This window comes from Chelon labrosus, assembly GCF_963514085.1.
Source record: "Chelon labrosus genome assembly, chromosome: 6".
NCBI lineage: Eukaryota > Metazoa > Chordata > Actinopteri > Mugiliformes > Mugilidae > Chelon > Chelon labrosus.
This window is the reverse complement of record NC_140342.1, coordinates 16,168,284-16,232,087: the sequence shown is the minus strand read 5'-3', so window position 1 is coordinate 16,232,087 and position 63,804 is coordinate 16,168,284. Positions and strand designations below refer to the sequence as shown.

The 63,804-nt window shown below is 41.0% G+C and overlaps 2 protein-coding genes across 9 annotated transcripts; one reads left to right on the top strand and one right to left on the bottom strand.

Moving 5' to 3' along the window:
- The first annotated feature begins 6,069 nt into the window (after positions 1-6,069).
- pcmtd1 (protein-L-isoaspartate (D-aspartate) O-methyltransferase domain containing 1) lies at positions 6,070-23,208 on the top strand. Of its 7 annotated transcripts, XM_084546813.1 has the most exons (7): positions 6,175-6,354; positions 12,507-12,628; positions 13,811-14,258; positions 14,952-15,054; positions 16,175-16,346; positions 19,623-19,746; positions 19,949-23,208. In XM_084546813.1, exons 3-7 carry the CDS (start codon positions 13,952-13,954, stop codon positions 20,320-20,322), a joined length of 1,080 nt encoding a protein of 359 aa, XP_084402939.1. In that variant the 5' UTR covers positions 6,175-6,354; positions 12,507-12,628; positions 13,811-13,951; the 3' UTR covers positions 20,323-23,208. The 7 variants fall into 7 exon arrangements, with proteins under 7 accessions (XP_084402941.1, XP_084402939.1, XP_084402937.1 ...); XM_084546815.1 differs by having other exon boundaries at positions 6,070-6,231; positions 12,507-14,258; XM_084546811.1 differs by lacking the exon at positions 12,507-12,628.
- A 2,743-nt stretch (positions 23,209-25,951) lies between these two features.
- Positions 25,952-52,187, bottom strand: sntg1 (syntrophin, gamma 1). 2 transcript variants are annotated; one of them, XM_084545881.1, is made up of 17 exons: positions 51,769-52,187; positions 48,980-49,114; positions 44,937-44,993; positions 44,693-44,750; positions 44,558-44,601; positions 44,155-44,196; positions 43,733-43,835; positions 43,094-43,176; positions 42,644-42,774; positions 41,142-41,271; positions 34,930-34,968; positions 32,709-32,825; positions 30,751-30,822; positions 30,083-30,235; positions 29,768-29,908; positions 26,651-26,761; positions 25,952-26,527 (listed from the first exon to the last, which is right to left on the bottom strand). In XM_084545881.1, exons 1-17 carry the CDS (start codon positions 51,793-51,795, stop codon positions 26,345-26,347), a joined length of 1,626 nt encoding a protein of 541 aa, XP_084402007.1. In that variant the 5' UTR covers positions 51,796-52,187; the 3' UTR covers positions 25,952-26,344. The 2 variants fall into 2 exon arrangements, with proteins under 2 accessions (XP_084402007.1, XP_084402008.1); XM_084545882.1 differs by having other exon boundaries at positions 29,816-29,908.
- Between the last annotated feature and the right edge of the window lie 11,617 nt (positions 52,188-63,804).

Genomic DNA, 63,804 nt, shown 5'->3' with positions numbered 1-63,804 from the left:
CTTTCTTTTTAATAATAAAAAAATATAGATATTAAACTGCCTTCTGTGCACACACTTTGGAGTGTGCATATAGTATGTGCCTAAATGTATATGAATCCATAAAAATATACAAGTACTATGTTTTGTGGTAGGACAGTATTACGTGGATGGTGTCTAATTTATTATACAGTACAATTATTTTCATAGGAGGAAACGTTCCTGATGACTGTTTAAATACCATTGTCTCAGTAGCTGTAATCTCAGAGTCAGGTTTTGAAATATCACGACTGAGATTGAACGTGGTGTTTATTTTATTTCTCTTTTTTTTTTGCTGGCATGGAGAGGAGACAAAGAAAATAAAAACACCTACTCCTGTTTTATCTGAAACTGCTTACAGGCCTTAACGTTTCAACCAGTCCTACAGTTTGAATATTCACATTTGAATAGTTTCAAAACCGAGCTGAATACGACTACAACTTCAGTTTCAATCGTTAAATGCAAAACAAAAAAAAAATAATAAAAACAAAAAAAAAAAAGAACTGAAAACATAGACAAATGATAGTTGTTGGCTAATCAGTTGTTTTGTTTGCATCAATTGCACTTTTTGTATTTGAATTATTTCGTGTTTTTCGTTCAGCATATTGCCCTCGAGTTCAACGGAAAAGAAGGAAGTGGGAGGCTGTAGTCGCATCCCGCTACTATACATCTGAATCTCTCAATTTTGCATGAGGTCAATCCCCAGAAGATAATGAGTCATTCATTTGAGCAATACATTTTTTCATTTCTGCAAAAAAAGAAGTCAAAGACATGTAGCTTAGGTTGTTTGAGAAAAAAAAAAAAAAGCAACAGCAATGGAGCCAAATTAGATGAAATTAAGACCCTATTTTAGCCAAATACTTTAAAATATGTTTTAAAGAATTTTAATCTTTTAGAAAAAAAGAAAAAAACCGAATCACACTCTTTACACCTAACAATCCTTTATTTATAATTTGTTATATTTAATTCCTTTCCCACACATTGTTTGCTCAGGAAGTTTTGTGAATAATATTTATTTTTTCCCTGTTAGTATTTGATGTTTTGTAATGTGAAATGCTTTTTTTGTGGAACGATATTAGTATGATATGAAATTGTACTGTATTTTTCTTTTCTTTTACATTAAAATGTAATGCTTTTTTTTCAGTTGAGGTAGTTTGTAAATTGAAACTTCCTATTACTTTTACTATTTCATAATAAACAGATATGCGCTGTGTTGTACAGTTTGTGTATGGTAGAAATAAACTTTTCAAATGGTCGTGTGGTTTCCTCTCTGTGGTTTCAGCTACTCGTGAGGCATCAGCATCACCTAGTGGTCGCTTTAACACATTACATTTAGAACAACGGGGCTCAATGGGTTCATGATAGTGACTATCAAGGAGGTCATGACCCGCAGGTTCAAGATGCTGACCAAGGTCACGAGTTCGAGACCAGCTCGGAACCTTCGCTGTGCGACATTATCAATGATATGTACTTGAAACAAATAATAATATAGTGCACATTTCTATAGCATATTCACTGGGGTGCAAATGTTTTCTTAATAAATTAAGGTAAAAAAAAAAAATGATTTACTGTCATATAGGAAGAAGAACAGCCACATCCGCACAGTTCATAATTAAGGTTGGGTCATTTTTACTTGAAAAGCCACATAAAACTTAAATTTATTAACTTTTAAGTGGTTAATTTATTAAAAGTTAGTTAAATCAATTGCACTTACTTTGCATTTTTCTACCTCAGTGGTACTCAAAGCGTTTTATAAAAATGTGCTCGCCTGAAATCAGGAGCAGTGTCAAGTTCAGCGTCTTGCCCTGGGACACTGCGCTCAGCGAACGACACACTCGGCCGTCTAAGTCACAGTCGCTAGCACCCTTCACCAGCCGTCACCGCTCACACTTGGGGCGTCTCATTCGCAGTGACAAGTTCAGAAAGATCAGAGCAGCCAGCACATAAAATATAATCTGCTACTACAATAGTAAAAGAAAATTACACTTGAACCACTCATAACAATTGATATGTCAAACAGGACATAAGTGCATCTCAAGAGGCTGCCCTTTACTAAAATAGGTTTTAACCCAAACAGCTCATAAGTAAATAAAAGGGGATCAAATTTAGATTTTCTGAACTGGACATGTAAAAAAGGGAATTAAATACAGAAACTTTTTTCAGTATTGATTCATTACTTTTTTTAAGTACTGAAAACAGCATCATGTAAGTATGTTCTGAAATCTCATCAAGCTAACTACCTCAGGTTCAAATCTGTCGGGAGTAAAACCAGTCTGATTAATCCATCAGTGCCTGAACAGAGAATGATTTGACAACAATTTCTTTTAAGTCAGTTAAGTTGTGTGTAAGATTTAAAGTAAAATGGCAAAGATTGAAGATTTCCAGCTTTCACTTTTTATTACTAACTTTTCTGACGTTTTGTGAATCAAAACTTTGAACTGAGAAAACAATTTAAGGATGTGGGATGATTATTGTACTACGATGACTGCCCTCATGTCAAGTCAGTGGTTCATGGGCAATGATTAAAATCACCTCCTGTATACATATACATAAATCACCTTTATATTCAATGGATTTATTAACTCATATCCAAATGCAGAATGAAAGGAATGAAACGTTAAACGAGGGCAGGGCGTGAGCAGAATACGGGGAGCAAGATGAAATATGATGTCAGCTGGCACTCAGTGTACTGCAAACCCATTTCCTGTCATGGCACACAAGCCTGTTTCCTGTCATGTATATGCTGTGATACTGAGAGAGAGCAGGTGGAGTGCAGATACCTAAAGTAGCTTGATGAATATGTACAATATATGTATTCCTAGAAGTCTTGGTTGCCACACGAGGCTTTCTGAGGAAATGAGACCGCTGACCTCAGTATCACTGATCTCCTGTCTGCAGCCTTGGTTTCATGTATCAGACACAAATCAGGATGCTAATAACACGCCACCCTTGGAGTGGGGGTGCTGGTCTTGTGTGATTCATCAGTCAGCCCTATTGAGTGGCGTTCCTAATGATCCTGGACGAGTAGGTATTCAATTACCACTCAAACGAGCCCAAATTAAACAGCCCGCGTCATTATGTATTTTGTGTTTGTAATAGTTTGTGGCCATGTAAGTGGAGCTTGATACCTCTGTTATGCAATTAAACCTCCGACTGTGGAAGCAAACTAATTCTTCGCCTAAGAAGAGGACGGCAGCTCGCAGCAAAATTAATTTACTGTAGCAGAAAGTGAAAACAGCAGGGGCCGTTATTACTTTTAGTATGTATCCTTACTGTGAACTAAGGAAATGGAGATATACTGTTTATAGGCAGAGAATCCATTTATCCTGTTACTACGTCTCTAAAAAAAAAAACACACAGCAAATCCACTGAAAATATAGTAAATTAGGTCTACTACGAGTCTGTCTAATCTGTAATGTTATCAAAAATGAGACTAAAACCTGAGTGCAATAGAAAACCTGCTCAGTGAAAGCTGACCAGTCCAGACCTGCATGCGTCTGCTGACCACAACCACTTCCTTATTAAACCTGATCATCTTCCACTCCCACACTTCCACAGCAGGCCACAAACCAACTGCGGGCTAAATTTAGGCCTTCCCTTAAGGGAGCTGTGTGAGGTTAAAAGGTGCACGAGGCTTTCCTGGATCTTTCCTATTTTACATTCTCTTGTTAAATTTGTGATAATGAACAGGGTTTTCGCACACAGGGACAGAACCTCTTTCTTCACACCTGAACTTCTCAGTGAAGTTGTAACAGTAGTGGTTGTATGGATTTGGATGATGTGTCAATGTAGCAGTAAAGACTGATGATAGATGGTGCATACAGTTTATTGGACAGAGGTCAAACATCCCTGAAAGCTTGATGCTTCTTCTACTACATCACACAGTTGGATTGCTAGATTAAGTTACACTGATACACAGATAGATAGATAGATAGATAGATAGATAGATAGATAGATAGATAGATAGATAGATAGATAGATAGATAGATAGATAGATAGATACAGACAGATAAATAGATACATATATATATCTATCTAGATCTATCTAGATATAGATATTTATATCTATATCTATATCTATATCTAGATAGATAGATATTTACACATAGATAAATAGATCGATAGATATAGATAGATAGATAGATAGATAGATAGATAGATAGATAGATTTTTATATATCTATATATATATAGATAGATAGATTTTTATAGATACATATCTATATCTATATAGATATATAAATAGATAGATAGATTTTTACAGATATATATATATCTATATCTAGATATATCTATCTATATCTATATCTATATCTAGATAGATAGATACATAGATATTTACACATAGATAGATAGATCAGAATCAGAATCAGAAGATAGATAGATTTTTATAGACATACAGTCATGGACGAAAGTATTGGCACCCCTGGAACTTTTCCAGAAAATGCACCATTTCTCCCAGAAAAAGTGTTGAAATTACAAATGTTTTGGTATACACGTTTATTTCCTTTAAGTGCATTGGGACAACACAAAAAAGCAGAAGAAAAAAGCCAAATTTGACATAATTTTACACAAAACTCAAAAATTGACTGGACAAAATCATTGGCACCCTATTAAAACTGTGGGTAAATAATTTCATTTCAAGCATGTGATCCTCATTTAAACTCACCTGTGGCAAGTAACAGGTGCTGGCAATATAGAAATCAAAACTGAAACCAGTTGGAATGTATAAAAGTTGACTCAACCTTTGTGTTGTTTGCCTGTGTATGCCACACCAAGCATGGAGAAGAGAAAGAAGAGCCGAGAATTGTCTGAGGACTTAAGAAGCAAAATTGTGGAAAAATATCAACAATCTCAAGGTTACAAGTCAATCTCCAGAGATCTTAAAGTTCCTTTGTCAACTGTGCGCAATATAATCAAGAAGTTTTTAACCCATGGAACTGTGGCAAATCTCCCTGGACGTGGACGAAAGAGAAAAATTGATGCAAGAATGCAACGCAGGATTGTTCGAATGGTGGATAAACAACCTCAGTCAACTTCCACACAAATTCAGGCTGTCTTGCAGACTCAGGGTGCAACGGTGTCAGCTCGAACAATACGTCGTCGTCTGAATGAGATGAAGCGCTATGGCAGGAGACCGAGGAGAACCCCACTTCTGACACAGAGGCATAAAAAAGCAAGACTGCAGTGTGCAAGAACATACCTGAGTAAGCCTCAATCCTTCTGGGACAATGTTTTGTGGACAGATGAGACTAAGGTAGAGCTTTTTAGCAAAGCACGTCATTCTACTGTTTACAGAAAACCGAATGAGGCCTACAAAGAAAAGAACACGGTACCTACAGTCAAATACGGTGGGGGTTCAAAGATGTTTTGGGGTTGTTTTGCTGCCTCTGGGACTGGGTGCATTGATTGTGTGCAAGGAATCATGAAATCTGGAGACTATCAAAACATTCTGGCCTGTAATGTAGGGCCTAGTGTCAGAAAGCTGGGTCTGCATCAGAGGCCATGGGTGTTCCAGCAGGACAATGATCCAAAACACACCTCACAAAGCACCCAGAAATGGTTGGAGACAAAGCGCTGGAGAATTCTGAAGTGGCCAGCAATGAGTCTGGATCTAAATCCCATAGAACACCTATGGAAAGATCTAAAAATTGCTGTTGCGAGAAGGCACCCTTCAAATCTGAGAGACCTGGAACAGTTTGCAAAAGAAGAGTGGTCCAAAATTCCAGTTGAGAGGTGTAAGAAACTTGTTGATGGTTATAGGAAGCGATTGGTTTCAGTTATTTTGTCCAAAGGGTGTGCAACCAAATATTAAGTTGAGGGTGCCAATGATTTTGTCCAGTCAATTTTTGAGTTTTGTGTAAAATTATGTCAAATTTGGCTTTTTTCTTCTGCTTTTTTGTGTTGTCCCAATGCACTTAAAGGAAATAAACGTGTATACCAAAACATTTGTAATTTCAACACTTTTTCTGGGAGAAATGGTGCATTTTCTGGAAAAGTTCCAGGGGTGCCAATACTTTCCTCCATGACTGTATATCTATATATATATATATATAGATAGATAGATAGATCTGAGCAGCAGACAACAGCAACAGTGCTTCCCTCTATCGGCACCCTCAGAGACCACGTGACCTGTGTTTACATCCTCCTCTCAGCTGTTCCTTTCTTCTTATTGTACTTCGACACTAACGGCTCGTCGCCGTCGCGAGTTTAGCAGGTTAGTCCCGTTAACTAGTAGCCAGCCTCTCCGTGGGGCTGTCACCGTGTAAAAGTGGCTGTCACTCTCCGCCGCCGCATTGCTCGGTGCTTCCACTTACCAGGAGTGAGTAAATGCGACATTGTGAGTATTTGTTTTTTTTGTTTTCAACGTCCCTTCTTCTGACTGCCGCGTGTCCGTGGGCTGGCCGGGTTGTCTAGTCCGCTGCCTGACTCGGTAATAATTGTGTTAGCGTTGTGTAGACAGCACACTCGGGGTGCTGTGTGTTGTGTGGGCTGCAGGGTAAAGAGGCAGCCTTACCTAACCTGCTTTGTCTCTGTTTTGATGATGGCGCACTCGGGCCCACTAAAGCTAACGCTAGCAAGCTTAACTGCAACTCACACTGCGGTGTCCGACACTTCATGACACATTAAATGCACCACTTCGACCTTAATCTCGTCATTTTCTCCTTTTAAATTCACACACTATCGCTTGGGTGCGTGCACGGCCTGCACTATTAAGACTTTTCAGCAACAAATGTGAGCTACATCAAGCGGAAGACGCTCAAAAGAAATCAGTGATGTGTTTGTGTTTGTGGTGTTTCTCTGCAGCAGTTTATGAAACGTGTAGGCCTGATGTTGCATCCCCATCTCAACAAACCGGTTTGGCTACTTTAGCTGCTAAACATTGGGGGTTAATCGCACTGCAGAGAGATGGCCAGGGACTGCGTTTGACTCGACAAGTGGGAACAAAAAGCTGCATGAATGTGCCCCAAACACACCGGGGGCTCTTGTAAGTGTGCACCAGCTGCAGTTGCTAATGCCTGACTCGTGTTTCTGACAGATGTGGACGGACAGGATTAAGAAGGAGCCATGATTAATAACGCTTGACAACATTTCATGAAAAACGCTGTTGTTGTTTTGCTCCGTCGTCACACGCAGTGCGAAGAAAGTGTCCCGGCCCCTGATTGGCTGACAGCCGGCCGTCTGTGTGGCAACTGCAGCACGTGACCAGGTGGCGCGTGGATTGGCTCCGTCAGGTGTCAGTTGTGGCAATTTAGGAACATCTGTGGAATTATGAACCTGTGACCAGTAAACAGGAACATCTGCAAGACGAGGTCCTTTTGTTTACAACTATAGTAGACATTATTTTCTGGGGGTCTCATCTTGGAAACACTACTAGAAAAAAATATAGAGGTTCACCTAAGGATTATTGTCAGTATTAGGGTGCTTTCATGCTTGTAATTTGTTCAGACATCCGGGAGTAATGTGAGACAATATCAAATCACATATTTGCCGTGTATTTATGTGCACACATGCAAGGATTTTGGGAGCACACTTGGAGCAGCTGGCAGCCATGCACGGAGCCCAGGAAGCAGTTTAGGTGCTCAAACCAGGTACCTCACAGTTCACTAGTGCACATCTATCAAACGTTATAATCTTGCATTTAAGCTTGAATCAATCTGTGTTCACAGGGCAATGTTCTCTGGACGCTAGCTCGCTTGAAAACAGTTTTGCGGTTGGTCATAACTTTGCAGTAAATTTGGATTTGAGGAAATAAACCGCAAATAAATACTGGAGCATAAGCAGCGGGTGTGGGCCCTGGCATTTATTGCTGTTCTGTGGTTCACGTACAACAGGTGAACAGCAGGTTTAATTGTACCCTCGCTTGTTTATTAGGTACAGTAGTGATAACAAATGTGATCTAGTCCTGCAGTAAACCTCAGCTTCATGACCTGTCATAATGTTCAGTTTATGTTGGAAACAATGGAAGAAAGGTGCTAATTCAACCGCGTGATCTTTTTAGAGGTAGAATAAGTAGTAGTAGTAGTTTTTCCGTTATTTAGCCCGAGGCTGCTGACTACAATGGCGTTGTCACAATAATAGAAACAAACCACAGCCTCCAAAATTAAAACACAGTGTAATCCACAGCTCTCGCAGTTATTTTAAACAAATGCTGACTGCATAACCTCGCAGCGCATTTCTTTTCACCAGTGTACCTAATGAACTTTCAAGTGAGAGCAGAAAATAATCCAAAAACTGTCCAAGAGTTAAATGAACCCTCATAGGAATGAGTTAAGAACTAGTGGTGCAGCTAAGGATAATGGACAATGTTAATTAATCCATTGCTTATTGGCCTGTTTGGCCTGAAAATTATGAAAATAAGGTTTTTCATACATTATATTAAAGGTGGAAAAGTCAACAAGTCCGAGTCAAAGTTTACAGATTTTCTGAAATATAAAAAAAGCGTAATGTTTAATCTGGAAACTGTATGAAAGCATTTTTTTTCATACATAATAGTAAAATCATTTTTAACACCTCTGTGGTAATATTGTCTGTAAAATTTAAAAGCAAAAAAAAAAATAATCCATTATACTGTAATTTTCAAAAAGCCTTCTTTTTTCCTGCCATTTGAACCCAGATAGAAAATAGATGTTCGGTTTGCTTTCTTGCAGGATCATTTAAAGGAAAATCAGCACATATTTACCACTGAGAATCCAGAACCAGCGTCTATCTGTCACTTTCCTTCAAGAAGACTAAATGATAGTGATATTGGCTACGCCGAAAGCCTTTTAATGATGCACTCTTTTTCATTACGCGTCGGTATGAGCACCAGATATACTGTAGATAAAATGTTTGCTTCTTCACAGACGCCTGCACACTGAAACGGAAGAAAGATTCGGAGGCGGTGAGAGCGCAATCCCAGTCACGGTGGCACGATGTAAACAATCGCGGGTTCATCTAGAGGCCAGAAAACTGAGGCAACGACGCGTCTGCTTGAGTTAAAAATGTTTTCATTTGACCCAGAAGTTCCCGCTATCCCAGAACTGCGTGACGCCTCGTCATGAGCACACACAGGCAGCAGGAGCGCAAATGAGAGGATTTAGAGAATAGCTGGTGAATTTTAAAAATCGCTTGTTTCGCAGACACTTGTTAACCTGGTGCATCAGACGCCTTCACCGTCACCGTAATAAGTGAAGATCGTTATCGCCTGATTGTGATGTCTCCCTCGTGTTTAATCAGTATTACACGAATATATTGGTGCATTTGTATTGATGTTATATGAGAAAAACATAATTTATCATATTGATTGTTTTGTCCTTCCTCCAAACCTTTAATTTGATAAAAATGGACAAGTCAGGGACTCTTAAGGTCATCAGGTTTGCCTTAATTGACATACTTCTTCCTGATGTGACTATAGATTTTCTGCCTTTTAGAATATGTAAAGAAATGATGCATACAATGTTTATGCGTTGAGTTTTGACCCTGAATGAGGAGTCAGTGCATCGTCAAGTTTTCAGATTTTTCTAAATATTAAAAAGCGTAAAATCAGGGATTTTGACGTAACCGTGGAGCTGCAGAAAAGCCTGAGATGGAGCACAGCGGCTGTGATTTATCTTTTGAGTGGAACGAATATCCGCAGCAGATTTAACTGAACCCGGGTGATTAGTGTTTGAGGTACCTTGTCATAAAATTATGTGCCGGACAGATGGGAAATTTGACCTGCCTGTAGCTCGGGATGATGATGATTCAGGAAATCATCAGGGCAACCAACTTCTCTCCTCCCAGAGCCATGGCACTGGTGTGGCTAAATTTAGTTTTAGTATTTATTACGGGACTGTTGAGTTATGGTACGGCGTACAGGTGTCTTCTATATTTCACAGTGCAGCTCCTTCTAGGTGCTCCACACAGAGGAATACAGCGCTGTGCATGACTTACAATAACATATAGCTTGCTCTTATGTAAAATATGCATTTGTAGAACATATTTGCACACACTCCATATTGATTACACCCTGTCAGGTCTTCTTTCTGGTAAAGTGTACTTCAGTTTTACATTTTTTGCTGCAGTAAAAATGGGACAAAACACACCTGCCTCAAGAAATGTAAGCTCGGGCAAGATGTATACACCTGTACAGTCTAGGGCAATTCAGCACAGCTGCTTTTAGCTTTAGAAAGTTAATAGTTTTTTGTTGATATTGAATATTCTGTGTTTATTACCTAAAAGTTACAACTGATGTCCATGATATCGAGAGTTGCTCTTAGTTTGTAGATAGGGGCCGGATATTAGAAACACTTACCTGCGAATGTAATAGAGTCCAATAAAAAGGCATCTTTAATTATCACCACGATTTTTAAACGTATAATTAAATGAAGCCTTCTGTGGCCGTGTCAACAAACCTGAACATTACGGGCCTCATAGACTTTACTGCAGCTTTAGTTTGCACAGGTGTATCTAATAAAGTGAGTGTACATTTCTCACAGTTGATGTAGCTTGAGAAACACAGCAGGTCTACGTTACAGACCAGCATCTGCCACATATACGCTGTGCATATGCGTCGGTACAAAACGTTTTTTTTTTATACAGCGTGGAATGCAGATGAGACGCTGGGGGTCATTTAGAAACGGTTTGTCCAGCGGAGACGCTCTGTTTGCATCAGCACAAGTAGCAGTTAGTTGCTGAAACACATTTCTGGAGAGTTAATAAACAATAACCCAATTATAATCCCCTTTTCTATAAGTCTGGAATATAACTGATATAACCTAGAGGTAACGTCCAGGGCTGCAGTTCCTCAGATGACCACTTGAGGCTGGATACAAAAGTGAGTCAATCCCATTAGACCTAACTGTTAAAATGTCCAACTTTACAGCGCAAGTAAACATGTTTATAGCCTGATACACAACACAGCTGTAGTCTCGATAGCTAACTAACTGTAGCAGTGACCTGTTTACATTGCATTAATGCTTACATATCTATATAATTAAGAAAGGTAGCCACGTTTAGTAACTGGTGGGAGCAGTCGGCAGCTGTCTGCCTCGGCCTCACACTGCCGTCCAAAGATGCTTTATTTCTTTAATCATTTTAACCGGGAGTAAAGCAGAGTCGGGCGCTGCCAAGATGGCGACGGCCGGAGCCACCGCACTGAGCTTCAGAACTCACTTTTCTGCAAGAAAAACGCTGGTATCAAGCACCTGAGATATGGATTTCTTTATTACCAGTCCTGCAAATATTCTAAGTGCTTTTCAACGTCAGGATTATCAGTTTAGCTCACACTATCTGTTCATCAGGGGTATGTACGGCTTGGTTGTTGCCCAGACGGGCGTTTGGTATCCGGTTACAGCATTGGAGCTGATCCTGTGTTGCAGGAGGATCTCTTACATGTTTCGTCATCTTGTGTGGCTCAGCAAGGTGTTGCTAAGCAGGTCACAGCGGACACTTATGAGATGACGTTGATGCACTCTCAGGCCAGTCCAGGGGTCAACCCAGGACCCTGTGTGTGTGTGTGTGTGTGCTTATCTTGAATTCTTGTTTTTCTATTTAAAACCAGCTTTACCGCAAACAACAGATGTTATTACCTTGCTGGTCTTTCTTGATTTGTCTTAAAGGGGTGGATAATGACCCCTGTTTCGAGAGTCAGGATTATCAGTGGCAAGACTGTACAGCGGTGCCCAAAAGCAATTTACTTGGATACCTCCCCTGACCCATTTTCCAGGATTTTCTTTCGGTGCCTGCAGAAGGAGAAAAAAAAATAAAAATAAAAAACAGACTGCTGTACGTCCAGTGAGCAAATCGATGATTCTTTTTGCCTGCGAGAAACGGCCAATGGAAAATTACCTTACCAGGCCTCCCACTACAAAGTCACCCCTGAATTTAATCTTTATTAGCTGAGTCAGATGTGGAGATGCTGAGGAGGCAGAGAAGGAATTCAAAACTTGTCTCCCCCGGCTGCATCTCAAGCTATAGAGGGCTGGAGACTGAAAGTGTTAGAGTTTTTTTCTCTTTATTGCTGCAGCTTTGTTCTCTGTAGAATAGTATAATATCACGTATCCAGCAGCTCATTATTTATTTCATAAGTAGCTGAGATATAGAGCATATTCTAGCTAAAACATAGAGGGGTGCTCAGCCTTTCTGACTTATGACCCAATAACATCGTTGTGTTTGTGACTGCACATCAATTTCAGTTATAAGCATTTTAATCGAAAGGGAGTTTTACTTTCTCATTTTAAAGACAGAAGCAACAAGAGCATCCAGGACTTTACAAGAAACAAAACAAGACACAGTGAGGAGTCACAAATAAAATAAAAAACGTTATGGAAGATAAATTGTTGGCGGTTTGAAGCCAGTGTCACCTCTGGCTTTGTCTGCAGACATCAATTTTGTGTTTCAATATAGTCGGTCAAGTGTCTCCGCACGCCTGAATACGGCTGCACAACTGGAACGAAAATGAAAAGAGACACCCTGCGCACTGTTTACTGTGGGTATATTTATTCATTCTCGGTGTCCCCGTTTGTTCAGACTTTGCAGGTATACCTCGGAAAAACAATGTTTTTATCAAGAGCACGGCCCCTGCGTGAAGGTTGCGTTGAGCAATAAGACGATATGCACCGAGAAGCGACGTCCATTTTCCACAGATAAGGGTTTATTTTTATATTTCTTTCTGTATTATGCAAATAGAAGGTTCACAAACAGCTGGGGCTTGTTCAGTATTGACCACAAACATCATCCCTGCCTGGTTGTTTTGCCTATTAACAGGTTTAATTGATTTTTTCCCACATCGGCATTTCAAAATGAAACTAAAGATGCTGTAACAGGGAGTTTTTGTCCGTGTCGCCCACCCCTACTGTCAGCTTCATGTTACATAACTCCACATCTTCCCTCTGGAAATAGCAGCGTCCACAGTAGTACATGACATGACACTGGGGCAAGGAGTGTCAGCTGTGGATGCCTCATAACGGGTTTTAGTTGTGACAGCATCTGAAGGTCATCTGATACTGAAAATCTTGCAGCTGACTAATGATTATATTTATTATACAGGCTTTTTTTTTATTGTACAGGCAATTGTTCCATTATGATACAAGTCTAAACTGAGTTGCTCGAAGGATTCGATCTGTGGCATTTTTCTTCTGATTGACTAATCAATTAAACTAATCTTTTCAGCTCTAAAAATTTTTTTATACACTTAATCATTCTGTGCATGCAGGACATTTGTGTGCACTAGGTAATTAACACACATTACGAAAGTGGTTCAATCTGACAGCTAGAGCTTTTTCTCGCATAGAAATGTGCTCACTTTTTTTTTTTGAGGGGAAACGCAGAGGTAACATATTACTTATAGTTTTGTTCCTGTAAGTCTATGACAGCAAAGCCGCATGTATTATACCGTAGCCCCTGAAGCTAAATTGAATGGAGGCCTCACTGCGACGACACATATCTGTTGGGAAAGGGATACAACTCAAACAATCAGTATAATGGAATCCTTTGTGTTATTGTGTTATTGGATTGTTTTCCTATGTGACAGTCTGATAGCAAGTATGCACATAAATGCTGCCAAAGTGTTTTCACTGAACCTTTTTCAAAGGCATTGAAAAGCATAAATTGTAAGGAATTCATTAAAAAAAGGTGGTCCGCTAGTAATGCACAATACTAGTATAATATAGTGTTCATTTTCTTTTTCTTATTATTTTTTCATAAGAAGACAGTCCCAGTCGTGGGTTAATAAATCTTTACTTTTATCTTAAACCTGCACTTCGCCTGTAGAAGCTCTATTCTCCAGCAGGCGTATTGCCATAACGTGTTTATATCATTTATTTTTTCATCAGGTCACTTGCTGCCCGGACATGAACGTTGTCTGAACAGCGGCAGGATCGTTCAGCCGGCCGTCCATCTCCATGCCACTCTGAGGAGGGAGCGCTCATCCTGAGTACGAGTTCGCCCCTTGTGTTTCTCTTGTCTTTTTCGCAATGGGGGGAGCTGTGAGCGCCGGGGAGGACAACGACGACCTGATTGATAATCTGAAGGAGGCCCAGTACATCCGCACGGAAAAAGTCGAACAGGCGTTTCGGGCCATAGACCGCGGGGACTACTACCTGGACGGCTATCGGGACACTGCCTACAAGGACTTGGCGTGGAAGCACGGGAACATACACCTGTCTGCGCCATGTATATACTCTGAGGTGATGGAGGCCCTCAAGCTGCAGCCGGGACTTTCTTTCCTCAATCTGGGCAGTGGAACCGGCTACCTGAGCACAATGGTCGGCCTCATCATAGGTAACCTTAATGTACTCTTGTTCTTCCTCATGTCATTGAGATTTTGAGCTCCTAATTTAGGATCAGGATGCATGTGGCTGTGAAAGGGAGGCTGTGACTTTGTGATCTTCTAGCCACAGGGATTTCACAGCAAAGTAAAGCAGCTAGTTACAGATTGGCCTGTAGCACAATCTGTACCATAATCAGTGATTATTCCTGAGGTGTGCCGAACACTGTGGAAGTAATCTGCCACAGGAGTTTGTTGCCTTTTTTTTTTGTCCCAAGCACAGGGGGAGGACAGAGAAGGTAATTTCAGAACAATTTGGGGCAATTAGTCTTGAGAAATCTAACACCATCTGTGTATCCATTTTCTCTTTTAATGATTAATTGTAAAGGGGTGGATAGCGGCAAATCCTCCTCATTGGGCCTCTCTTAAAAACGAGCATTCATTTGGTTTTACTGCTCTGCACATTTTAAAATTCACATGGAGTTTTACTTGAAGGAAAAGGAAAACTTGAATTTGCCAAATCATTTTTTCAATAATATGTCAAAAAAAGGATTAATATTACAACGTGAACGCCAACAAATACACAGCTTGCACTAAAATCAGGAAAAGAAGCATATCTTCGCATTTGAGAAAGAGCAGTGAATGTTTCAGATAAATGATTAGCCAATTTGGACACATAACGCTTAACCTGTTTTTTTACTCCCAAGGTCCATTTGGTGTGAACCACGGAGTTGAGCTCCACAAGGATGTCGTTGAATATGCCAGAGAGAAGCTGGACAGTTTCATTAAGAATAGTGACAACTTTGATAAGTGAGTACAATACTTTAAAAGCATATTTAATCTTGGGAAATGTGCAAACTGTACAGAAGACAATTGGCTGATTTGTGCCACACTATTTTTTTGGCCCTGGCCAGAAACTCTGTTGGTTCTTGCCGATAAACAGTCAAGTATACACCGATCAGCCACAACATTAAAACCACTGACAGGAGAAGTAAATAACATTGATCATCTTGTGACAATTCAATGTTCTGCTGGGAAACTTTTGGACCTGGGATTTGTGTGAATGTTACTTATACATGTAGCATCCACGTAGATCAGACCAGACACCCCCACCCCATAGTAATGACACTCCTTGATGGCAGCAGCCATCCCCAGCAGAATGCAGCCTGACATGGACACACACACAAAAATAGTTTAGGAACAACTAAAAAAACATGAAGAACAGCACAAGGTGTTGACCTGGCCTCCAAATTCACTAGATCCCAAACTGATCAATTATCTGTGGGATGATCCACAGAGGCCCCTCCTCTCAACCCATAGGACCCAAAGACCTCCACTAACAATGTTCTGTTGCCAGACACCACAGGACACCCTCAGAAGGCCCATGTCCATTCTCTGTTTTGCAGGCACTAGGGAGACCTACACAATATTAGGAAGGTGGTCATAATGTTATGCCTGATTGGTGTATAGCCGGTATGAAACGGTAAGTTTCTGTACCTATTAAGCAGAACTCCAGGTAGATTTTGTCATAGTTTGATCCATGGAAGCTGTTTCCGACTGTCTCCAGTCTAAGCTAAGCTAAATCAACATTCAGACTGATATTAGCCAATATGTCAGTATAATGTGGCATTGCATTGGTCCATCAAATACAAGTATTCTACCATTTCTGATAGATTACTGAGAAACTCTGACACTGTATTTCTGCTGAAAATTGTTGCCGGTGTTAAATCCTGTCTGCAGTAATCTGGCATCTGCCTCGAAATGACAACAGAGTAGTATACAGCCTCTTGTCAAACTCTGTGTATAGTTTGCATAATTCTATCAACGCTTACAAATGCGATGATGAGTCTGACAGAAAGAAAAACATGTTTTCCGTCGCTGTCTTTTATATTTTATTCACTGCACCCCTGATTATTTCTTCTTTCCGCAGGTTTGAGTTCTGTGAACCCGTCTTTGTGGTGGGGAATTGCCTTGAAATCTCAACAGACAGTCACCAATACGATCGCATTTATTGTGGCGCCGGAGTGCAGAAGGACCATGAAAATTACATGAAAGTACTGCTCAAAATTGGAGGCATTCTGGTGATGCCCATAGAGGATCAGGTAAGCGCTCCGAGCTTTCACACCGGTTCAGAATCGCCGCGTCGCGATCGCCGCTCAAAATGCTAACACGTGAGGCCTAAAATGAGGTAAAATAGCTTTGACCTATAAGATTTGGTTGTGCAACTTCTCCCATGCATTATTAAGCCACAACTGCCCCTGGATTTAAGCAGCCGTGTACAGAGCACACACGGTGCTGTATAAATAAATGTTTTATTTAAAATGGTGGCTGTGTGAATGTGGACAGACTGCGGGGCATGTAAGAGGGCACCGAGGAACTTTTTCCAGTGAGGAGGATAAAGACTGTGACAGGTTCATGGTCAATGCTGGCATTTAAATACATTTAATAGAAAAGAACCTGAAGTAAAGCAAAGCTTGGCTTCGATCAGATGCTGTGAACCGAAATTTGGACGTTTTACGTTGCTGTTGTCATCACATCAAGCACATATTATGCAGTGTATTTAAATAAAGCAGAAGGCATTGGTTAGAGCGAAAACAAGACCGCGCACTTAATAATCACAGGCGGAGAAAATAATAATAAAACCTAATTCTGATCAGAGGTCTTTGTGTGATCTAACGGCTTGAGAACTCTCCAACCCAAATTCCCAAATTCAGTCCTTGTCCACGCTAATACGAACCATTTTCAAAACACATCTTTTTTCTCTTTGTTGTGGCCTTTCATCAGCGCCGAGCAGACATTCTCCAGCTCCTCCAGAATATTTTAAAATCACTCCCCGCACCGGACAAACACACTGAAGTAAAGGGAAAGGGAGTGCAGAGCTGTTTGAAAGTACTGATATATTTATATATACTGCATGAGTGACAGTCTTCAAAGACTCTTCAGGTGGAAGCAACATTAAGAAACTTTCTCATCTCTGCCTCCTGCTTTCTGTGCATTTTATATGTAAGTGTGAGGGATCATATATAGGCGTGCTTCGATACACCTTCGAATACACAAAAATCTCTCCATGCACTCACTCAGGAATTACTCCTAGCCACGGTCAGCATGTAGCCTCTATGACCTTTAATCAAAATGCTGTGCTGAACAGAGAATCCCATGCTGTGGCCGCGCTGAAAGAAAAATCACATAGCACCCTTGCATTATGGCGACTGAAGCACTCATCTCTTAGAGTGTTCCACGTATTAACGGCGTGTGGAATCGCGTGGACGGCTTCCTGTGGCTTCATGGCGCCCGCTGTACCCGCTGGTATAAATGTAACGCGTGCAGCTTGAAGCTCCACTGGGAAGTTTGTTGCTGTAGCTCCGGCACGCGGCGGAATTGTCTTTAAGAAGTGTTGCGCTTCATTTCTCAGGCGCCATATCTGCCGTATGTCACACATACAAAACTTGCAGCAGCAGATGTTTAGCTGATGCGTGTGGTGGTAGTAGTAGGGAGTAGTTAGGTGATGCAATAATATACTATATGGATGTAATACAACCTGACCCTGTTGTACTACACTTAGACCACTGTTCTTTTTTCTGTATGTATATATGTACACAGCACCATCCACAACCTACTCGTACTATTATTGTCATTATATATCATTGTAATGTTACACTAATAATTAACTATAGCTTTTACATATTTATACTGTCACCTCATTCATTACTATGATCATAGTCTCTTTCATTTACCTTTTGCCTTTCCTTTCATCTTTCCTTCCTCCTTTGCATACACACACACTCATTGCCACTTCATTAGGTACACTAGTGAAACCGACTGCTTTCTAATGTAACAGTTCTGCATTAAATCTCAGCTTCATCAAGGTTATTGAGGTTTTTCTCAAATAACTGAGAGAGATGAGTTGATTCAACCGTGTTTTCATCTTTGATGCTGTGGCTTGTGTTACTGTTGACTTGTGTTGTACCGACACAACTTTCTGTTATTTTGGCAACCCCATTTTAGTCCGTGGGTTAGGCTAAATAACAGAAACACTTTAAATAAAATACAAAATTCATCCTCCAAAATGACCGTACAGTTGAATTACTGTCTTTCTCGCATTGTCTAAACGTTGTAGATTTAGTGCAGGACTGTTATATTAGAATACACTTGTTTTCACCAGCGTTCCTAATGTTTTGGCATGTGAGTGAACCTTTTCCCCTGTCGCGGATCCATTCGTTTGTTTAACTAAACGATTAATAATCACTTCATCGTTGAAGGAGATAATCTGGATCTCTTTGAGTTTGGGACTGTTGAGGATTCGGGAGATTTAGTGACGGCCATTACTCACTTTTTATTAATGGTTTGTGGAGCAAATGATTCATTCAATTAGTCGAGAATATATTTGGCAGGTTTATAGATCGTAAAAAATCGTTGTTGTTTTTTTTTTTCTGCCATCGGAAAGAGCTATTCTTTCAAAGTTTGGATTTAACTTTTAATTTTGGACCGTTTTTGAAACATTTCTGTCTCTGTGTGTTTGTGTGTAATGAGTTGTGTTTTGTCTGTTCCTCCCTCCTCCTGTTCCTCTTTCAAAAGAGATATTGATCTCTTTTTGTATTATATTAAAAAAGTTATTAATGACCATAATTTCATGTGAAGCACTCATCTCTTAGAGTGTTCCACTTACTAACGACGTGTGCAATCACATGAATGGCTTCCTGTGGCTTATTGTTTAATTTTCTTTATTAAACATTACTTTGAAACACCAGGTATCCTCATTTTCTGAACTATATAAGTTCATTTAATTCTCACTCTATTTGGGCTTGAAAGTGCCCTATGCCCTTTAAATGCCCACATCTTCACCTTTTGTTAGTGCTCAGAGTTGGCTCAGTCTGCGCTTTAATTAAATTGTGTTTGCATATAAAGTAATAGAATTAATGTTTCATGCATTTATTTGATGTAGCAGCATATATGCAAATGGAAGGAGGGCACAATTTTATCCTCCCGGGGAACGGTTTATATTCCTCTGGTTACACAGCCGCAAGAAACACCTGGATTTTGGAGTACCATCATTAGGTGTGTGAATGTTGTACAGTATTAGTACACAGATAATTGCCGCAGTGCGCTCGCTGCTGCGTGTCCAGACGCAGAAACTCATCCTCATTAGAGTCATCTTTATTCAGGCGGTAAATTCTCAAAAAGAAGGAAAAAAATAAATAAAGAGAAATGCGATAAAATATTCACACAATGATGGAAATTCACCGGGATGTGTGTGGAAATAGAGATGTAGTAGAACATATATATATTTTAGCGGTGGTTGAGGCCCTTAGCTCCCTAATGTAATGCAGGATTTCATATTTTATAAGTGTTCAGCGTTCAGGATTTGTGTCTTTATCCAGCTGACCCAGATAACCAGGACTGGCCAGTGCACATGGGACAGCAGAAACATCTTGGCCGTGTCCTTTGCCCCTTTGGTCCAGCAGAGCAGAGGTGATGGAGAGAAGCCTGACACCGTCCAGCTGCGTAAGTTAGGAAAACTCTTAATTATGCTTAACTCTTCTTGAAATGTACGACAGGCTGTATTTTGAAGCAGGGGGAAATGTGTAGCTCTCCCTTTATCCACTCGTGGAGACCTTCTTGTTTATGCTGACCCAGTTGAATGACGAGTGCAGCTGTATGGATTATTCTTATTTTTACGGATCGTGTCGTCTCTCTTTGTCCTCAGCCCCAGTGGCCGTGCGCAGCCTTCAGGACCTCTCTCGGATCTACATCCGCCGCACCCTCAGAAGCCTTTCCGGCGAGGACAGTCAGGGGAAGGGCACGGTGCAAAGAGTCCCCCAGAAGCGCAAACGCAGGCGCTGTCGGCGGCGGCGCACCAGCACTTACACTTTCGTCGGGACCCAGGTCATCCCCCAAATGGTGGAGAGCGAAGAGGAGGAGCACGCCGAGGAAGAGCACAAGGAAGTCGAGGAGGAGGAGGAAAGAGACATTGGCGACATTGAAATCCTCAAGCAAGTGAACGTGTTGAGAGACCAAATAATGGCTTTGCCGCTGCCTGAGTCACTGAAAGCATACTTGCTGTATTACAGAGAGAAATGACTGATTCACTCGATATCCATTCTTAACAGGTGCAGCACCTGCTGACATGCTTTTCTTTCACCCTTTTTTCAGTACAAATGTAGCATTATTTCCATTTAATCTTGATGGCAAAACATTAACTGAAAGAGACGTCACAGATAATATTGGATAATAATGTTATGATTGTCATGAGTGTTAGTTTTTGTTATTTCCTTTTGATTTGTATATCAAACAAAAAAAATGCATAAAAAAAAATCTGCTAAATGGACTTAGTTTCAGAAAACAGTTTTTAATTTTATCACAATGTCAGGATTTCTGCCCGAGTGTGCAGAATAAAAATTGTATAAAGAGAAAAACAAAAAAAATAATAATCAAAAAGTTCTTACTATATTTGTTAAAATATGATCATGCTGAAAATGAGACTTTTATTGCACCTTTTTTAGAAGCTTTAACTGACTATCAGTGTCTCGTGATGAAATGATGCTGAAAGGAGCAAACGGCAAACATGAGGCCACATCCTCCCACGTTGAGTTCGAGACGTTCTCGCAGAATCATGAAAGGGCCTCTTACTGCTATTTCATGTATTTTATACCTTCCTATTGTCACCGATTGGTTCATAATTTTTTCTACGGGGCACCTTTGATGTAACTTTTTATACAGGGTGCTTCTTGTTCTCTCACCATGAGTAGCTGTCATACTACTGATACTACCGACGAGGTGTTGCAGGCCCCTTTCTCACCATGAGCTTCTCCCCAAGTTTAATTAGTCATATCGGAGATTTAAAAAAAATAAATACAGAAATGGCTCTTTTTTTTATGTACAGGGAACTGGTTAAAGGGGTTAGTCAATATGAGTACATGCATGAATATATTGTATATGTCTTGGGTGTTCCTGACTTCACAGGATGCTTCACATCTTCTGATCGGTCACTGGAGGTGATGTCCCAAGTGATCAAGTTTGGAAATGTTTCTTTTTACGATACGAGGATTTAAAGATGATCAATCAGTTAGATGGCACTTGAGACAAATCTTCTGTATAGTTTTTTTTTTTTAACAAAAAAAAATCAACTGCAATGCAAAATCAGACGCCTTTTTATATCTCGGGACAACAGACGTGTCCAACGAAGCACCTTAGATCTGCAAAGTAAAAAAGAAATTGTGTTGCGGACTCAACGTAATGTAAGTACAACTTGCTCGAGGAACCTCTCCGACAGTGATGGCTTTTAAGTGCCAACGTACCCCATCACGCTAGGATGTCTGCGGGTTTCTCCGGCACAGCAAATTTACCCAAGCGATGGTATATTTCTACAGAAACATTCCTCAGTGTGGGGGGAAAAAATAAAAAAGACAACAGCACATCACTGATCCGATAGGTCACCATTCTTCTTCACCACCTCACAAAGGTCCTTCATCTTACTTTTGAATGCATCATTTCCAAAAGCTGAATGTTGTTGATATTAATTCTATTCGATATAAAAGTGATAAATATATCTGTATTGTTCTCATAGGATTCTGCATAACGTTTGAGTTGCAGTTGATTTGTCGTAGCTCCCTCTTGCTGTACTGTATCTTGACACTGGGAATTATGTAGATCAAAACTCCACTGCTGTCTGTTAAATAGATAAGATATATTAGTGCTATAGGTCTTCATTTTGTTCTGGTGTAATGAAATATATTTTTCTTTTGTTTGTTTGAAAAAAAAAACGGGGATGATTATTCTATTAGTCGTTTTTGTGTGTGAAGAGGTAACATTTATTTTCTGTCAGGTTTTATTTTTATTTTTATTTTTTTTTTACAATTATTTCAGAGCTTTGCAAGTAAGCAATAATGGAATCATTTCTCAGTTTATAATTACCAATAACAACATAGTCCCATTTGATTTCAGCGTAGTATCCATTAAATTTCACATGACCAATTTACAGGCCCGCAACAGTTTATATACCATTATCTGAACTGTAATTGCTAATTAGAGAGCGCATTAAGTATTGAAAGCGGGGGGGGGGGGGGACCTACAACCTCGACTCTCAGGTCGCGCCTTGCACCAAAGTTAATGGGACTGCTGTGATTACGTTTAATGCGAGACGAGATTCCACTACAAAAATGGCACCCGGTGAAGACATAACCGATTCCCTGCTCTTATTCTAAGTTAATTTGTTAAGAGCCAGAACAGTTCTGCTCGCGAGGTTTGATTTCTCATAGTGTGTGCAGTTCATTTGGCGAATGTGTTGTTTCTCCGTAAATGTTTGGCACAAAAATAAAGGTCACGATCACATCGAGTGTCCTCTAATCATTGTTAAGCCCTCCTTGGTGAATGGGTTTCTCCTCTGTCCAAACGTGGTCAAGAAGAAGTGGAGTGAGTCCTACACATAAGGCTTGTGACCCTTTTGTTGAGCCAACTGCTTTTACGCGACGCTGTAGCCTCAGACGGAATAATTACGTGTTGTACACCATATCATCAATTCTTTTATTAACCCGAGCTGAAAGGCCTTTTTTCCCATGATGGACATTTTGACTTGTCACGGTAGGAAAAGAGCAGGTGTTGACAATAACAGTGACTCTGTTCTATTGAAGTGCCCCTCTGATTAATTTAATTATTAAAACCTGTGCCTTTCCTGCTGCGACGTGTCAAATGTCTCCTGTCAGAGGCCCCTTTGACTCATTATCAGAGGCGGCATTTGTTCTTTTAAAGTGGCGGGCTGTGGTCCGTGAAAATCCAGCAGATATTTCTGACAAATAAACTTTACATCAGCTCCTGTATAGTTGCTTGGAATGTTTACTTGATGTCTGGCAGAAGTTGCCTGCAGGAAATATGGTAATCAGTTTTCAGACTGAGCATTTGTTGGAAAAAAGTCATTTTATTTTCTAAAATATGAAACTTCAAGCAATAAATAAACTAGAAAATGAACTATATTGTACTATACATGTCGTGTATATTGTGTATGTGCTGCACATCCCACAGATTCTTGGTTGGATTGAGATCATCTTCTTGTTGTGCTCCTCAAACCGTTCCTGTGCATTTTTGTTTGGTGGCAGAGCACATCATCTCTGCTGCCTGGGAATACTGTTTCCATCAAAGGGTGTGCACGGTCTGCAACACGGCTTAGGTGGGTGGCAGATGTCAAAGTAACATGACGGCAGGCGGCAGGACCCGCCCAGCAGAACCTTTCCCAAAACATCACACTGCCTGCACAACCGGCTTTCCTTTTTTCCAGTACTGCTTTCATCCTTTAACGTTTCAACAGTGTACAGGTCAGCATGGGCACATTGACTGATGTGTGGCTAACATATCCTGGCAGGCGCCATGACAACGGGATAATCAGTATCCATCATTAAATAGTGCATCAACTTTCACCACATTCACTTAAAATCCCATTACCTCACATTCAAATTGTCTTTTTTTTCTCTCATTTTGGTTATGTTATGTGCTCGTTATCTTTTGCAGAATGTTCTGCAGGTTTTAATGACGTTTGGCTGCACAGCTCGAGTTTTCAATGACCCATCAGTTGTGGAGATACACAGTATTCGGCTAAATCTCACCTGCAGGATGTCACACGAGGTCACACGAGTGCGAAGGCGGTAACAGATTTTGTTGAAGCTCCTGGACCGTGCATTTCATAAAGATATAGATTTCTGACTTGTTATTCACTGAACAGAAGAAAAAGAAGGACAATCCAAACTGGAGCAGAGGCTAAGATGCACGGACTCTTCAGTAACATATTTCATCAAGTGCTTTTAAAAGTTTTATGTCTAAAGCCAAAGCAAAGATGATCCACATGACATGACATCTACAAGGCTATTTTTTTCAAATGTACTCTGAGACAATAACATTTGCCATAATTGTAGTATACTATGGTTCAACATTTTAAAGAATTAACATATTAAATGTATAAAATGCTGCTTTAAGTCTGCTCTATTGTCAGTTCTGCCATATGTGCAGCATATAGAGGACTGAAATTGTGTTATTCTAAGACCCACAGTGCAACAGGTAACACTAAAAACATGAGATAAAAAAAGTCAATTAATATATACATTTACAAATATATTATTGACTCATTGACTCTAATATGCTATTTCCAACAAGATTGCAGAACGTCTGAATATGTGATAAGGAAGTTACAAAGTGGAAAGTAAAGCCAGCCACGGCCGAGCCATGATATAAAAGTTTTCTTTTATTAATTTATTACACAGCATATTTGTTAATAAAACATCTGCAAAAAATAAAGTCCACCTCACTCTCTGAATCCTGTGTTATAAGGGTATATGCGACCAAGATCGTTTTAAAGCACAAAAGCATCGCTCAGACTGTCTTTGCATAGACCACACCGCCGCCAGTTTCCACTCAGCTTAGCAAGGAGCACTTCACTGACCCCATTTAATTTGTTATCCTCTAGAGTTTACTTACCCGTGAGCCTCTTCTGTTCGGACTCCTCTTTGTAAATGGAAGGTAAGAGCATGACTAATTGCGCTAATTGATCTGAACTCTGTTTTTTTCTTCTTTTTTTTTTTTTTGAATATGATAGTTTAGTTGTCTCTCTGTTGCATTTACAAACAGTTTTAACGTGAAGTTTTAAAGGGGTATCTAAAAACCTTTTGGGAGGACGTGATGCTACATATTTCTATCTTCCTCCCGTTTGTCTGTGGTATCAGTGTATATTTACAAGCTGGAGTCAAAACAAAGAAACAAACAAAAAAAGATTAAATATTATTAAAATACACCATAGTTGATTTTATTCTTCTAAATTGGTCCATCGAGTAAATGACGGAGAGGGCACAAGGTTATGAGATATCTACCTTAGTCGTCTCGGGTGCACATCAAATTAACAAATGCCATAATCCCTACGAGTAATCCCTCAAGTAATCACCATAATTCATAATTCTTTGAGTTCATTTGAATGTCAGTGTTTATTTACAGATTCAAATTTGGGAAAAAAAAAAAAAATCTATAAGCGGGGCGGCACGGTGATGTGGCGGTTAGCACTGATGCCTCACAGCAAGAAGGTTCTGGGTTCGATACCTCCTGCCAACTGGTCCCCCCCGCCCCTGTGTGCAGCCTGCATGTTCTCTCCAGGTACTCCGGTTTCCTCCCACCGTCCAAAGACATGCTCATTAGGTTAACTGGTGATTCTAAATTGGCCGTGGGTGCGATAGACTGGCCACGGTAAACCCCACCTCTCGCCCAATGACAGCTGGGGAGGACAAGCAGCTACGGAAAATCAATGAAGTCCTATAAACATCATGGAAGGTGTTTCTTTTGCCAGATTGTGTTGATGGTGAACATTCATTCACACGATAAAAACCACACTTCCACAACTGCTCTGTCCGGTAATCCAGGAAATAGACATGTGCATGAGTATGTTTAAGTCAAATTGTGATATTAAGAAATAAAAACTAAAGACCTAACTCATCTCTTTCATCCACCAATGCTTCCACAAAACACAATTAAACGTAATTAAATCTAGTCAAATTCCCTTTTTAGGCCAGATTGATGTTTTGCTTTTAGTCGGAATCTAATCAGAGGAAAATACATTTAACTGCAGATTGAGTTATGTATAAAAATTTTCACTTATAAAAAAAAAACAAAAAAAAAACACACACCCACACGCAAAAAGAAAGTGTCATAACAACACGTCGCTGCAGAAGTTCAAGTGTACCGTCCTGAAGTGGAGGAAAAAAGGCTAAGATCTGTTTTTTACTTTATCTCCAGATCTTGAATAAAATTACATAGAAAAACAGACTACTATCGGGAAAAGAACTGCATTTTTCTTTGTGACGTCTTGACTATAAGGATTTCTGAGGTTCAAGAGAAAGACAAAATCACTTAAAAACATTTCTGAATCGCGCTTTTTTTTTTTGTGCGTCCATCGAGTCTTGAAGGAGTCTGTGAAGGAGGCTTAGGTCAAGAGTCGTTCCAGAAATCTGAAGTTATTGAGTGTATTCCTTATTCCTGTTGTTCCTCATAACGTCGTAGTTTGAACTCCTCCCGTCCACCACCGTAGGCCACGTTCATGATTAAGTGCAGCGTTGTCCGGTGAGAGCAGCGCCTGTCAGGTGGTGTACTTCAACTTGGGTGTCTGTGAATTGCACGAGAGGCCGGACAGAGAAGGGATCCCTGTGGTAGTCGCGGTGCCTTGGCTCTCCACAAACATCGGGTCCAGACAAGCAACTTTGGCAGCGAAAAAAGCGTGAATACAGTGAAGCACCGCGAAGAGGTTTGAGAACTCCAGCTCCTGAAAGAGGAAACAGATCAATACGAGCAATACGAGTAATTCATTTTCCAAAACCTTGTTGCTTTGAAAATCACGTCGACTGATCTTTTCACATGCAGCGCTCACACAGTCAAATTTAATTACCTTAGCTTCAATTGATTTGGAGTCTTGATTTTGGAATAAAAACTTGATCTTGCTTTTTCCGTCGTCGGACGACCCTTTCAGTTGGGAGAACTTGTATCGCCACAGCACGGCCTGAAATAAACGACGGTATGAATGTAACTGGAACACAACTGTATATCTTCCTTTACTGCCACCCAATTTGTGGACTTTTCTCTGTGTCACCGTTTCATGAATAATTCATGTTAAAAATCCACACGGATCCAGTGAGAAATGGGGCATGTCGGCAGATCAACTAGATACGGGCTGTTGTGAGATATAAACGTGTTATTTTTGCCACTGGGAAATTTAACCAGCCGCGGCAATTCCACCTGAAATAACAGAGCTTCAGTGATTGAATTAGGCCTGAGCTGCATAAACAAAACCTGCACAGTGAGTCAGCTTCCAGACTTCCAGGTAGACACATCACCACGCTTAACAATATGAATATCTGTGAGTCGCTGCTCAACTGTGCAAACTCTGCTGCGCTCACTACAGTTCTATTATGCACCGATCAGGCATAACATTAAAACCACCTTCCTAATATTGTGTAGGTCTCCCTAGTGCCTCCAAAACAGTTGTGACTCATCAGACAATGGACATGGGCCTTCTGAGGGTGTCCTGTTGTGTCTGGTAACAGAATGTTGACCCTTTGGGTCCTATGGGTTGAGGGGAAGGGCCTCTGTGGATCATCCCACAGATAATTGATCACTTTGGGATCTAGTGAATTTGGAGGCCAGGTCAACACCTTGTGCTGTTCTTCATGTTTTTCTGACTTGTTCCTAAACCGTTTTTGTGTGTGTGTCTGTGTCAGGCTGCATCCTGCTGGGGATGGCTGCTGCCATCAAGGAGTGTCATTGCTATGGGGTGGGGGTGCCTGGTCTGGTCTAGGTGGGTGCTACATGTCTAAGTAACATCCACACGAATGAATGCCAGGTCCAGAAGTTTCCCAGCAGAACATTGAATTGTCACAAAATGGTCAACGTTCTTCTCCTGTCAGTGGTTTTAATGTTGTGGCTGATTGGTGTACATTCAGGTTTGAATTGACTAAGAACAAATAACCAGGAAGTAAACCTAAAATCTAAACAGAAATGGTGTATTTTTCCATAACATTTCCAAAAGCTGTGCTCAGACTATAGGAGGCTTTATAATCCTGCTCAATTTTAAAATCAGGTTGCATCACACATTTCAGGAAGAAAAAAACTTCACAGATATTCTTCTCTCTACTCTCAGACTTGCACACACTACTGGTTTTGAAAATAGCTGAGCCACACACACTACAGGATGTTACGTAGACCATCCTGGCATATCAAAATGGGAGACTGCTGCGCAACAACTTGCGTTCTCATGCTCCACACTTCAGGTGGCAACTGCAAGCTGGTTTTCCAACAACCAATCAAACCGAAAGAAGAAGAAGAACTCGTCGCAACTTCATGAGACTTTGCAGTTACACAAAACAAGGCAACAGGCTAAACCAGAGTGGATGAGAAACTTCTCTTAGTGAGAGTTGCTAAAGTACTGTTGTGCTGTAAACTAGTTTGACGTACTGCAACTTAAAGAAGCCACACGCAGATAGAAACAAACTAAAAGAGAAGACGTCTTCATCAGCAATACAAGTAGCGCAAACGACAACAGTAATGTTCCCAAGGATCAGCAGCTCCAAAAGTCATTAACCTTTGAACAATGAGCCGTTACAGCCTGGTCCATCACTTTTTTGGGGTCCCCTAGAAACATTTCAGCGGTCGTTTGCGCTACTTGCACCGCATTTCTGTATTCGGTTGTGTTGTATTTGAAGCTTGTGTGTTTTCAAACTGATTAAAGAAATTTTCCTAATTCGCTTATGTTTTGGCCGCCATAGAAATCATCCAGATTTTAAATGCTAAATGTCAAACATGGATCTGTAAAACTCTCACATTACCAGATAATCTGCCAACCTCTGTACTGAGCAAGAGCCGGACCGGATTTCTCCGCCAGTTGTCGGGAGGCGTGACTATAGGAGCTAAATCTGAGTTTGGCCAGAGCTGAATAATTCATTTTACAGCATGATTGTCTGTTGTGGATCAAAATAAGATGACTCACATCCTCCTTATAGCCAGATGATTTTCTCATGCCCTTTCTATTGCAGGCAATAGTCAGTTCTGAATCAATGCCCTCATGTTCGTTCGCCGTTTCTCTCCTTGGATTGTTTACTGTTATTTCAATTCAGCTCTCAGGTGTCACATCTTTCATTAGAAAATGGACCCTCTAAACACCAACTGAGTGCTTCTGACCATCATTTGATGTATAAAGTGTTTTGCTTCAGATGTTTTATGTCTTCATTTACAGAGCAGAGTGCTTTTAATATTTACCCATTTATCTGGCCGTTTAAGGAAGAGTCACAGATGAGCTTACACCACACAGAAAGTCTTGCAGGCAGCTGCCTGTGCTGTGATTTATGCGCTTTAATATTATAAATAAATGTGCATTACGTGTCTTCATAGTGTCGTCCTTGTTCTGCAGAGATTTGTAGAAACTGCTTCTGATAAAAACTAGAGACCTGGTGGAACATCTCGCCGGGTCCTGAACCAGCAGACTACAGCTCTGCTTGTCAAGCAGTTGTATTTCTGCTGTTTCCGACTGTAACTAGCATTGCGTTTAAAATTTGCCAACAGCGGAGTTTAATTATGGAGTAATCCCACCCTGTATATTGTCTGCAATTGCCCGTTTACATATGGATTGTGTTTTGTGCATTTTTCCTCGATAAACAATGCTCTGGCAGCATGTTCATCATCCTTGGGGGACAGTTTTGCTTCACATCGCAGGAATTAGGGCCAAAATCTTAGAGAACAATATGGCAGCGCTTGTGTCCTGCTCATCCACATAATGTGCACCAGTGGAGTAGCCTGCATGGCACTGAGACTTGGGGAAAGGCCAAGATGAACTGCAGGCGGGAGTGAGAGGTTTGCGCTGGGGGGAACCGGCCCGTCAAAACAAATGTGCTCATACTCCCAAAATGCACACAGCGCTGAATAAGTTAACAGCACCAAAAAAAGAAAAGCGGAAGCTGAGGTGTCACAGTTAGTTTCATCACACTGTGGACAACTTTGTATTATACATAAGGACCTGTATTTCCATATTTGTATTGATGATGAAGGAGTGTCCTGTCCTTACCTTGGAAGCAGCATCAAAGCACACAAAGCCCATACTGAAGTCAATCGTGAGTCCCATAAGGTGGCTCTCCATGATGCAGGCGTACGTTTTACACTACAAAAACAGGAGAGCGAGATGTTACCCACAAGAGCTACACAAAGACACGAAATCCTCATTTGCTCTGATGAAAAAGGCCACGTGAGCCTGATCAATCTCTATGCTTAAACAGCTGAGCCAGAACCACGTGGCTAGATTGAAGTCATCACAATGCCCTGCACGTCTGCAGACCTGTATCCTCTCCACCTCCAGGAAAGTGGCCATCTGAAAAGCCTTTTCCCAGATGAGCAGCTCGCACTCCAGCTCCACGCTGAAGAACATGTCCTCCCCGCTCTCCGTCTGGACGCTGAAGCAGTGCCTCCTCTTGTCCAGAAGGTCATTGTCCTAGGATAGCACAGTACAGCTGCTGATCGGGTACGTATGGGATGTATGGGATAAGATAAGCCAGCAGCAATGCAGTAACCTGTAGCTTATGACTAATGTTTTTAATAGAGACGTCTTACTGTAATGTATGTTCTCGAAGCCTTATGTAACCAAGACAGCACGGTGTAACGGCAGAGTAAGGTCAACCTGTATCCGACTGAATCTGTATGATTTAAGTTTACCATAACGAGCGTCCACATAAATAGATGCAGATTAATTCTCAGGACGACTTTCAAAGTGACCTCGAACCTGCGCCCGAGTGCGAAAATGAAATCTAAACCTTGAGTGTCTCTGTCGGATAGGAGAAGAACACATGCAAATAAATAAATGAGTTATATAAGTGCCTTCCCCGGATTCAACTGTGCTGCTTTACATGCTTTATATGCTGTCTGCGTATCCAGTGTGAGTGAGGCTTCTCCTAAAGCTCAGGCAATAAAATAATAATAATGAGAAGGACAAGAAGAAGAATGTCATACCTTTAAAATCTTGCACATTATCTCATACACAGTAAAGCTTTTCTCTGCTCTGGTCCAGTCCCATGTTGTCACCTGAAAATGTCACAAAAATGTCCTGTTTGATTTTGAAGAATGACTTTGTTGGAGAGAAAGAACGAAGTAAAGCAGAAAAGAAGACGTTCACATCACATTTCTGTTGTATAACCTTTTAACCTTAAAGGGGAACTACCGTGTTTTACAACCTGGACCTTATTTCTGGCATAAACTACCATTGTTTACTCACCCATATAACTTTTGTGTCATTTTGTTCGGGAGATATTTAGATCTGCATATATCCATATAGCAGATAATGCGTTATTTAGAGGCTGCGTTTCGGTGCCCCATCCACTCCCACTATATGGATATACGCAGATCTAAATATCTCCTGAATGACTACAAATAACACCAAAGTTATATGGGTAAGTAAATGATCGTATTTTATGCCAGAAATAAAGTCCAGGTTGTAAAAAACAGTAGCTTTAGCCATTTGCATCCGTAAGAAATGCAATGTCTTACTTTGGTAGTAGGCTAAGTAGCTGATGCTAATGTTGGCTAACAGCTAACATTAAGGCAAGTTATTTCTTATCAGTTTGTATCAGTTTTGCTTTTGTGTTTTTTGTTAATAAGAGATGACACTTTATATACCTGCAAATCTAAGTTAGGGCTACACCAGCTTTGGTTTAAAACACAACTGCACCCTGAATTGGTGGTAAAACAAACAGCACTCGCCTTAGACTTCAACAAAACAAAACCGCCAGAACAAAATTAGCTTATAACAGAAACCCTGTCAAGGAAATACAAGTCCACTCTGCCTGCCACAGAATGTGCAAGATGTATAGGAGCTTCATTTATCCTTCTTCAATCATGTTCCCACTATGAAGCCGGTGCAATAATACCACTCAACGACCGGAGGTGTCCTGCTCCGACACATCTATTTTTATCTTAGTGAGACTCCAGGTGAACAAATTGCCAGTGATATACTTTACTTTTCAGTCCTGGTCTAGCTGCCATGGTCACAGTCTGGCAATATTGGCTGTAACTGACAAGAATCTGTGCTACTGACACAGTACGTGTGTTAATATGAAATATTATTCATTCATTATCTGCTTATCGTGTGGAGGGTCGATTAAAAATGTATTTTGTTTTCACGTTAAGCAAACGGCACTGGCAAATGAAAGCACAAAGATGAAAGATTTGGGGATTTTTTTGTGCAACTCTTCTTGAAAGACTTTCAACAAGCCTTTCCACTGTTGCTACCGTTTCAACACAGGGGATTGTTTTCCCCGAAAGAGGGCGCGTGTTGAAGCGAGCCACCTCTACATGACATGTCGCCAACCTCATCTATACTGCCGTGGGATGTTGACAGGCCATGCTTAGCAACTGTTGCCAAGCTACAGTGTGGCTAGCTGTTCGGCGGGGCGTGGTCTGATCACGTGATCAATTACTGCCAAACGGTTGCTAATTTCGACTGTCATCTTTCCACGTGAAGAGAAATATTCATGACGGTAACTAGTCTTGAATAATAAAGAGGCGTCTTGTCTCGACTTCTGAATACCCAGGCTCCTATATTCCACCGTGCACTCACATTAGCATTTTCCATTTATATCAGCACATTCAAGTTGAGCAGGCAATTTCAGTTATCTATCAATCTCTTCCCATCTCCCGTTCCATCGACAGCTTATCCCTCTTGTCATAATTACCTAAGTGGCTGGCAGAATGTAAACAGATATAATGATCACCATCAATCAAGTGGGAGATCAATGCGGCACAAATGATTATGACTGAGCCGCTTCCCTTTCTCCCAACAGGAAAGCATTTTCTGCCTCAACAATGCATTAGCATCAAATGAAAAATCCCCGACGTCAAGTTGGTTGGCTCAAAGGGGAAGTTGTTATAAGATGTGGCAAGAAGAAGAAGAAGAAGATCAAGTGTAAACTTACAGGAGGCGCTGAAAACTTGAAGAGTGAGGAACCCCTCAAAGCGAGGAACTTTGGTGAATACATTCGGTCCTGAACGGAGTCCTGCTCCTTCTCGTCGACCCAGCCCATGTAGATAATCTATCAAAAGGTAAAAAGAGATTGCTTAAAATTTTCAGTAAAGTCAACTGATTGTATAGTTGTCATTGTACAGTTTTGGGAAACCAGATAGTCCATTCAGAGACTTAATAAAGTAGCCCCTATTTTTATCACCATGTTGGCCTTTGGAGGGGATACAGTCATATTTAAAAGGCAGAAAAAGATTACAGGTTTTACGAGAGTTTAATATACTTTATATGTGCAAATAAAGATGGAAAAAAAGATACTTTCAGCCTAGTTGCTCAGTTATCAGTCTCTGCCTGTAGAGTCTCCTATTGCACTGTAAATACCGACCATGTTCATTGGGGGAGAGACGAGGCTGATCCATTAAAATTAATGAAACCTTTAATCAACAAAAATTAAGTCCGAACAATCACAGTCTTTCCAAAATTAACTTTACATGCCCATTTCTTTCTGTTTTATGGGGTCTTATTAGCAGGACTGTTTCTTGGCCAGGACCAGTAGCCAGAGACTCCATGAAGTTATTAGTATCGACGAAGAAACGGCCTGATGCATAAACTTCATGAAAGATGTTGAGTTTTACACTGGGATTTTTGAACATTCATTCATTCATCTTCTGTAACTGCTTGTCCTGTGAAGGGTCGCGGGGGGGCTGGAGGCTACCCCATCTGTCATCGGCCGAGAGGCGGGGTACACCCTGAACAGGTCGCCAGTCTATCACAAGGCTGATTTTTGAACACGACAGTGTTAATCTATCAGCTTTAGATGTGCCGATAATAACAAGATTTTTATTACTTTGGCAAGGCAAACTTTTTAAAGTCTCTTCTATGAAATCTAATTCAGAGTTTTTAAATGATACTGTCACTGATAAGCCACTATCTGGCTCAATAGTAATTAATTTTTAATAGTATTTTATGGCTTATGATTACCTAAAAAAAAAAACAAGATTTTCAAAAGTTGATGACTCATCCTGCACTAACTCGATGTAACATAACTTGATGTAACATAACTTGATGTCTGTTTTTGTTTTTGCAGGAGATTAAACACTTGAAGTCAAAGTATCAACGATGTCACACAAAAAAACGCAAAAATTGCAATAATACCACACGATAAATCAATTCACTATTGAAGACACACCCAGAGGTATTTCCTGTTTAGCTATCAGTGTGAAAGGTGCCTTAGTTAGCATAAACTATTACCAGGTCAAAACTGTTGTTGCGCCTCCATTAAAGGTTAATCAGCTATTTACAGTTAGAATAAACTAAAATAACAGTACATTATTTTATTAAATCTATTTATCATATATTTTAGTGAAGCATTTATAAGTTAATAAATACTTTAACCCCACCTGGGACAAGATGGATAAAAAGGTTAATGTCTTTAAGTTTTACAATACTGTGTGTTTTGTTAATCCCTCATTATCTTCAGACAAATACACACTTTGTTGATAAGTACATCTGCTGAGGACTAACTGTAAAAGACTTTAAGAATTCATTAAACTTACGTAACGTGAACTTTTTTCTCGTCACTTCACTCAGTCCAAAGCAAAATGTTCAGAGATTAGTATTCAAAACAAAAAGCAAATCTCCCAATGCAGATGTTCTGAGGCAACATTTCAGACGTCAAGTGCGTCACACCGTCGCCGTTGCTCATTAAAGTCACGGTTTGATTGCAGAAGTAAAATGTTAGTTTGCTTTTCTGTTTTGACTTTTTTGACAGATATGGGAAACAAGCGTGTGAAAGATTGGGGACAGGCGCGCCTCATGCTGTTTTAATTTTTTTAAATGAAATGTCAAGTGAATTCAGATGTTTTTGAGACGCAGCAACAAAGAGGAGCATCACAGCGGCGCTCACTAGGCCGAAAGACGACGCTGCCAGTTAGCTGACTGAAGGCACTTAAGTTGTTTTCTGATCATCTCTCAGTGGACGGACTTTAATGATGCAAACTCTCTCCTTTTGTTGCAATAGTTGGCAAGATAGGGCTGTGTCCTTTCTCTGACTGACGACTGGACTGGTTGGATTTACTCCTGATTTTTAAGATTAGGATGAAATACACAAATCAAAACAAACTGTAGATCTAAATCATTAACATGGCATCAGCTGCTGAATGAGGAAAACATCTCACCTGCTGGTTGACTGGAAAATTTCGGTTGATCTTCTTAACCTGTTAAATGTAACGAGAACGTCAGTACTTCATTAATACATCTCCTGAGAAAGTTAAAACACGTTTTCCTCGCAATCACAGTGACAGTCCTTCAAAGAACATGAATCACTGCATTCATGCGAACATATTAACTGCAGCGCTGAAGGAATCCTGCCGGAGATGCTTCATTTATTTCAATGCATGCAAATTTCAAAATGAGATAGACAGAGTCATTTCCACAAAGACCCGAAGGCTCTTCCTAAAAAAAACCCATTTAAAAAAATCCATTCTCTGTGTGGTAATAAAAGCAGGGAAACTACTGAGAGAGCAGTCAGGCTTTAAATTAAAACATTCTGCTCAGATCACAGGTATCATTCGCTCCTAATCCACACTACACTATCAATATAACTCTCTTTCTTAAGAGCTCAACACCAAATTAAGCCGTCCAGTCTCGATCCCGTTATCCTATAGAGGCGAGGACAAGTCGCAGCGGCTTATTGTGAAATGATGTAGTTTGGATCCACAGGAAAAAAAAAATATATATATAGATTTTTTTTTTGTCAAAGGAGGAACTGCAAAAGGAAACAGACTGATAACTGTGAAGATGTGAGCTGGGTTGACAAGTATGGGAGCAGTGACAGTGGGTTTGTTCAGTTTTAGCTGTGGGCTGCTCAGACTGCTGGTCGATCCAGCTTCAACACAAACCAGGAGAAGATTTAATTCCAGTTCTTCACATTAAAAAAAAAATAATAATAATCATGGACCTTACAAATAAGAATATAATAACAGAGAAACTGTGGTTGGAATCTGTGTGTGTGGAAAGTACTGCACTAATTCTACAAGTACTGCACCTGATCACAGTTTTATGCCGTCTTGAAGTACAAATATCTAAATTTCTTAATAATACATATAAGCACAACTTCTTAAAAAGCCTATTTAATTAAAAAAACGTGCCGTACCATCAGTGGCAATTCATCCAGGATCCAGATCATGGTCTAGGTGGGTGGTACATGTCTAAGTAACATCCACACGAATGAATGCCAGGTCCAAAAGTTTCCCAACAGAACACTGAATTATCACAAGATGGTCAATGTTATTTACTTCTCCTGTCAGTGGTCATAATGTTGTGGCTGATCGGTGTATTAAAGCATGCATACAGAGATTTACACACGCCTTTCTTTAGTCTTTTTCACTGCTAATATTCAATGTCTTGTTTTGTCAAGTTCTAATGTGCCTATACGCTTTATTTGACCCCCTCTTTCAACGTTACTTAGATAATTCTACTAATAATTTTGGCTTTATGTCTTCCTGTGTTCTTCCACTGCTACATTCACCAAGTCGTGCTGTTTAGCAGACAGCTAAACTGCTCTAAATTTAAACATCAGCACCTCTGAGAACAAATCACAGCAAGTTTTCACAGCTGGAGAAAGTTGGAAAGTTAAAGCAGAGCAGTGATCAAGACATGTATCCAAGGTCAAGACACAAAGACACATACCCTGGTGTATGCAGCAGCACGCCTTCAGAAAGAAAAAAAGCCCTGAATCATTAGCAATGAGTCATAATTTAACCTAATTTCCAAACAGTACATCTGATTTGATTCACAATCTCATGAGGGAAGGAGACGACTGCAAGACTTCAGCCTACAATATCTGCTGCTCTGCTATGCAGCTGAGAAGTGGGAGTATTCAGGAGCGATGGAGCCAATACTCTCTTCCATAATGTCTCCATGCTCATTTCAATGATGCATTCAAATGCTCCGGTAAACAAACTCAAGGGTGGTTTCATGAACACCGGGATGGCCTCCCCGGTCAGCAGACCTGAACATCACTGAGCCCTTTATGGGAATTTGTGGAGCGCAGAGAGCAGAGTGGATTTCCTCCGTCATTACTCAGAGAAATGGAAGCATTTTTCCCATGACGAATGATTTTCCTCGACAAACAGATGACTCTTTAAACATTAGACAGATAACCAAGAAGGTACTGACACTTCTCTGCAGGTAAAAGATGACCCTACTCTCCAAAGTAATACATTTTAAGGGCTATTTTGGTCAGCTGTGCCTCTTTTGCAAGAGGTCCAGTTTAATAAAGATTTTTTAACACCTACTGTATCTATAAATATTTGATATAAAACCCCCAAATCCCTTCTCTAGTTTTACAGATTAGTGTTTCTTGAGGCCTTCGTGGGGTGCTGGATATCAATCAGTATCAATCAATAAATCAGTTGATTTGTCCCTAAAGTGTCGTTGGTTTTGTAGCGGTGAAATTAAACCAAGATGAAATCACAGAGCCAAGTAACACATCATATAAACAAAAAGGAAAAATGAGTTCAGAGAAAAGTTAAATGAGGAGTAAAAATATGAAATTCTGAAATAGACAATATGTTGGATTGAATCCTGATTTCTGAAATCACTCTACCTCACAGAATGTAGTTGAAACATCGCCAAGGGAATAAAACAGTTCTTATATTTTATATTAGTGTTCAGTCACACTAACTGCATGACTCTAAACGTTTGAAATGTTGGTCAATGAGCTGATCGACTGCTTTGCTCTACACTAAAATATCTCAACAGCTGTTAGATGGATTACCAATACATTTTGGACAGATTAGTGATCCCCAGATGATGCATTTTAATAACGTTTGCTTTATAGCGCCAGCACAAGTTGACACTATCTGATGACTTGACCTTCCATTTTAGTCTGATATTTATGGTCCTCTCAGGACAGACTGTAATCACTTTGGTGAAACCGTACTGTAATTTGTCCTCAAGATAAAAAATTTAATTGTTGAGCAAATTAAACATCGAACCTGAGTGTTAGCATGGTGACGTCAGCAAGTGGCAAAAAACACCACTGTGCGTAAGTACAGCCTTGCAGAGCAGCTTTTTTTATGTTTTATAACACACTTTCAGGCTAGGATGGCTTGTTACTGGTAATGACTTTAATGTCCAGATAAACTCCAGAGTGAGGAGGGGAAAAGAGGGAAAGACACTGTTGTGAAGCTCCTGTGAATCAGGGCCTTTTATTTTACTCCACTGCTCAACAATAAAGTGCAACGCGTGTAGTAAGATGCTTGGCACTAAGGGCGCGTTCACGCCCAGGTCGTTGTTCTGAAGATGTGAGAGCACAACCCTCGGGTCGGTTTGTCTGGGCTGGTGTGAACACAGCAATCACATTTATTTCTGGAACAAATGAACCGAGCTGAGCCAGGTTGGAGAGGGCGGTCTCAGCCCGATCCTAATCGCTCTCTGGTGCAGTTAGTTTTCAGTGTGAAAACACGTTACCCACGGACTGATACGACTAGCTAATCGTCATACAACCAAGTAGTTTACCTGACGTGTCTTCGGAAGAGTGCACATCCAACAGAGGTGTCTGGTGTCCACAATGCGCCTTCTAGTCGTTTGTACATACATTTTTTCAACACGAAGCCTAAATGATTGGTCAAACGGAGCATGTTGTTCAAATAAAGAACCATAGAATAGCAATCAATGCCAGTGACCACACCTGAAATTATGACTAACGACAAGACTGTTAGCAAGAACTAGGGTTGCAAAGGGGTGGAAAATTTCCGGTAAATTTCCAGAAACTTTCCATGGGAAGTTAAACTGGGGAATTTTGGAAATATTCCAAATTAAAAACTTTCCATGGGAATTATGGGAATTATTGGGAATTTATGGGAATTAACTGGAAATTGGGGGTAATTTAAACAAACTGTATCATATCCAAACATAAATGTAAATATTTTTTGTCATAAGCAGACATCCATGCAAAATAATACAAAAACATGACATTTCAAAAATAGCTTTCATTTAGCACCTAACTTACCAGATAGTTAGCTACTGTATTAATACATTTTTATTTAATATTTGCAAGTTAAACATTAATAACGTTATAGATCAAATATATTTACCCCATGATATTATCAAAACTTACTTGACTTTATATAGTCCGCGGGCTCAAATGTGTGGCTTCAATAGTCTTGTGCTTTGAGCTCAAAAGTGTGGCCTCCAGGCTTCAAGAAATCACCTGTGCATGTGATGGAGGAATGCACAGTGCATGTAGGGGGCGTGGCCTCAATAGCCCTGCAGTAAGCAGTGCTGTGTGCATGTGATTGAGGAGTGTACTTGCATTAAATCTGGTTGTTTTAGCCAAGACTATGCTACAATATATTCCCCCCAACTACATTTAAGTTCCCTGTTAAGGGCCAACCTTCAATTTTGTAAATTTCTTATTTATTCCTGTTTATTCCCATATATTCCCGTTAATTCCCGTTAATTCCCGTTAATTCCCATATATTCCCGTTAATTCCCATGGAAAGTTTCCAACTTTGAAAATTCCCGGAATTTTGCAACCCTAGCATGAACATAGCATTGAAGGCGTTAAAGGGGAATTACTGTTTTTTACAACCTGGACCTTATTTCTGGCATAAAATATGATCGTTTACTCGCCCATATAACTTTGGCGTCATTTGGAGTCGTTCGGAAGATATTTAGATCCTCGTATATCCATGTAGTGGGAGTGACTGGGGCACCGCAACGCAGCCTCTACTGTAAATAACGCATGATCCGCCACGAAACTCCTTCATTTCATCCAATATTTTGTTATCATACGTTAGTGCTATACCCCACTGCGTTGCGGTGCCCCAGTCACTCCCACTTTATGGATGTACGCGGATCTAAATAGCATCCAAATGACTCCAAATGACACCAAAGTTATATGGGTGAGTAAACGATCGTATTTTATGCCAGAAATAAGGTCCAGGTTATAAAAAAAACACTAATTCCGGTTTAAAGAATTTTGTCTCGTTTTCCCTGTGAACACGATCCCAACCAAGGTTAAACGCAACATTGAAAAAATATTGTATTAATTGCTCTCTGAAATGGAATGAAATATATGTATGACAACACCCTAACATAAAACAATATCACCACTTTCTACCAGGCAGTGATACACTTTTTTATGCAAGAAAATTTCCCATGTCACAACTCTCAAGCTCATATCACACACACATAACATACAAGGCCGCCTCCCTAATAGGGAAAGGCTCGGCCGGTTTCCCAGTGCTTTCAGTAAAAGTAGCAGTTGTTCAAAACGGTGGCAGTCACTCCTACGCAGAGAAACTCAACAGCTGACCAGCATTTTAGCAGCAACATTTCAGAATGATGCCAACCCACCAGCGCAAATATAAATGCTTATGACATTGTAGGCCATTTGCATAGTAAATAACTCGATAATAAACCGACCTTGGACAGAAAACATATCAAATGAGATAAAAATGCTTAAAAAACACAAGTAAGAGGTAAAGACGTGTTTGATTTCAGCAGTAATCTATACATCCTAAATCCCTCTAGCTCACTCACACACCTCAGTAAATGCCAAGGACAGAGAGAAGAATATATTCTCCACATTGTGGGAGTGAGTCATCAGTGTTATGTTTAGTACTTCGTCCACTCCAATTAACCAGGACTCCATTATTCCCCCAAGACTCTCACACACACAGACATGGCTCACACACACACACACATCCACACCAAGGGACACACGATAATTACAAATCTCTGTTTGTCAGTGCCACTCACGCCATGTCATATTCACAGACTTATCTCTTTCTAGACTGCAGCTTAAAAATGCCTGGAAACAGGTAAAAATAAACACAGAAAAGAAAGGAAAACACACCTAAACACACTGTTTAACACGTCTAAATGAGACACTTTTCCCTCATATTTTGCAAAAAACGATGGAGCTTCCGAGCAGTATTTGTATTTTGCACCCCCGCTGAGCATCGTCACTCATCTGGAAACACAAGAACACGCTTTGTTTCTTTCACTTCAGCTGAGCAAGAGCTGGAAACAAATATGTTCACAACAAAAGTAGGAATGCAACATCGCTACTTCTTTGTATCGTGCTGCCTCTTCGTGTCGTTACAATAGTCCGTGATGAATTATAGATAATACATGTGCGTGGGGTTACCTTGGGGGGAATAAGAGCAGCACAATGTGACTGTTGTTGTGTGACCTCAGGCACTCAGAAATAAGAATGTACTTTAGTGTGGAGGCGCATTAGTATGTGTCTACAGTACTTAATGTCATGACATTTGCAAAGGGACTGTTAGACAATCAAATTACAAGTGTACAAAATATCGCGCTGGTTTACATGGGGGACCACGAGAGCTAACGACTGTTATTGTTCCTTACTCACATTGTGCTTGGTGAGATTTGAAATGTTGCTCGCTATTGCCTGAAGCCAGTCCAAGCAGTCTTCAGCAGTGGGGAACTGTATGACTCCACTGCACACTCCGTCCACGGCTATGACCTGGAAAGCATTTTTCCTGAAAGAATAGAGAAAAAAAACATAAAGATTACGGACAACATTTGAAGAGGCCTTTCTTGCAAAACAACGTGTCACTTCCTGCTTCTTTTTTCAGGTGGTCAAAGCTCTGTCATAAAACATTATTACGTTTAATTTCACAAAATCAAGCTGGAAATTAGAAAAAAATTTCGCAAACAAATCTGAAACCTTGGACAACTGAGCAAAGACTGAAAGATGCTCAAATTTAATTTTAATCAAATTTAATTCCTGGCCTCACAAGCAATGTCTGCAACATAAGGGTGTGTGCAATGTTCTGTTATGACCAAAAATGGGCCAAACCACAACTGCGGCCCATTAATGTTCAATCCACAAGATTACAGTTTCTATCATCTACAGTGCGGCAATAATGGAAATGCATTTATTGACAGCTTAATGGATTCTTATGTCAAACAGGCAGACCAGTTCTGTAGCACATGCACAGAAAATATATCTCAACCCAGCGGGGAAATGATGCAACGTTGTGTTTTGGTTCTTGTCCCTGTTCAAGCAGATTTTTAATAAAGGAACCAAGAGGAGTAAATATGAAGTCACACAGACTGACAGGTCTTTTTTATTGCTGTCACTCCACTGGAAAAAAAACCAAAAAAAAAAACCCTGCGTAATTGAGAGCAGGTCAGTCCACGCTTTAATGCTTCTTATGTGTATATTTATGTGCTCTGCTGGCACCAAGAGCTTGAGCAGAAATAACTAATTATGAGCATTACTAGCCTGAAAACATCGACTGAATGTTATGAATAATGACGAACGAAGCAGGTCAGAATGAATCTGTTCTGAGATAATTATTGTGGGATTGCTTTTTAACTGACTTCACGAACGGACAAAGTACACGGAAGAAACGCAACTCAACAGGAGGCAGTTTAAATTGATCCGATTTTCTGATTTACACAAATACCTAGATCAGTAAAGATTGATTATGTGGCTTCGTATCTTCGGCAGTTCACAAGTGCAGATAGATGTATTTGTAGTCCAGTTTTTCGGTTCGCACTAAAACAACAGGTCCAGTATAAAAAATACCGTGGCTTCTCCATTTTGGAGCAGATATTTTGTCTGCTTTGAACCAAAAAATATCTGGTAACTTGCCCAATCACATCGTGCTAACCAGACAAATTAGTGAATTTTAACCAAGACAAACAAGTTATGTGTGAAAGAGGCCTGTGTTTCAGTGGATATTCTGCACAGTGGCCTATTTAAAGATGGAGCAGTGTGCTCCATTTGAAAATCCCCAAGCATTTAAAAAAGTAAGAGATCGCAGCACTACCATCCACTTAAAGGGAGAAACCAGCTCTGCAAGTGACACCGCTGACACTTTAAGATGAAGTCCCTCAGCTCACCTGCAGACGTCAGAGCCGGGAATGTACTGCGACAGGCGCGAGTGTAGCAGAGGAATAAGGCGCAGGTCCACCCATCTCTTCTCAAAGCGAAGCCCTGGGGATGTGGGCCAGGACGAGCAGGACAGCGTGTCCTGCAGAGGTGTGAAACACAATTTAGAGGAGCTGCTCGTTTCCCACCTCGCACATTTCAAACGTTTCACATGTCAAGAGCCTGAGTCCTGCTGCCACTGCAGCTGCTGTTGTTGCAGATGCACAGGCAGACCAGGCGAGCACAAGCTGCAGATTAAAGCTGATTCACCCTCCTCAAAAGATAAAGATAGAGCATCGTGGTTATCAGCGAGCAGTGACAGTTGCATGGAAACAACTTTCTGGCACTGGGAACGCGGCTGCAGGTTACACGAGGACAGTTATTGGATCAGTCAGTCAAAGAAGAGGTTAATGAAAAAGTACCGTGTTGTTAGGATGGTAGTTCAAGTGGAGGCCGCTATCACACAGCGGAGAGGAGGTCCCACTACTCTGGTCGCTGGGGATGCCTGAAAAGTACACCAGGAGCACAAAAAAGCACCAATAAATCATCATCATCCAGATTTGGAGAAACACCTCCATCTATTCCAAGGCCTCCCACTGCACTGAATCAGAGCCATCAACAAAAGAATGTTACTTTGTTCTGCTCCATTGTGGGCTCCTGCTCTGTGCCAATTTGTATTCAGCTGACTGGCTGAATGGCCAGTCAACCTGGCCTATATACGCATATGAAAGGATTTAATAAATGCTTTCATGTCTGATGACGGGCTGAAGCTCTCTCATGCAAGAGCAATCAACTGCTCCACAATAAGCGGAGTCAAATCTCTCAGTTTATTCGTGAGCATCTTTTGTGAAGTTTGTTCTTTCCTTCTGTCTTCTCTCTTTTTACTCTAAGTCTAACAAACTGAGCTTTTCTTTTTGTTTTTTCTCGGAGTGACTCAAGTTTATAGTTTCCAGGACAACTAAATTTGGTCAGAAACGAACACCAGTTAAAAATACTCTTGGCTAATTATTTTTCACAGCAGTAATGTCGATTATGTACTTAGACCTAAAGAGCTTTCTTACATGTGCAGTCCTCACACAGGGGCAGTTTCAAAAACGCTGGAGTCTTCTTTAGAAAAGAGACCGTGAGAGTCACTTCTTCTCCAGCGTTTCTCAAAACCTGGACCTAGAAGGCAAAAACAGGAGAGTATTTTTAAAGCACGAGCCGTAAACCGCCAGGTTTTCTGCTGATTGCTTGCTGTGATGAAACATGGAGCGTCAGTGTCTTAGCTAAGAATGGAAATCCAAGATAAGGCGTTTACACGGGCTGCAGGTTTCATGCTCCTAACTGCAATGCATTTCCTACAGTTGATTTTAAGGAGGAAATGAAAGAGAAAAATTGTCTTTACGTGTCAAAAAGATACAAATCATAAAGTGACACAGGATAAGCTGTTGAAGGAATTGTTTCAGTGTAGGAAACTATGAGATATGAGCTGACAGCTTACCACTTCCTCGTGGCGATAGCTTCTGACGTTTATTCCATTTATCTGAAAACAACAGTAACACGGTTACCTTGAATAATATTGCTGGCATCACATCACTGTAGCTCTATCTTCAAAATGATTAACGAGGCAAGCACAATAATTGTTATGGCATCTGTGCTGGTAACTGTAAACAGGAGAGACACATCTACAGTTGCCATGAACACAGAGCGTCTTTTGGTTGGGTTGCGAAGGTTTCCTCTGAATCACATGAGTGAGAGGAGACTGGCTGAAATACACGTAACAAATGAGAGACCTTTTATGCCTATGGGGATACATAATTATCATAATTATTCAACGGTTCTGTGGACACATGAAATATTAAAGCTACAGAATGTATAATTCTGACATTAAAGGGCCATTTTACCTGGAGGATGCCGTCACCAATAAAAAGCAACCCAGAGAGTTCAGCTGGAAACAAAATAAAAACCCTTCAATAAAAAGACGAATTAGAGCAGCAGAATGAAATGTGTTCAAAACCTTTCCAAAACCGACATCGTACCTTTTTGTTCTTTTGATATTTTTGATATCACAACAGGGATTTTATGCTCCGCTCCACCCTGAGGAGACAAGTCAAACCGAAGGGGATCACAACAAGGCAGGCAAGACGCGCTTAAGAGTGACAGCGAGTCATTGAGATGACGCCGTTGTCGCAGGTTGACAAGGAGATGATCAATAACACTCGGTCAGACTTCATTTAAAGAAGTCGGAAAGGAGCGAGCCTAATCAGCCGGGATCTAAATTACCTTGATGCTCAGGCCAAACCCTCCAATCGTCTGCCTCCTGATCGTTACAGTCCTCTCCTGAACAAAGAGAGAAGAGATGAGTTAAAAAATTTACTTCTACATTCGTGTTTCTTTCTGATGTGCATTTGTGCAAGTGTAAATTAACAGCACTGTATCTTTGAGTGCAGTGTTTTCTGCAGCATGCCAACACAATAAGTAAGCTTTGATTGAACGTCGACTGAGATGTGTTTCGTAAAATGTTGTGACTACGCTGGAAATAACGTCACTTAAGATCAGAGATTCATTTGCACATTTCGTGACCCAGAGACGGCAGTTTTATTAAAAAGTTCTCTCCCTTTTTTCTTTTAACGACACGTCATCGCCATGGCGTGGATGCCATTGAACGCTAACAACCGTCAGACTCAGGGTGTGAATCTGTCACCGCTAATAACACTAACACATTTTCTTGAACATAAACACTTAAACACTTTGCTTATGTCTGTGAAGGTTCTCAGTCATCCAGGTCACAGCATATCCAAAAAGAGAAAAGTTTCATCTTCGACTCTAAAGGACTGGTGGGGAGTTGAGGTTTAAATAAAAACATCTGTAGGTGTTTCTCATCAGAGACTCGCTTTACTGGTGTGACAGAGTTTATGCTGCTGGCGATGGGTCTGAGTGGGGCTCCTTCCTTGTCTATTTGGGGAGTCCATAAATACACAGCGGCTTCCTCAGGTTATAACCGGTAGTAAAGATGTCTGCAAATCACTTTCTCCTTTTCATATTGTGGTAGGTGGTTCACTATTTTCGTCACGTAGGTGTTGCTTGGATCTCACTTCAGCATGTAGCCGTGTCAATGAGAAGATTGCGGTAATCTGCTGTATTCAAACCCACTGTTCCTCTTCCTTTGTAGGCTGCTAAGATCGTGACGTCCCTGTCTCTTTGTAGTGACGCTAGGGCCTCCTTTGCCTGAATGGCGGCAGATTCTGCGGCAGCAAAGTTCAGTCACATGGCTAAGACACGTTTCTCCATCTGAGGGAACTCCCTGTCAGACAGGTTCTTCACCCACTTCTCCTGGACGTCCTGCTGTATGGTGTGGTCGTCCTTTTTTCTCTCGTGTCGGTTCTTCAGATTTGTGTGAATTGTTGTGCTGTGTTTGCAAAAAAAAAATGAAGGTTGTGGCCCTTCACTGTGGAGCCTAGGCGTAGGCTGGTGGGAATTATCTCATGTTGCCTGCATCTTAGGTTGAAACGTAGGTGGTTCCTGTAGTCTGCAAGTTTCCTCGATGTCCAATCACACTCCTGCACTAGTCAAAGGGTGCTTGTCTAAAAGTGCGTGGCAATACAGTCTATGAAGGTTCTCAGTCATCCAGGTCGTGGTATATCCAAACACGTTAAAATGAGTAGACTTGTAGATTTTCTTGAAGATATTTCATCCATGTAGCTTCTTCAGTTCTGAAGGGCTGGTGAGGTGTTGGAGTTTAAATGTTTTTCCTTTAAAGGGTAACTGCTGTTTTTTACAACCTGGACCTTATTTCTGGCATAAAATACGATCGTTTACTCACCCATATAACTTTTGTGTAATTTGTAGTCAGTCGGGAGATATTTAGAGCTGCGTATATCCATATAGTGGCAGTGACTTGGGCACCGAAACACAGCCTCTAAATAACGCATTATCTGCCGCGAAACTCGTTAATTTCACCAATATTTTGTTATCGTACGCTAGTGCTATTCCCCATTGAGTTCGGAGCTACCTGTTATCATCATCTGGGGTGTGACATCATCCGGTGTCTGTAGGTCAATCTACCGACCCCAGTGCCCCAGTCACTCCCACTATATGGATATACGCAGATCTAAATATCTCCCGACTGACTACAAATTACACAAAAGTTATATGGGTGAGTAAACGATCGTATTTTATGCCAGAAATAAGGTCCAGGTTGTAAAAAACAGTAGTTCCCCATTAACCTTTTTGGATATAACACTTTGCTTAGTTGTCTGTGGGCGGGGTATACGTAGTGAGGTTTTTTGAACACTTGGATTTATGGCGATCTCTAGGTGCTGGGACCGATCAGTGGATTGTATTACAGGAAACTAAGACAGGATAGTCAGAAACATCTGGCGAACGAAGCATCAGGTGCTAGTGAACAGACGTGCGGTGTGTTTTAATTTCAACGGACACAAACTAGCCTTCATCTCGCTGCGCGTGTGTGGCGATCAATGCTATCAATCATTCACTTGCAACAACCTCCAACTTCCAACATTATTCAGACGCTTTCAAGGTAAAATTAAGGGAGGCCAGATTTTTTAACACCAGCTGTTTGTAAAAGCTCAAATTTTGCGTCGTCTAATTGCGTCGGCCTGGGAAGAAGCAAACTACAAATTATGCAAGAGAAAGAGTAATTTATGAAAATGTGCATGGATTCATCAGGTGTCAAAATTAAAATAGAAAGTGAGAGCATCTTAAATTTAGAGCCACGGGTTTAGACAACCACGTCAAAGTGTCAAATTAAAAACACGTGGGACAATTACAGTAATCACTGACTGAGGGGAAAAAAGAAAGTTAAATAATGTGTCTGTAAATCCACACAGAAAGAAAGACAAGAGAACGACAATAATAAACTGGAGGGCCAGTGCAAGATGGATTTTGTGATACATTTTCTTATTTTAACACTTTATGGGGCAAAGAACCATATGTGTTAACTTCAGCACAAATTTTAAATGCCTCTCAGTGAGGTTTAGAAGCATGTGGTTTCCTCCCAGCCAATCAGCAAATATTCTCAGGCCAAATCAGGGTCAAATGTGGTCTGCAAGGTCCACCTCTGCATGAATCCTGAGCGTAACTGCTTTATTAGGTACCATGAAGAAGTGTCCTAATGTTGTCTAATGATAATGTGCCTGAATCAGCACTTCTGTTCCTGTGGTCTAAGTACATGTTTACATTTATTTACCGCTCAAAGGCAAGGAACCATAGATGATAGCTTCATTGACTTTGATTTTCTCCATGTTTTCTCCAAAATGTCACAAAAGTAGAAAAGTCCTTCCTGTGCCCTACAATAACACTCTGGGGTTGAAATTTAGAATTTCCCAGTATGTCAATGATGTGCCATATAAAGGGTTAAGTTTGTTAACAGGTCTCAGGTTGGCCAAGAGAGCTCAACGCACTGCAAATTACAAAAAGGTCTCCATCAGATTCACAACACAACCAAATACATAAATGTAGTCCAAGTCACGCCGTCAACAATAGAAACGTTTCAAAAGATGGATGAACCTGGCTGGGCCGTGCTTGTTGCTCAAAGCTTTATGACTTGATGATCACTAAAAGGATCGAATGCGAATTATGTATTTTGTCAGATTATTTGAATTGGCCATTAATAAGCAAAATGTTTATCAGATTTATTTCTTTTCAGTGTCCTCTGTGAACATTTCTGTTGTTGTTGTTTGTGGTGCTTGCATTGCGTTTCTGTATTTGGCTGTGCTGTGAGTATTTGCAGTTCACATGCTGTCAAACTGATAAAGAAGCACTAATTTCTAATTAATTTAGTGCTGACGAAATGCAGGGATGCAATCATTTCTTAAATTAAATGTAAATGTTTATCTGGACTTAGTCACCGAGGCTAAAAAGTCCACACTCTGATGTCACGACACACTAACACATTTGCTTGTGTTTGCCCTTTTCATTGATTAACTATGTTTCCGAAGACACGGACCTCCATTTGTCTTCGAAGGGTTTTTCTTTTTACCCAGTAAAATGTTATTGTATTAATAACGCCATTACGGGAAAGGTCATGGACTCGAGAGAGAAACTGTGCATTTAATAATGTGAAGGAAAAGTTGTCAGACGTGCTAACAAGTGAGATTTGAATGTTAAACTCAATACGCCGAGATCCAGCGGGCGAATCACGATTTAATGACAGCATTTGATTTATGAGGAACAGATTAACATAAACGCAGAGTGTGTTCACTGTATCTCTGTGTTGTAACCTTCATTATTGCACAGTGCTGTATACTGATTTCAGTGAAGTGTGGCGCGTCGGTGGTAATTATGACAACGACTGGGTTACTTACACTTGAATAAAAAGGCTCTCCTGACACACAGATGACATCTTGTTCTTGAATGGTCAGAATATCTTTGGCCAAGTGTAGTCGAATATTAAACGGCTCCTCATTACCTTCTTGCATCAAATAAATCCCAGTCTTTGTCTGCAAACAGTCAGAGAGATACAATCATTCATCATCCCTGCATGACTAAATTAACTGGCCATGAAATGAAATGCCATTGAGAATACTCCTTGCAGGATGAACATGGAAATTAGGAAGCAGAGTTTTGGTTGTCTATTATCTTCCCTTACTACAGTTCTTGTTAATGCTAATGTTGGAACCAATAACCATATTCATCACTCTCAATAAACACACATCGAGACAACGAGAAACTCTCGAAGAAGCAGATACGTGTTGTGCCCTCTGCATGCTTTGTTTTAACCCAAATTGTATCATCACAGTGTAAGCTTGATGAAAATTATGACAAATTAAGAAGCTGTGAAATTAAGTGGCTCAAATCAAGCTCTACATTTGAATTTCCCTGCTCTACACAGAGACGAGCGTGGGGGACTGTGTGTGTTTCCAATGATCCGTTTAAAACACGCTAATCTGCATAAATTTGCATTCTGCGTATCCGTCCTCCTCCCCGGCTAATTGTGATGCCCCTCCTGTCCTTGACTTAAAAAGGTCTTAATAAAAGAAGCACCTTCACCTGACGAGACTGCTAATAGAAGAAAGCCACCAGTGTCAGCATCCTTGTCACCCGGGATACGCCACTCATCAGTTAACAAGACAGCCAGCTGCTATTCTTAGAGAGAGAATCTCTGAAAACTGCAGGTCATACTTGAATCAAAGTCAGTTTATGGAGCATATTATCTTTCACCCGTAATGAGGAATGGGAAGAACTGAGCCTCCGCCTGCAGCTGCAGCGTGAGAAATGAAATGAGGGAGGCATTAATTCACGTTATTTGAAGTAATGCGTGTCTGTGCGCGACTCATTAGCCGAGCAAAATGAGGTCAGTAGTGCCTGTATATTAGCCGGGTCAGGCAGCGTCTCAGGTGACTGAGTGTTGTTTGTTCTGCTGTGGCGCTTGCAATGCAAATAATAAGCCTTATCGCTTATCAGATTTTCTGTTTGTCTGTTGCTTCACTTGGCCTGAATAATCAAGAGGCGCATGCAGAAAACGAGGACCCTTACAGAGGGTGAAATTAAGTTTGTTTCTTCTGCTTTTCTGACGTGTTAAATGGTTTAGTCCAGCGGCTTAAGGAGAACTTCAAGCATGTCATGTAATTTCATGAAATGAAAGTAAAATCCAGGTTAAAAGAGAAAGGAAATTCATAACTCATGACTGAAAGCAAAAGCAGCTCACTCATAATATTTGTATATATTCTGTGTATAGGTTATAAACCAATAGCTCTAGATCTGTATCGGCCGGTTGAAGATGAAATTCACTGATGCCAGTTTAGTGCTGGCTAACTGTTACTATTAATGATTATTTGTCTGACTCGGACGACCCACTCGTTTGTAGTTATTGATTAATTACTGTATGATATTTTATTGCTTTTCTAATCGATCTTTTACATAAACACTTCTTCTTTCACTGTGTTTGGTCCGAAATGCCTCGCACAGTCCTTTCAATGAAAGCAGCTGTTGTTCAACATTTATTAGATCCAGTTTCAACATGGAGACTATTGTTTGAATTACACAGAGGAAGGGCCTGTTCAGACCTTCCATTAAGATCCGATCTGGGCTATACGATCATGTAAAAGACGGGTGTGAACAGCCAGAAGATGCACTGATATCGCATTTGAGAGATCTGATCTCTGACCACATTTGGAGGTGCTCTGGCTCGCATGTGTCCGCATTCCCTTGTTAGTGTGAATGCAATGCGTCCTGAGTCGCATTAAAGACCGCCTATACTCAACAGGGGTGCTCCTGTGCCAGCGGTGTTTAGCCTCATTCATTCAGAAAAAAAATATACAACCGTTATTATAAATGATGGCCTGAAAAGGAAAACGCACCATGAGTGATGTCTGTTCATTAATAATGTGAGCCTTTTAAAATATTCTGTCCCTGTAGCTGTAACTGCGCCCCAGATGATGTCAGGATTTATTTGCATACAGAGTATGAAACTGAGATTGGATCTGGGGATACATTTGGAGAGGTCTCCAAAAACTTACCTAAAGCTGGTCACTTACAATCGGATCTTAATGCAAGGTCTGAACAGGCCCAAACTCAACAGCTCTGACTAGCTGGCAACTAGCGATTCAGCAGCATAATTACAGATCACTGCATTCAATTGAAAGAACACTGTCCTTATGAGCCAAGAAACATCAAATCAAAAACATCAAATGGGAATGAAGAAACAACAAAAACATTCATTACTTTGAGCTCCCACATGAGCCGCTCAGATCTAAACACCATTGTGTGAAGCACACAGACAAACTCAACACAGCTTATCTGCCCTCTACTTCAAGAATGATGCTGTCCACTATAAATGTTTACAACGGCGTAGGCCACAGCTCTGCGTAGATCCGTCAGCGTCTTCGCTTGTTGCTCAGGATGTCAGGCAACTTGAGCTCAGAAAGTCATCAAATAATCCATTTGTGCAATAGATTAATTTAAAAGGGAGGCATTATGTTTTGCACAGAACCTAGATTTAGTGTAGGTGCTTTGTGCTACACGGCCGTTCCAGCCACAGTCTCTCAGATAAACTGCGAAGTTTAATGCTTTTTTTTTCCTCTACTGCCTGAAAATGCCCTGGCCACTTTCTATAATCATGGGCGAGTTGTTACATTGATTAAATCCTACCAACCTCTTCATTTGAAGTCTTGAAATCCATGTGCTACTACGCAGTGAGGGATACTGCAATGGAGAAAAACAAGACTGAGTTAGGCAGTGGAGACAAATGCTTAATGACACGACCGGCTCGCTGCAGCAAAACCACACAGCAGATTTAAGCCAGCATTGTTAGCAGGAGGTCTGTTTTCATTATAGCCCTGCGTCTCTTATACGGACAACCGAGAGAAATAGATTTTTTTCATTGAAAATAAGCTTCTTCAATTGAGCAATCTCAGGAGAGACCATTAAGCGTTAATGAATAATTCATTAGCTAAGGTGAGAACCCAGGTATCCTAATAAATGTTTCAATATCCAATCAAGTGCTCTCAGACATGAACTGAGCTAACGCGGGGAATCTTGTCAGTGTCACAGCCACTAAAAAAACTAAAGGAGTGGCACCCCCAACTAATGCCACATACTTTCTAAATCCTCTGACTCTCTCCTTACACAAGTGGTCTCGAGGAATGTTACGCGGAAGCCTCATTTGCATAAACCAGCTCCACTCAGTTTTAATCAGACATGACTGCCACTTGACTCGACAGAAACGAGTACAGAACAAAAACTGGCTCGCGCTTGAATTATGGAACCTCTGCTGCACGGGGAGAAGCAGACTTACCTCAGCAGAAAGGCCCCCGGCTCTTTGTTTGTTGAGGTCTAGCCATGGAGCAGCGAGATGATCCCTGATCTGAGCCCTGGCAGAAGGCCTTCCCGAATCATGGCTGTCAGCGCCGGGCGGTGGGAGGGCGATGCTGTCACTTCTCCTGACTGGCTGTTGTAGTTCTTCCCAGGTGGGCAGGATGAGGCTATCGTGCGGCGAGGCTTCTCTCCTGGAGGTGCCTTGTTCATCTGTGGCCGTGCTGCAGTATCGGGAGGAGGATGTGACTAAGGTACCATCCTGATAGAGAAACTACTCGAGAGCTGAAACAAACAAAAAAATATAAATGCCGTCAAGTAAATCTCAGAAACAGAGCTGAATATTGTTGATTACATGCTTCTGACTCCAAGTGAAAGGATGTAATTTATAGTTGCCAGCAATACAGACAAGTGTGTTTTCAGTATAACGGCTGCATGTATGTGGGATGTTGAATCAGAGGCAATTCACAGCTTTATTTCCCAAATAAGCACCTGGTACAAACACAAAACTGAGTCCTCAGCCTGTGATAAGGGATCCTCTCAAATACCTCACTCGAAAAAAAGAAAAAAAAACAAAAACTGTGGATTCATGTGCATGAATGCCAAAATGCAATTAACTCTTATTCTTCCATTTTCTTGGATTTTGGTGTGCCACGCGCAAATTACTCTTTCGAGGCGTTTATTAAGTTCCAATAGTGCACCCTTGAGAAATCCTCCTCGTTAGTATGCATTGTTGGCTCGGGGCCACTTTGCTGTCGTGCTGCAGTGTTGCCACTATGATCATTGTTAAAAAAGAATGTACAGTACACATTTGAAGCTACATTTCATGCATAAATCATTGACTTCTGATTATGCAGTGGAAAGTAGCCTCGGTGAAACTTGCAAATGTATTTGTAAAACACTGGGGGGGAAAGAGAGGACAGAGAGAGCAAGTGATTCAGAGAGTCTTTAAAGACTAAAAATGCAAGCAGTGAATATCCTCAAAAGCTTTGACCTTCAGAAAACAAGAGACTTCGACCAAAAATACGATTATCATGTTAGCGTCAGCGCCAAACATCTTCAGATCACTATCCCTTATGTAGAAGAAAAACATCATGCACTTCAGTACACTTCCTGAGGCGCTTCGACTCTTTAATAGTGAACATATTGGCTCTTTTATGTGTGCGCCACGTTTGTGGATTAATAAGTTTTAACACACTCAATAATTCAATTAAAACATGTTAACTTATCTTCTCTGGTTACGGCATTTACTTTTATTGATAAGATCGTTTTCTTAATATGCAGAATTAATTGTTTTCCTGGCTTGTGCACAACATTTATTCTGATGTCAGCAAAGTCAATTAAATTAATTTGCAGAGATCTAACAGGCAGGCCGAAGTTTATTATTAGAGATGGATTTAATATTAGCCAGAGGTAACATGCAACAAAGCCAACACTGATGAACAGTTATTGTTGTAACAGGTTCAGAGATGTTGATTGAGACTCTCACAGGAGATATGTTGATCCTGAATGCATATGACCTCTGAACCGGGCTGGTTTCCAGTACTGTGCACCAGACTGGTGGAATGAGCAGGCCCCCGTTTCTAATAATACATGTGAATGTAACACGGCTGTGCGTGTGTTTCGAGGGGGCGATTTCAATTGTTGTAATTTTGTGCTTATGTAATCTGTTCCCAGGTCTCTTTTGCAAAAGAGGTTTCATCTCAGTGAGACTTCCAGAATATGTAAAGCAAAAGTAAGTTCACGGGGTAGTTCGTCCCCTCAGTGAGTTTAAATCAGTCAGTAGGGACTAATTATTCAATTTATTGGACTGCACTGGATGTTCTTTAGTTTATAAACCAGCATCTGAGTTTTTATTTAATGCTATTGAGTACAGCCTAAAGTGGACCATATTATACAGCATTCATAAGTAAGTGAATTAAATGGTAGGTCAGTGGAAAGACAAATCGTCTGCACCACATTTGATGATAATTTATTAATTTTCCTGAAAATCAAGTTCCTTAAATGTGTATTTTTATGTCTAGAATAGATTCGAAGGCAGACAGGCTGTAAGGTATCTCACCTTGACGTCTGAAATTTAACAAATGTAATAAACTGTTTCCACCCTTACTGAGCAAAGCTGACACTTACTGATAACACTTTAAATGAATGTGTCCTTCCATTGGTTTCTAACCTATAACGTATTTTGCAGGTCAAACTTTTTTCGCTGTATTGTGTTTTATTGACTTTGAAAACAGAATCTGAGACATAACTTTCTGTCTCCACCTCCCCTGCACACTGTCTGGGTCAAGCTGCTCTGTGTAATGGGTGGAAGAGAAATCCTGACATCATTTGCGGAGCTGCTTTAAAAAATAAATGTCTCCACCTGGTCAGCTGAAAAATGTGTCTGCAGCTTTGAGATGAGCACTTTGTCTTAGCAGGTGCCCTCCTGCACAAACTGCCAGACGCTAGCACCCTCACCCCCGTCCACCCCCATTTTTTCTTTCTGCGAGAAACCAAAGATTAAACAGGATGAACCTTTTGTGCCTTTTAAGTCGAGTCAGCGCAACTCCTTTTTTTACAACCACGCCATCAGATATTTTCAGCTCTACCAATTTGCCAAGCGATGCGTTTCAAATAATGCTCTTGTCTTTGACACAATGGCAGAAAACACACAGAGAGGAGCAGAGCGAGATTGCCTGCATGATGTGGAGATTGCAACGTGACATCTCCATCTCTTAGACCCGGGGACAGCTGTGGCCCGTACCGGATGATAAATGGCCGTCCGTGCGTGCAGGTCGAGCAGCTGTCGGCGGAGTTTTACTACTCAAATTGGGAGATGGGTTTCACTTAGTGCATGTTCATTTGTTCTGCGACCTGGAACATATGGCGCCTGAGAGTGCCGCGTTTTAATTTGGAGAGAGATGATAGCGGATATTATGATTCTCCAACATGATGGCATCCCAAAATAGTCCTGCTCAACAGACACAGCTTTGCACTGACAATATTTCACATAATCTGCCAGTTTATGTTAGGAAACTTAACGAAACTTATTTAGTGAGCTGCCAGCCTGTTTGGATGTTAAAAATGTGCACCTATCTGTTTCCCGTCTGGAGCCTCTAAAGTGGGCAACTTAACTCCTAAAATACGTTTTGATTGTTTAGTTTGTCGTTTTAATAAAGACCACAGTTTTTAGCATTAGAGACGTTATTTTGATAGATTGTGGGCCCCTTCTCTTTTAAATGAAGAATGCCTCCAGTTATTTTTAGATTCAAGTCTGTAATACGCCTGGAGATATTTGTACAGAGTTGGTTTGTACTCCCTGTGACCAAACACAGCGTTTCCTTGATATTTATTTTACTCGTTTCTTTATATATGAGATACTGGGAGCAGTACCTGCCTCGTGTTCTTTCTCTCTGTTCAAAAGTGCACAGCGGGTAAGGACTGAAATAAAAGTTTTAATCTAAGAGCAGGTGCACTGTTCTGTTTTGATTTTGTATTGCCGCTGCACCAAATGCATTCGCTTTATTAGAACTGTGCTGGTGATTCTTCTTCCTTCTCAATATTGATGCTCAGACTTGGCTGATACCAAACACCAGTCGGATAGTGCAAAATTGGAAATCAATTCTAAGGCAGGAAACAGAAGATTTTATTAACTACTGTTTTAGGGAAGCAAAGAACAACTGTTTTCAGGTGAGGTAATGTTAGCCAGGGAAAACAAACCTGGAAACATTTTACAACACTGCACTCGAACTCTGCATTGATCGGTGCTTGGTGATACCGGCGTCGCTGTTTTAGGCGGTATCAGATGTTCGTCTCTTTGTCTGTGTAGGGCCGTTGGTGAGGGCCTGTCCTTGTGCCCCTAGTTCATGCAGTGTGCCCTTCACCACTGGCACTCGTCAGACCCTGTCGGCGGCTTTTCAGGCAATTCAGCATGTTGAATCGACGGAGTGCGTCAGCGGAAGAGATCGTGCTGGTTGGCTGTTCAGCTTAGTGAACCAGTGACGAAAGTAGATGAAATGACAGAGTTTAAAGTGTCCACAGAAGGCGCTTCACAACTTTATCTCATCTTAACATCCAAATAACATCTCATCTCAACACCATGATCATCTAGAATGAATAAAATGTAGACCAACTGATCAGCATGATTCAGGAGAGGGCAGCTCTGCATGACAGTAGCTTTTCCTAGCTTTTTAGCCTCCAGCTAACAGTTGCTTTTCCAGTTTTCCCTTTTGAACAACTATTAAATGAATATGAATACATACTACTGCCATCTATTGATATGAAGATTGTCTCTTTTCACACAAGAGCTGAAGGTACTGTATGTGTCATTTGGCTGTTTGCTGTCTTTACAATGTGTTCAAGTGCAAATTTTTGGTCCAGACACATCACATCCGTCCTTCACTGACGATTGTTGTTGATATTTAGCGTAAATAAATTCTATATTTTGGACATTTTGGCTTAAAATCTTCACATTTGAGAAGCTACAACAAGGAGATATTTTACAGACTAGTTTTCCGTTTCTTTATAAAGACTTGCCTTCACCCGACGGTTTGTGATGTATTCATAACCGTAGCGTTCAGTGTTACTCCGGAAGCGAACAGGCTCATGTCAAGAGGCAGCTGTTTGAACAGTGGTGTATTTACAGAGTACATCTTGTATTCAACAGGGCCTCTTGTGCGTGCCGCTAGAGGTGCTACTTCTTTTTCTTTCAGATTACGCTCTAGATCGATCACCGAGGCGAGACGTGGAGAATATCTCATCATGTTTTCAATTCTTTTAGTGCATTTGTCAAAAAAAAAATAAGTCTTTCATTACCTCGTAAGTCAATACCTGAAGGCCCCCGGTTACAGCCAGCGGCGCTCTGCGCACCAGATGCTCATGAATGATAGGCAGAGGAGTAAATTAGTGATGGACACATTTATAGACCGAGCTCCTGACCTTCCTGACTATGATGTATGTTATTTGGCAGCAGGGAGCCACCAGATATCAGGTGGATGCCAACTTGAATCAGTGAGATTCATTTCACAAACTGGTTCCCTGTTATATCACCAGGTATCAGTGAGCGGAAACAGAGAGACGCCAGAAAACAATCTATATAGTAGATGTAGCACGCAACACGTTTATCGCTGACAGCTTCTCTAATTGGATTGTAGTCTTTTTTATTTTTTTTTATTTTATTTAACATATGATATTATCATGTGTCGCCAGGGGGTGAGTACACTGGGCCAGCCAGCATGCTATCTCACATGAAGGTCTTAATTAGGTTCACAAAATGAACACACAGCCTTTGCACGACATTGAAATACAGAACTCATTCCCCTAATTACGCTATATGTGTGTGATTAGATCCTAAGTATATATGCATGCAGTCAATTTTGAACTGCCTTGCAGGGGAAGTCTTTAGGGCCTGGAAATGGCACCATGCCGTGCTTAGAGTACATGAAAGGATTAAAAAGCTCAGCATATTGCTGAAGGCTAGACCACATTGAAATGACGCTAGGCAGTCGAGGGACACATCTGCTCAATTACTTGATATGAAGTGGGAAAATACTAAAGAATGATATCTCAATTGCTTGGGCAAATTAATTAAGAATTCAAACTGTGAAACAAATTCTGATCTTAGGGATATAAAAGAGGGTCAGTAGATCATAACGATAGAGATTAGAGCGTTATTGGAAATGAAAGCTTCATTTTTGGACTTGAATTATTTTTATGATTCATGTAGGGTCTCTTCCACCTGCAAAATGTGACGTATTTTCTAGAAAAATACCCACAAAATGTATATGTAGGGATGCAACTAATGACTATATGGATTTCTGAATTGTTTATTCTGAAAAATATAAGGATCGGAGCTTCCCAGAGCTCAGAATATCATCTTCAAAAATAATAATTTTGTTGGATCTCATGTCCAGAGTGCAAATACGTTCAAGTTAACTGTGATACAAGACAATGAAAAACAGAAAATCCACACGTCATAGAGGCTGAAATGAGATCCATCTTCAATCCAAATAATCCACTATCAAAACAGACTGACTAGTTGCTTCACACAAAGTTGTGCGGCGAACAGTTTCACAACTGTTCACGTCAACAGAAACCATGGAGTATATTCTGCCAGAATAAGCAAAAACTGTGATTTAATTGCAGCTCGGGGCTATTTCACTATTCGCAGGTTGAATGAGTTGCAAATGTTACATGAAAACACAATGCTGCAGGTTACACTGTACAATCTTCCATTGAGGCCAAGCTGCTGCTACAGAGTAGCTGTCAAGGTAGCAGTGCTTAACGAACAAGCAGACTCTCCACATTAATCAAATGTGACCTAAAATTGTCCAGCCTGGGCCACTTACAGGTTGTAACGCAAAAAAAGGGAAACAGAAATCCACCGTTGGAGGTAGAGATGTTATCTTCGAGGGTTTTATCACTTGTATGTTAAGCAGCGTGCTAACCTCATGAATCATTATGGATAATCTAACCCCTTAATCATTTTCTTAGGGCAGTTATCACCTACATGAGGCTTTCTGGCAGTTGGTCTGTGTTGCAGTCCCGAACCTCTAAATCAGATGGGCCTGTATATGAGGTGCATACCAATGAGAGTTGTGTCTTCTGTCTCACCCCCCTCGCCATGAAGAGTTTGGTGTGCACTCGCTTCATTAGCCATCAGTCTCCGCAAAGCCAGACTAATGGTTTTCTCGTTGCATGACAGTGACTTTGTTGCACAAACCACCAATAAATTTTCCCTGCACGCCCTGTGAGAGAAATATCTCCAGTTCCTTTTATTTGTGCGGCTCGTACATCACGCCGCAATAAAAGCATATGGCTTCTCCTCTGCGAATTCAACATCTGGAGCAGTTTGTATGGATGGTTGACCAAACAGTTGCTATAAAAGCCCCACAGAAACATCAGGTGTGATCCATTTTCCTCTCTGCTGCTGGACTCTCTGGGGCTAGATAGTAATGAAGATGTCCAGCCTTTCAGTGACACATTGTAGGCTCTCCCAGCTGCCCTTTAGACGGAACAATTGCAGAGAAAAATGTTAAAGGATCACTCTATTCTGAGCTGCTAAGATATTTTTCTTTGAACGCAGAATTTCACACTTTCCGCACCGTCGTTTCTACTTTTTGCTGTCAAGTTTTTGTGCCTTGTTTTTTTTTTTTTTTTGGCAGATGATCAAAATAGGTCACAGAATAAAGGCATGTGGCATTAAAAAAATGAACTTATCCTTCAGTCATTGTGCAGAGAGTGTAACCCGTGAATATTTAGCGCAACTCTGGTACATATCAAGTTGTGCTGGGTGATGCTGGGGGAGTGTAACAGCACTCTGAATGTGTTAACATACATAATTGATGTCAATGTGTACATTCGCTGCTTCAAGTGATGCCCTAGGACAGCTTATCCCACTTGTATATTTCAAGATGTTTAACTAGTCGGGATTTTTTAAATGACCCACTGGGAAACCGATTATTGATAAGTGTGCAGTGCCGGCTGTGCTCCTGAATCATTAAGGACGTGTGTGAGCATTAGATCATGATTGTGTTGGATGCAACTTTGGGTCTGTTTCCTTCTTCTATTAGCATATCCAGAGTGCAACACAGTGTGGAGGATTCAAACAAGTTGTCCCTGGTACTCTCTCTCTCTCTCTCTTCCCCAGCCGGACATATTGACCAGACGTGACTGACACCATTTCACTCAGGCCTGATTTTCTGCCAGTGTACCTCTGTCAGCCGGCCAAACTGCTCTTTGATTTAGGACATAAGCAGGAACAGAGGGGGGAGGGAAAGCGTGTGCTATAGGGCATAAAATAGTCAATGACATGTCTTTGCCTCTGTAGGAAGTGAGACCTCCAGTACATCAAACAGATTGCACCTGACCTATGACCGGCGAAAGGACGGGGCTCGGCTGGGCTCGGTGTGCCTGCGTGAGCACAGAGCTTGATGTGCTGAGGGTAGAGACCTGAAATCACCCAGCTGAAGTCTGATTCCTGCATTCGCGTGTGCTTCTTAGATAACTGCACTGATTGTCTGTCACCTTGCAGCCCATAGTGGATAAACAAAAAAACAAGCCTGCCTGATAAGCACCCTGACACACCGGTTTATAGTAAGAGAGGCGTCATAAATTCAGTGAGGGATTCAGGAGTTTTCTGCAAGCCTAATAAAGCACACTGGGCTGGCATCAGCCAGCAGACAGAGATACTCCTCGGGTTTATCACTGACGGACGATGCCTTGATTTTTTATTTATTTTTTCCAAGAAGAAGCTGCGAAGGATCGAGAAACGTGGAGCTATTTGTGAATGGTCCCCTGACATGCAATGACATGTCCCGTTTTATTTAGTAAAGTATGAATGTTCTCGATGACTGGCATCCAGTGCAGAGAGAGAGAGAGAGAGAGAGAGAGAGAGAGAGAGAGAGCACTTTAACGCAGCTGAATAGGACCATGGATGAAAAGAGGTCTGCTGCCACTGCACTGGCTGGAGGAACTGCGGGTGCTGCTTGTGTACCTGCACTGAGGCAATGCAAAGGTCTCTGCAAGCCCACGTATTCCCTGCTGCTCATATAATAATGAAACGGTGCTTCATCATGGGGCCCATTATAAGTTTCCACTGGCTGCATCACTCAAATGTAACTATTAGAGGACGCGATGGTTTTATTATCCATACGATCATACAGCTGATTGGTACATAAATCTCGGCACGCAGCATTAAGGCGAATAGCATCTACAAAAAAGTACATTGTGAAAGGATTCATGCTTCATTTCATGGGTGTTTGGCATCACAATTAACTACCTACGTCCGTCATGCTCTGTATTACAAGGCACTGTAAATGTAAAAGCGAGAAAAGGTCTGCGAGGCTTACCTGATTTTCTGGTAACAGGTGGCGATGTCTTTTTAGATCCCTTTGCACTCCGATCCCCTCATTTGAAGGCTTTTCTTATTTTAATTTATGCAACGGTTGCTACTAAAACATCTCTGCGAAATCACAATGTATCCCTTGTGGCAGCATCGCCCACACGGCATCCTGGTCCACTACACTGTAGCAATGTGCAAAAGCAAAAAAAAAAAAAAAAAGAAAAGAAGAAAAAAATCTCCCCCGTCAGAAAAACAGTCCGCACTCAGAATCAAAACCGGATTTGTCCATATTTCCTGGGCAGCGGTGGTTTCAGGGATTCCTCTCCGTCGACATCCCTGGCGGAGAGTCCGGTTTCACAGCTCCGTGTCTCCGTCTCTCTCTCGCATCGTGCTGCCAAAATGACTGAAGCTGGAAATCACATGCGGCTGCTTCAACGCGCGCGTCAATCGCCTTCGTTTACCCAAGGCACCCGCGCAACTCTGGAACCATAAATATTACATGTTTTTTTTTTTACTTTTCTACTGTTTACAGGGACGCATGCTGCTCTGTCCCACATTACATCTAAAGACGCACTAACATTTCCCAAAGCGTTTTTCTATCTAAACCAATTACATTTGCGTGCACTGCAGTCCTCCGTGCACGTGGGTGTGTGTGCGCGTGTGCTTGCGCGTCTATCTTTCTGAGGACCAATGTGAGTTTTAGACCTTGGGGTTGAGAACGTTTTTGGAAAGTGGGGACATTTCGTTTGTTTCTGACAGACATTCAGGAGGGCTGGGTTGAAGCTTAAGATTTGGTTTTAGAGATCAGGTCAGAGTTCATGGTGGATGGTGGAGGTTGGGTAAGGCATTTAATTGAAGGTTATGGGTACAGAGAGAGAGAAAGGCATAGGGACATGAGTCTGTCCCTGCAATTCAGTCATTCTAGAGACCTGTCTCCTCTTATGGACCAAAAGGCAAGTCCCCATAACATGAACAATAAACAATAACTCTGCACTATTGTATATACTCACTGTACAAAACCCTGGTTTGGTGTATCTGCTCTTATCCTATATTTTATGTGTACAGATTGAGATTTATTGTATTTTATTTTATTTTTCTTTCACTTATTAAGTTGTTTCTGTACAAGAGAGCAAAGTTGCCGGAGTCAAATTCCTTGTATATGCACATACTTGGCCATTAAAGCTGATTCTGATTCTGATTATATTTAAGACTTGGTTTAAGATCAGGACATGAGGTTTAGATTAAAGTTGAACAGAAATTGTATTTCTGGTGCGACTTCACCTGCTACCAAGGTGCACGGAGTGAAAAAAGAACTTGTAGAAAGGTCAGGACTCAAGCAGCACTTGTGGTGTATAGAACAGCTTTATTAGACCGGTGCGTTTCAGATCGTGACCTTCACCAGGGACTTTCTTTAGATGAAAGTTGAAAAAAGGGTTAGGCTAGTAGCATGATAAGGATTAAGATATATATATAAGAGCCAGCAAATCACTGTAGCTAAGTTCCTCTGAAATGTCCTGATGGCCTCAAGGTTTGCCTGCTTACAGATGAGCAAAAGACAAACAAGCTTCTCATTGGCCCCATGCTCCAAAGTTATTTTTACATCAAAGCCCAAATCAAAGCTGAATGGCATTGGGGTGGATTTTCTCAGTCTTGCACAGTCAGACGCTCCTGACACAGTTTGTGCTGTCAGTGAACACACACACACACAACACTGTACTTGCGTTCAGTCACTCAGTAGTATCTGGACTCTCTCCCCGGGGCCCTCGCGTGAGCAGCTGCTCAGGCTGACCAGGTGCACCTCATTTTCCATGCTGTCATCATGCCAGCTGAAAGATCCCGCTGCTTCCCCACATGAAGCAAGTTGACTCTCCTGACACTTCTCGCTGCCCACCAACCTGAGCGGCACGTCACAGGCTGCACTTCTTCACAAAGCGGGGAGCGTGTGCATATTTCACCCTGAAGCCCCAGCATACATCAAGTATCTTAATCAGGGTTCGTTAATTAAGAGTCCTAATCTGTAGCACTGGACTGCACAGGACTGGTCCAGCAACCTACAGCTGTTCTCGAGGTCATCCAAGCCGGTGGGGGATGGTGTGATCTGAAGATAATAAATGGATGAGCTCAATGACTTTACACTTTACAACACATCCACTATGAGGCTCTCCATCCCTGCCCTTCTTAATGGCTTAACCGTGATCCACTAGCAATCTAAATCTAACTCACACCTTATGATTGCTCTTATATATCCTTCAGGTACTGTCGGGTCTCAGTAGAGGACTTGGAAATAGACAATATTTCACATATATTTCAACAACCTGACATTGGAAATGAACTACAGTCTCTTTGTCAGTGTCACTGGAAAACTCTGTCACAACTGCTGTCATGACAGCTGACTCAGTTTTAGTGCATTAGCAGTCCCAGGCCATGAGAGATATTATTATGTGTTTCATAGCCTACAGACTAAAATTTTGGGGGGAATTTGATTGATACGTCAGATCAGTCTGCATTTGAGGTGGACTATAAATGCATCTAAAGACATCTGTTCAATATAAT

Excerpts from the sequence above, each read along its gene's own strand:
- pcmtd1 (XM_084546815.1), top strand. The coding sequence starts at position 13,952 with ATGGGGGGAGCTGTGAGCGCCGGGGAGGACAACGACGACCTGATTGAT. Across the intron at positions 15,055-16,174 it reads AATAGTGACAACTTTGATAA|GTTTGAGTTCTGTGAACCCG; the intron begins GTGAGTACAATA and ends TTCTTTCCGCAG. Across the intron at positions 16,347-19,622 it reads TGATGCCCATAGAGGATCAG|CTGACCCAGATAACCAGGAC; the intron begins GTAAGCGCTCCG and ends GTCTTTATCCAG.
- sntg1 (XM_084545881.1), bottom strand. The coding sequence starts at position 51,795 with ATGGATTTCAAGACTTCAAATGAAGAG. Across the intron at positions 43,836-44,154 it reads GCTATCGCCACGAGGAAGTG|GTCCAGGTTTTGAGAAACGC; the intron begins GTAAGCTGTCAG and ends TTTGCCTTCTAG. Across the intron at positions 30,236-30,750 it reads TAATGTGCAAGATTTTAAAG|GACAATGACCTTCTGGACAA; the intron begins GTATGACATTCT and ends GTGCTATCCTAG.